A 72,089-nucleotide genomic window follows, 5' to 3' on the forward strand; every position below is an offset into this window, starting at 1 on the left:
TGAAACGGTTCAAAAATGTAGATGTAAAGCCTACAGCGTTTTATTTTATTTTATTGTTTGGTTTTTTTACATGACCTCAAAATTGGTCGGAACAGAAATTTCAAATACGTCACTGTTTTTTTTTTCATGTTAAGGTTAATTTCACAGCAGTGACCAAAAACTTTGCCATTAGAACTCAATAGTGATAAAGGAACTTGTGGTATGCGTCGATAGGATATATTTTCAAGTTAATTCAAAATTAAATAAGGCCAATTCTGACGTACTACCAACAATTCAATGTCAATGCAATTTCTTAAGATATAAGATCAATAATACATTTATGTCAAGCATTTTGCTAATTGCAAAGTTACTAAGATGAAGATTAAAATTAAGGATATCGAAACCAGACCTCCAGAGCATTCCTGAAACACCTTTACGAGGTTATTTGATATTTGTTTCTTCCATTCACAACATATTAACTCAAAATTTTCATGTTTGGCAGCGAGTATTGGATTATTGTTTTGATTTCCAAGTTTTGGGTTTTGTTTCCAAACCGCTGGTTGTTAAATTTATTCATATAAAACAATTTATAGTATTGTTTTTTTTTTTTGAAAACCGAATTTTCCACAGTAAAGTATCTCAAATTGCAAAATATTTACGGGAATTTTATATGTACCCGTATAGAATTTTTCAAGAAATGATTTCCAAGAAATATGCTGACTTTTTCAACAATATTAGCTGACTACTTGCGAAAATTTAAAAAACAAAAATTTTTTATTTGGTGATATTACAATTAAAATTGTTTTCACAACTCTTTTCTTCAAAAATATACATTTAGGTACACCAAGGTTTTTACAGGTGATATAAATATTTATAAATACAAGGACTCTGCACATATCACCGATCAATTGCCATTTACGATGGTCTAAAATTCTCGTAAACTGTATAATTCTTTTTCCAATAGAAATTTCTCTAGGTTAGCTTTAAATATATTTAAATTTAGAGCTTCCAACTTTATTGGTAGTTTATTCAAAAAGGGAGTAAGAAAAGATAATTTTATATCATTTTTATCACGCGTATTATAGTGGTGAATTATACCGACAACATTGGTGCCGTCGAGGCAAATTCTTTTTCTTTCCTTACCGAAATAAGACGACTGAATATGCAACCCATTAAAATATGATTTTATGTGTCGTCGCAATATCCAATTCCTGATGAAACTTTCACCAACCTCTTCTGTAGCGAAAACACGTACAAACAGAATGCATCAGATTAATAGACCATAGGAACATATGTTAATGCAAAGGGAGGGGATAAGCTTACATTAGCACAGAATCATGCACAATTTCCTTCACTGACCTAATTAAAAATATGTCGCTATATTTCGTTTCTCGATGTGAGAGAGTCATAAAATGCAAATTTGCAATGACAAGGATCATTAAACAGAGTGGACAACTTAAAGGTTATTTCCTTAAATTTAGATAAATTGCAATAATAGTTTTCGATAAATTTCGTATTTTAGTTTTTAAAACCTACAAATTTAAGAATAAAAGTAATGTTACGGCGGCGTTGCTCCAGGTAGATAGATTGTAGTAGGTATTAATTTTTAAAAAATATATGCTGTATACAATACATATTCAATTGTAAATTTTAGTCATGTTCCGAGTAATCAGACCAAATATGGTCCAGAGAAGTAATAAGAGGTTCTATAGTGTTTTCTAGCATGAAAAGTGATTTTCCGCATTGAGTTTTTCCGTAACAAAAATTCATTTCCCTCAAAGTTTTCTACAGTTTCTTTTACTCATGGGTTGAATCCTCTTTCATTTCAGAGTGTCTTATTCTTCTACGAGCGTATTATTATTGTCTTCTATCAATCTTTTGGTCTTGATTTATTATAGTTTTCATTCTTCCTGTACTTCTCGTTGGTGATCTAATCGGTTCGTGTTTATCCTCGTGCACAAGTCAGTATATTGTTGACTGTCCAAGTCCACTTATATTCGAACACATTTCAACTATTTTTTCAATTCTGAATGTAAAGTTTTGGTGGAGAAGAGCATTGAACACATTGGGAATGAATAAGTTCTCAGCTACAAATTCAGAAATACTAGCCATTGCTAAAAAAGAACTTTGCCAACAACTGACGGATAGTAACTATACTTCTAATTTTAAACACTAAGGCACAAGACCATTGGCAATCATCATAGGATCGGTACCAAAGAGTACATTATAATAACATTTATTGTAATTTGGATAAACGAGACGCAACGTTTTATTTTTGCAAAGATAAAGCTGAATGTGGCTGTAAAAGTGTAGGCGTCTTTCTTGGCATTAATCTAAGCTTTGAAGGTCACGTTGCTTTTTAATCCAAAATTCTTTCTATCAGCTCCGGATCCTCTACTCTCAAGATGCGTTACACATAGCGATTAAGTTAAAACTTACCGACTCTGTAATACTGCGTTTCATATTTTAATGTAGGTTACTGGCTGGCGTTACTTCTGAAAATAAATTCAGCGTTCAGGGTCTTCAGAATGCCTGTCGCAGATTCTCTTATGGTGTTCGCAAGTTTGGCCATATTTTTGCGAGCCTTGAGGAATCACTCTGGCTAACTCTAAATGATCACCCTGCAAAGGGCAACATATTTACTTGAGTGGTTTGGATATTCATTCAATTAGTACACGCCAAACAGTGGACCAGGATGACCCAAAAAGTTTGAAAAATTATTTAACAGCTGTTTTTTGTCGGAAATCATGTGATTCAACCAAAACTGATGAGAAAATATTAAATTTGTAAAATTAGTTAAGTAAAAAGTTTGTGTACCTTAATGTTTTATTGTGTTTATGAGGCATGTATTTAGAAAATAGAAGAATTTTAGATAAAAATTCATTCTGTGATAAATATTTACACCGAAATTTGAATAAGTAAAAAAATTTTGATGAATAAATAATGTAGAAAAATGTCGCCTTGTATTCTATATTCTGAGATAATGTAATGTCGTTTTTTTATGAACCGATTTGAAAAAAAAAGAGAAAATATTTAATTTAATAATAACAATATAACAAGTTTAATTTTAAATCAACGCTTAATCAGAGTCGTTATGTTGGTCTGATTTCCTTAGAATTTTAATATTTTCTTTGAAAGACTTTGATTTTGCATAAATATGCGATTTTTGGATCACACGAAAGTAACAAATTACGAAATACATCCAAATTTGATGCAAGCCTGCTGCATTTTCTGGCATTACGTTCCTGTATCTTCGGTACACTTTATTGCGGGCCTTTTGGGCCTCTTCGGAAAGTTGTTTTGATTGGCACTGGACTGGACTTCACGGTCACTTTTCTGGCATTTTGTGCTAAGGATATAGGAAAACAAATAATGGAGCAGTTTCTGTCAAATAGATTTTAAAATCATCATTTCTAACACTACGTCCACTAGCTAAAAGCTTTAAAATAACTCAAAATTAGTTTTTCATCTGATTTGGTAATTTCGGCCGAAACTGATTAATTTGGGCCTGAGCCTTGCCTTGTCTGATTAACAAACGACATCGAAATTCATTCTGAATTCCTGTTTTTTCTTCTTTAACAAGTAGCTTGTCCGTTCCACGTGTTTGTCATTTTCCCAATTGTAACCGATAACTATTTTTTAGAAAATATTCTAAGCGACTGATCCACGCATTTGGTTCATAATTGTATTTTCAAGTTTCGCCTAAATATATTTTTGTTGAAAATATCATTTTCATAAATTTTGGTAATATGGAGAAATCTGTAAATCAAAAACTCGACATGAAACTGAGAGGAAACGAATAACAAAAACCTATAAAACAGGGAGACCGAGATGGACAGAATTTTATTTTTTAGGAAGGTTTATGAGACAATGAGCATTCATATAAAAGGAACAGCGATATCGTTTTGCTCGATTTTTGAGATATCTCTAAGCAAAAGTAAAGAATTTACTTTAGGTAATGGAAGAAGAACACAAGTTCAATTAAATAACAGTCACGTGGAATCCAGAAAACAACATTAGCATGTCGTTAATGATATAAGTAGCCTGAACTTACCTCCATTAAGTTCATTAATTGAAAAAACGTATTTTACTTTTCGTGGTGACAAAACAGGAAGCAGAACTGGCACACTTTTTTAAATATTTCTGCAAGAAAGCGGAGGCGTAACAGGATTGCACATATTCGGACGCTGTTGACGATTAGTGTGGAGATGTTTACCCGCGATTTAATTATTTTTAGATAGTTCAAAACCTGCTTGTTTAATGCCATGCGCCATAAGGAACCCAAGCATAATTCAGACCCATTCAAACGTTGCTATAAGGTTTTCTAGTCATTGTAATATGTGTATATATAATCTGGGAGTGGTTGCTTGCTTTAAGGGGTTGCACAAGATGTTGGATGTCGCTCCGAACTTGTAATAGTCGTAATTTAACGAATAAAGACTATTTATTATTGTTATTGTTATTATAATTTCCATGTTAAATGTGGATCAAAATGAGAACCTAAGCATTTTATGGAGGTCGGATTGAGTAATTATGGTTTCTATAACTAAAGCCAGTTACAGCTGCACCAATCGTATATATCTCTTGGTCCAATATTTGAATAATTAAGAAAAAGAATATAAAGATTGCCGTAAACCTTAAAGGCTTGGTTTATTGCACCTGCAGCTTTTCGAAAGCTCCATGCGGTTGTGTATATTTCGTGGTGGGTGTTCATGAGAGCCTGTTTGGCAAATGGAGAGGAAACTATTCAATTAGAAGCGCAAATTATGTATCAACGCCCGACCGTCGAGCAACACGTGCTTGAAATTTATTGATGCGGCATTAATTTCGTGCGCAATAGCTGAAATATGTCTCTATTTTACTAACGTATACAAAATTGTTGCGGGTATGCAAAGTACCCCCCTACGAGTGAAGTAAATTATACGAACGCCATGCAAATAAACACACCTCGTATATTAGGAAACCAATAAAAAAAATGCTGCGTGCGGGCGTTCGACGTAATTTCAGACGTGCACTATTTAAGTCTTAAATAATATGGCATTAAGATAATGCGTAACAATTTGCGATATTAGTTGCTAATTTTGCCGGGAAATTGGGGGGGCATTAAGTGTTAAGTTTCAGCGGCGTGTTTCCATATGTAAATACGCTTTTCTAGCGTTCGTTTTTGCGGGAAATTATTTTTCGACGTATATGCAAATGCGTAATTGTTTCTGAGGCGATTTAAGATATAATTGTCGCGTTCAATATTTTCGCAACAGACGCCGCTGCGTGGATTACGATTAACCGTTGCCGGGTGCCATAATCCGCCATTAAAATTCACGTCGAAGTGTAGAAATGAGCGTCCGACATTCTTAAACGTACCGTTTTCTGATCTTTGGCCATCCAATTATCACTGCGAGGCATGTCGCTCGCGAAATCTTACGTGAAAGAATGCCCAGGCACCATTCTATATTAAAGCCGATAATTATTTATATAAATAGCTGTCGGATATAGCCGGAGCGATAATGTCATATTTTATTTATTTTGTTTATGGATTCCGGTACGTTTCAGTCCTTTTCACATTTCCAAAGTTCATCCAAAACACTTAAATAATTTTCATTTAATTCAAAAATTGTTTTGTTACACTTACTAGATTATTCTAAATCAACCTTTCTGGCTACTTCCAAAGGCCTCAATTCTACGCTACTGAGAAAATTGCATTGTTATTTTTTTTTGTTTGTTTTCAAATACTTTATATGTAACGATTTGTATTTTTGAAGAAGCCCTACCATTATTTTGAGAATAATAGCTAAGAAAGAGCATAATATTATAGAATATGTTATCGAAATGATTAAAAATATTTAAATAAAATGAGCTCTATTTGATGCGGACATGTTTTAAAAAATGTAATGTAGGGCCGATAAATCTGTAAAGTTGAGCACTATAGCTACCAGAGCCATTCAATGATCTTGCCTTAAAGCCACTGTCTAAAATACCATTATTTGTCCCATTGAACGATACAATACCCTAGCAAATATAGAGAAAAAATAAACCCAAAGTTGAACCAAATTTCTGAGATCAAAAATATACATTCTCAACCCAGTTTAAAATCACTTCATAATCTTTCTAAAATTGTGAGAGTTGGCAATTGTCATGTTCGTCACTGCAACTTAAAGGATCTATTGTGACTCTCCCCATAGTTATAGATTTATCGCTTTAATTAGACTCCATATATTCGAGCTCCTGAAGCTGAAGCTGGCAGTGGCCCGTCTAGAGATCTACCATTATTGTTGGCCATTCCTGTGTAGCATAGCAGGGCTTCTGTGACCTGTCTTTGTCCTGACATATCTCCACCATAAGGAATAGTCGGCAACGTTTTCTGAATTAACTTGAATTTCATATCGGTTGAATCAAAATGTTATTCACATAAGTTAAATTAATGAAACTGCACATCAAATTAATCTAGTCTTAGATAAAGATTGTGTCAGAATAATCCTTTGATACTCGGTCAGTAAACAGTAAACTTTAGTACATTATACATTAGTACAACGTATCTTTGGATAAGTTTATTTACCAAAGCCATAAAATCGGAATGGACCATATTATGCCGTTGACCTTGTGCTAAGGGTCGTCCCACATTACTTCTTCTTCTGGGCTTATAATTTAGTGCTATTGTACGTGGGAATACTAGTTCTTTAGATATACAGTTACTTTATTTTCTGATATCTGTGTTTCTGTGATCCAGCATTGCACATCTCTTGACTTCATTTACATTTTTTTTAATTAGCCATGTCTCTGACATACAGCATGGTTGGAACTGATATGGAACTGATAAGCACTGTTTTCTCAAAGTTCCTATGGTAACACCTATTTTATTTAAAGTTATTAATGTATGTTATATCGCACTCCAAATAGTTAGAGGTGTCAGCCTTTCACACTTGAACATTTCGATTTCATCTATTTATGAGAAATTGTCGACTCGACAAAAAAACAAAGGATTCGGTACCGATGGCTTCCCACCATATCTTATTAAGCATTGCAGCTTCATACTTTCTAGACTTTATATTATCGCTAACCAATCTTTAAAAACAGGAACTTTTCCAACTTACTCGAAATCAAGCTTCATTACCCCTATCCTAAAATCTGGCTATAACTCGCAAGTCAACAATTATAGGCCCATTAGTATCATGAGCTGTATTCCTAAAGTATTCGAAGGTTTATTCTGCGACTATTTATCTGCTGGCGTAAAAGTTTCATTTATCGACCAACAATTTGGATTTCTCCCCCATCGCTCCACTGAGTTAAACTTGCTTACATTTACGGATTTTCTGCTAGAATCATTGGAGGAGGGTTTCACGTTCATGCCATTTACGCAGACTTTTCAAAGGCATTTGATGGAGTACATCATCAAATCTTAATCAAAAAATTGTAAAATATTGGGATCCAGATAAAACTTTTGGATTGGTTAACATTGTACCTTACTGAAAGAGTGCAGATTGTGCCTGTCCAGAGCTTCAAATCCACCGAAATTAAAGTGCCTTCTGGTGTTCTGCAAGGATCACACCTGGAACCCCTATGTATATGTGAATATATTGGTATTGCCTCATGTTTTCATCATGCATTTTTCCTATTATTTGCTGAAGGCCTAAAATTCTATATGAAAGTTCAAAATGCTGATGGCTACATAAAACTCCCATCCGATTTATCGCTATGGTGCGATTTCAATGGAATTAAACTAAATATTAATAAATGCCAACTAATGAACTTCAACGGGAGCAGAACCCCATTATACTCATAACAAAAAAGAGTCACCGTTATTGCAGGTCTACATAATAAGGGATCTTGGAGTGTTACTTACACACACCATGTTTCATTTATTGTATCTAAATCACTTTAGATTTTCGGCTTTATTATGCGTTATACGGTGGACTTCCAGAGTATTCCGTCTCTCAGATTACTGTTCTGCCCCCTCGTGCATCTACAGCTGGGTTATTGTTCCTGTGTGTGGTCACCTTCGTATAACGTCCACATGAAGAGTGCAGCATAGGTTCCTGCGGTATATAGCATTTTAGGAGCACCTAATACTTGAGGACGTCGATTACTCAGAATTGGAAAACTCTCTCCAACTTACAACTCTTAAATTGTCATGAGCTGTTATGTAAGATTGGGTTTCACGTTCCTCTCTCCCCGCCAGACCAAAATAAACCACTCCTTTAAGGTATTGTACTAACTATGGGCAGAGTTCTTTTCGTACTAGATCAGACGCACTAGCAAATCACTTTTCGGGCAAACTTGACTGCTTCCAGAGTGAACAAATATCTTAGAAGGAACTAAAAGACTGTCAGTGATACAGTTCCGTTGCCTGACTTCTGAATAGTATTGTATGTGTTGATACCTCGCTACTGTCGACTCCTATATTAATATTAATATTTTGGAAAACCAATGTTTGTCATACTAGGGTTCGATCTTTATCTATCTATTTCATACTGTTTTGTTTTTGTTATATTTTATTTTATTTTGTTTTTCATACTGTTTTGTTTTTGTTATATTTTATTTTATTTTGTTTTTTACTACTTTGTTTATGTGAATCTTATTTTATATTGGGCGGTTGGCCCGTTGATAAATAAATAAATGATTAATTTGTATCTTGATCTTATTGTATCTCTACTCTTGAAGGCCATGCTTTTTGCTTTATTTTTGGAAAGTTCACATGGATATGGTGTCTAGGAGATGTCCAGCCGGGGTATAATTACAAGTTCCAGGAATTTCAACTTGTCTCAAAAACTCAGCTCGAATATTTGCAACACCAAATCATATCCACATACACACAAATCTATCAATACAAAATTCTGCTGTATACCTCAGTGAACAGCATCCTGCGACATGGTTGAGCGAAGCGGCAAGCCCCTGTTATCGATGCAGGTCGGGGATAATCTCACCCTGCCTCCCTCGCGGCCTCCCACATGCCCCGGCGTCGTCATGGAAACGCCCCGTGTATGCCACACACGCACACACATGTGCGGAGTTGGCGGGGGTGTGGAGCGGGAGGACGGGCGGCTAGTGGATATGTCGAACGCCATACATGTACATGTGTGTGTAGTCTATTGAGAGGATTGGGACGTGAGCGGAAGAGAGATAAATAGAGTTGTTGAGCATTGTACGTCTTTCGATGTGATGTTGTGGAGACGGATGCCGTGAACCGGCGGGGGTCGGGGGACATTTTCTGTATTGAAATCTAGGAAATATACCGTAAATTTAATACGGCATAACGACGTAACCAATTATGGGTTTTAACGCAAATAAACGAACGTTTCCCTTTATTTGAACAAATAAAACACTCGAAAAGTCGAGCGGCGGGGCAACGGAACACCCCTATATCGGTTTTACCTGTGCTGTGAATGCCCTTAATTGTGTCAACCCTTTGCATATGGAGCGTTCAATATAAACACACAACGTATCCGTTCCTTTAATTTGATGCTATATTTTTTATACTAACTGTTGGCGGATATCTAAATGTAAGTTGACCTCAAAAAAATTAAAATGTTTAAAATATATTAATTGATATTGTTGTTCACAAGTTTATCAGAAATACGCTCTAACCGTTTTAATTTAACGTTGTTGAAATTTATAGAAATACTGATGTGTAATATCCAAATACTACAAGTTTAAACAAAAAAGTCCTTGTTCACTATAAACTTTAACTTAAATTCTACCGGTTTAAAAACTGATATTCCCAAAATTTCGTGGTCATCGTCAATTTCCTCAGCTAACACTTCGAAAAAGGGCATTGTGAGCTTGAAACAGGCGTCGCACAGGTTCTGAACGCCCTAGACATCACAAGATCGTGATATCTTAGACTTCTTGTTCTCAGAATGCTGCAGCCAATTTTACGAGTTTTGCGGAGGAAACAATGGCTTCTATAGAGGAAGCTTTGGAGTAGCCATCAAGTTTATCTCATCTATTGAACTCGGGCACGGCCATTGCGACGATTTCGATGAATATTCCTTAATATAATAGATCGCCTTATTCTAATACGATCCCATAGAATAACGAGAGCATTATTGATCATTGTTTAAAGCCTAATAGGCACCAAGAACATCATATTGTATTATTTAATAAATAAATAATCTATATACTTTTTACAAAACTTCTGGATTCCTCCTGTGTCGGTTTCTGCTGAGTCGAACTTGCTGACGTTTCGCCAATCATCCTGTTGGCCTCTTCAGAGCTTGACTGAAACTGGCTCGCATTTTTTTGAGGGGGGCGGAACTAAATGAGGGACATAAACACCGTCTCGGATGACTGATTCCCATATTGGTGACAGGTAGAGACCTGAGTTAAGATTGTTAGATTGTTTATAGATTTCTATAGACTCTCGGATTTGTCGTATGTCCGCTTTCGTGATTGTGTTCGGCAACAGCTGATGAGTTTATTTGTCTTAGTCGTACGGCTCTTTCGTGTTCTTTGAGCTTAGTTGATATTTTTCGACCGGTCTTTGCCGCATTTGCATGGAATACTGTATATTTCTGGCATCTCAAATGGAATTTAGTCTTTGACTGACCGAAGATGTCGAGAAATTTTTGGACAAGTGGTAAATCTGGATTTGACGTTATACTTCTTTAGAACTTTTGATATGTGGTCAGTAATGTTTTGAATGTAAGGATGAGCCATAGTGGCAAATGAAGGATTGCTGTCGGTCTCATTGCTATTGGAAGGTTGTGGTGACGTGTATTTTTTGATGGAACGCTTAATATCTTTAATGTTGAAATTATTAAAGAGAAGAGCAAATGTAAGGTGTTTTAATTCTGGGTTTAGTGACTCGGGCTGAGATAGTTTTACAGCTCTGTAAACAAGAGAAATGATAACCGATAATTTTTGGACCGGATGGTGATATGACCATGCATTAAGATATCGGTCTGTGTGCGTAGGTGTTCTGTAAACACAATGACTCAATGTTAGGTCTGATTTTCTATCGATAAGAATATCTAAGAATGGAAGGTCAGTTTCCAACCCAATAGTAAAACGTATGTTAGGGTGTATAGAGTTTAAATGTCTACGAAAATCTACTAGCGTTTCTTGACCATGAGGCCAAACAACAAAAGTGTCATAGACGAGCGTTGCCATAATTTAGGTTTTAGATGAAAGGTGTCGAGAGTTTTCTTCTCAAAGGCTTCCATAAATATATTCGCAATGACTTGTGATAGTGGAGAACCCATAGCTGTTCCCGACGTTTGTTCCAATATGTTCCAGACAAGCATTTTTCAATTAAGGTGAGAAGGTTTGGTTCCAGATTCTCGGACTTTAATATATCTGAAATGATGTTGAGAGTTTCAGGAATAGGAAATTTGGTAAAGATGCTAATAATGCTACTGGATCGCAGTAATAGTAAAGTTTTAAAAAAAACGAACTGTTGGATTGATTTGGAGTCTCGCTGACATTGACCCCGTTTCTCTTAATACATGCGCGATCATCTACACCGAATGAAAGATCCTCTTCCGAGATATGAAAGCAATAAAAGGACTTATCCGTTACCAATCAGGTAAATTTACCTTTAAATATTTATAGGGAGAAAATAAAATTTCAAAGTTTATCTCAGCTAACCAATTTTACGAGGTGATAACTACTTATTAGATAACTTTGGGTAAAGAGTCGCCATGTGAAAAAACATGAAGCACTTGTAACCGACTTCCTTTATAGTTGCTTAATGCGTCCTAATTTTTATAACGACCCGAGTCTGGTCGTGTTTTTATTTTGACACCTGCACATGTTTTCGTATTCGTGAACGAAATTGCTTAATTAATGACTTGCCGGATGCATTCGTATATCGGAGAAAAATATTATACAGGGGTTTTTAAACGTATAAAATTTGTGAAATGGGGATAATTTTATTAACTTAATAACATTAAATAGTGGGCACAAACTATTATTATATAAACGATCAGCTATACCACTCTACAATTATAAACCATCATTAAGAATTCAAAGTGAAACGAATCAAAGATTTTCCACAGCAGCCACATCTTAACATTGAGTGTATGTGGTCGGTAAGATATATTTAAATCAATTGTTTATTCAATTGTTTAGGTAGATTCAAATACGAATTGCGGATAAACAACTATTAGAACTCTATTTGACATGAGAATAATATTTATTTATTATTACGATGACTTATGAATTATAGGCCTGAAAAACCATAATGTAGTTGTTGTCTATCGACTTGTCTTCGTCCGTTATCTGACTTTTAAGTATTCGTTTTTCAAATAATATTTTACAAGAAGCAAATTAATTTAATTATTTACAATATATCTCTAGAGATGGCCCACTTTTTTGGCCGAAACGCACGTAATATTTATTGAATAAAAAAGTTTTTTTAAAATACAGTTCTTCAGTCACTGGTTTATTGAACATTCTTTCCGCTGCGCTCCGCTCGTGCCAAATCAAACTCGTGACTAAAACGACGTTTATCAAACTTGTTCAATAACATACCATTAATGTCAAAACGTCGGATTAGATAAAAACATATAGGAAGTGATCCAACGAAGCAAATCGCCTTCAATACCGATAATAGATATGTAACAAGTTATAATTTATCGAAAGCTCTGCTAAACTGTGTGTATTACATGCAAGAAATCCACCTGAACTTGCGAATTCATTGGGTATAACCTTTTTTTAATAAATAGGATTAGATTCGGCTGACCGGTTAGGGGAAACAGCGCACTGCTCCTGAATTATATGCAATTTTGTAATATGCACTAGATTCTGGTAGGGTTTTTATTTGTATTAAAAATGATACAGCGGCCTACTAGATGGTCTATCTTTCAAAAACGGTTAACAATACACTTAACAAGTGAAAAACAAAATGCATTTTTTCACTTAAAAAAAAACAACAGTGTTTTACTAATTGTGTCGAATTATGTTGAACAAATTTTTAAAAATCGTCAAATATCTAATTTGGTAGAGGGGTGGCAAGGCTCATAAGTATTTTGGTTTCATCTTCTTTTAGCTTCTATTAAAGTTTATCAAATATAGGAACAATATGGTTTTGATAAAGATAATATATTTTCATAATAATCAGTACGTTTTTTCTTTCATTCAGTAATCACTGCTAACAATATCATTTATTTGCGATATTGGCATTTTTGGAACCATTTCGTTTTTTGAATCGTCTGTTTATTCATACACATTTTCCAAAATTTGTCTTGAATCTTGAGTGATTTCGACGCGATCTAATTGACAATTTATAGTAATACATTAACCGCGAGGTAACACAGCAACTGATTCTATCATGTCCCTTATCTATGAATAAATAATTGGTTATTAGGTTTATCCTGTAATAGGTATGAAGATCGTAATTACTTTTTCGTAGAATATCCATCAGAAGCCAAGACAAATATCTAAATCAATTCCATTATTCTTGGTAAATGTGAAGTAGTGGAATCACTGCATCTGCTCCCTCAGCGTTTCTGATAATGGCGTGGATCTCAGTCCTTGAAATTGTGTTTTCCACACCCGCAACTCCAACTGGTCCTGTTTTCCAGTTTCGCTATAATTCAAGACACTGTAGCACACTGTAGGACAGGCCTGTTTTTCTTTTAGAGCTTATTTCATAAATCCTCGACTTATTATACATTTATAAACATTTTTCACAATTTGTTTTGCATCTAATGGCCAGTGATTGCGACATACATAATGGAAAAATTAGTAATATACGAAGCTTTTTAAATTATAGATTGTTGGATTTACCTTGTAACAATTGCTACGAAGTACGTAATTATTTTTTGGGGGACGGTCCATCAAAACCCAAAACATTATACTTTGAGACACACCATACACCTTTATGATACTCGTTCAGATGAAGTAGTCAGAAACGGATGAAATTTGCAAAATAAATTGGAGTGAAAATACTGTTTTGTATAATGAGCTGTTACTACTGTCTGTTAAAAGATATATTTTCACAGAAGGAAGGAAATATTGATGAAAATGGAATTTCCAAATGCACGTTAAACGGATAACAAAATATAGGCGTAGTGTGTGTAACTTTCCGTCTAGAGCTGGCAGAGTTTAAAATATACAACCCTATCACATTCATATGTTGTAGTATGCATGTTTCGCACATGTATTTTTCTCGCCTCACTTAGGATATACGGGCGGGCATAAATCAACGGTATCAGTGTTCGGTTGCATATGTGTGCGAGTGTTTGTGAATATTCATCGGGAGAGATTGCCCTTTGTGAAAAATCGAGCGTGCCCGATCGGCGAAATGAAGATTTATCGCGTAGTTTTTTGAACGATTTAATGAGTCAGATCGCGAGGGCATAAATTTTCTTGGCCATTTGCGTTTTCGAATGCGATGGTTCCTGCCGCACATGCGCCAGAAAATTTTTCCAATAAATTGAATGCGCGTTTTTTTCAGAGACTAATCAAAAGGAATTTGAGTATTAAATTCTGTTTTCGAATCAGCCAGTTATTGTTTCATATTTATACCAAGTTGATATAGTGTCTTAAAATATATGTTAATGACACGCAAGCCGCACATTGGCATACTTACATTGTCAAAAGTTTTAAAATAATTTACCTTTTCTGAGATGCCTATAAGCATATCTTAAAATGGTCTTTTCCAAGTAAATGCTTTTTTTATCCGCTTTAGTTTTGGTTAGTTCTTCTTGGGTTTTGTATTTGTTGCGTATATCCTTAGGACAGATTGGGTTCTTTATATGTATGGTTTTGATTGTTTTATATTTGGTTTGGCATAACTGGTTTATGATTACAATTATTAACTTAGAGAACTTCGAAGTTTGTCTTTATTGACTAAATTAAACTTTTGAACGCAGCTTCTTTAAATTTGCACTTCTTTTAGCTTCTTTCGCCTCTAACCATTTCCGTTTCGCCCTTCTGTGTGTGTTTGATTTAGATTTAGATGACGTCTTGCCTCTTCAATATAAGACTAGCATTCACAAGGTACTTCAGGGTACTCTTTTTCGGATTCTATTTCCGGGTCGGACTTTAGTTCTACACTTGAAGTTAGGAAAAATGTTTTTCAATTCTACAATCAATTAGAATGGTAATAAAGATTCAAGGAAATTTTTCAAACAAACAACAAAACTTCTGGATTCTTCCTGCGTCAGTTTTTGCTGTTTGAAGTTTGAAGCCAAACGTTAGTAAGTTCGACTCAGCAAAAACCGACGCAGGAGGAATCCAGAAGTTTTGTAAAAAGTAAAGATTCAAGGATTCAAAATTAGTGATGATGAATACACGCGGTACAATGAATAATTTAATGGAAGATTTAAACAATCGTATCTAGGAGAACGTTGTTCCCTAAATTCGAGAATCGGCAGCCTGGAAAAAATCAATAATGAGTCCATTTGAAGGCTGGCAAAGGATTTTAAGAAATAATTTATCCAGAATTCTATAACGCAATTAGTTTTAATAACAGAAATGGTTATAAAGGTTTAAGACAAAATGATTTTCTTGTTTTTTGGGTGTTGGTTTTCGACCAAATGTGACTAATACCCTTAATTACGGAACTTACCGAAACAACTTTTAGAACACATCATTACCCAATTCGCAGCCTTCTTCGCCACGGAAACTTCCTAAAAGGTAACAGAAACTTTGTCACAGATCTTAAAAGACTCAAGAGCAGAAATCAACCAGCGAGAAAGCTACAGGACTCTTATTTTTCAAGTAGATCTATAATTTGTTTAATTGCGGCACCTCATTAACTATTTTATGTATTCTTCTATATTCGGCAAAGTGTATATTATTTGATGATTCTGTATCGATTGCCTATGCATTTCCCTTGTTATTTCACATTTCAAATTTTAATGTTACCCTCCAAAATACCTAAACATAACTTCCATTTAAAATTAACCCAGAAAATCGAAAAACATTAATTCACTTGCAGAATTAAATCTTTTATCTGACTATCCAATAATTGGATCTGATCTTGAATTTTCAAGATATGCAAGATATATCGATTTTGAAATCAATGTCCCATTCAGCGAAATTTTGAAAATCAGAGTTTAGAAGCTATTAAAAATAGGTTTTGGCAGAAGTGATGAAACATGCCGTGACAGCGTTTGACGAATCGAAAAAAGAGATAATATACAGGGTTGTGCATTTGCAATAAGGAAGATAATGACCACTTCCGCGATAACTACATACTCGAAAAATTGAAAAAAGTGTCATCACGAAAACATCTAACCAACGGCTACCGTGAATAATCCTTTAAAGTTATGATTGATAATAAGGACTTGGTAAACGTTTAAAGGCGATAATCCACAACTCCTAAAACTCAGAAGTTCGTTAGCACCCCCTTCCGTTTCCCCACCACTTCGACGGTTCTCCCGCGTTTCCTCCGTTCATTCATTCCCGACCCCCTCCGCCCCGCTGTTTTAAGAGATGAGTTTTCTCTCTCTCTGGTTTCGAAATTAAACTCGGAGTCGAGGGACGGAAGTGTAAACTAGACCATGACCTACTCCGTCGGCCGTCTGGAAGTTCACTCATTCTCAACTTTCAGCACATTACGATGTTATTACGAGGAGCGACGCAGAGGAGTTTAATGAACTTGGCGGCCGTGCGAAAGTTTAGAAAGTCACGTGGAAAGGGGGCGGGGGGATTGGTCGCGGGTTGAATTTTGATTTGTTTACAGGTTGAGTTAATTTTGCGAAGTTTTATTCTTAGTTCATCGGATTTTGAACGATTTCTTAATGGGTGTTTCGAGAAAGTTGCTTTCCCTGAATATCGCGTCATTGTTAATGACATTAATGTTATACTACAATTAGTTTTTGTTATAATTGATATTAATGTTTCTTTCTCTCATTAAATTTGTTATTGTTATTATTATTATATTATATAAGATGGGGTATATAATTGAGATATTTTATAAACACACATTTTTACATTTTGATATTTTATTTAAAATATCTGGCTTTTTTTCCTGATATTTCATCTAAATTTTAAATTTTTTTACTTGCCTCTATTTATTAATATGTCAAATGTCATCTACAAACAATAGCATTTTTCTGATAAGAATCAGTAATAGTATATCATGCATCAAGTGCGGTAAACGGCATTTGACTCACGAGTTTATTTGACACGAACGGAGCGCGTGCTTAACAAAGGAGTGAGATAAAGAGTTTTTCTACTCCCGTCTGTAAAATACGTAATTACCCACCGTTCTAGAGTGCGGGAAGCGTCACTTTACCATGTCAGTTTCGTTTCCCATGAATGCGAGCCACTTGGGACATTTCCGGGATTTTACCGCGCGGATTTGGGAGCAATCTTTTTTTTTTGGGAGATATTTCCCAGGTTTTGAATTTTGATGTTTGTCAATTCCGACAGTCATGTCGGAATTGACGGTCGTAGAAAAAGTGTAGTATGCAATATATTCGGTAAACTTTTTAAGTCACTCGTTTATTAAACACTCGCTCCGCTCGTGAGTTAAATGCCGTTTACCGCACTTATTAAAGAATTACAAACGGGAGTAGAAAAAAATATTTTTGTAATGGAAGTTGATGAAAATATTATATTACAGCTACGGTACCTCAGCGGCCTGTTCGCGGAACCCTGCTTATTTTATGAACTATTATAGAGGCAGAATAAAGTATTCGCTTAACAGTCACTAAGCTCTTAATGCACACAATCTTATTTAATTTAATTTCTTTCTAAATAATAACAAATATAAACAGAATCCATATTACTTGACAGACATATCGATTCTAAAATGACTTGGAACAAACACCTCACCATCTCTCACGAAAAATTATTATACCGTTCAGAATAATGGTTATATTAAGCTAAAGGAAGCATATTAACTGCAACACGAAACATACATTTAGATAATGCGTAAAGGTGTCCTAAACATAAACATGTAACAACAATATACATATAAGGCTCTATAATTTTTTTAGTAGACTCGAATTTTATCCGTTCAACCTATTAAAATAATATATAATAATAGTATGTATGTCAACTAAGCTTATATTTGTAACTACGACATGCGCACGCACCTTAACTATGGTAATTGTCTACATCAATTACCATAGATCTCAAATGAAATTGCGCAGCATCACGCATTGAAAAACAATCAAGCAAATATTTCAAATTAAGAATTATTTTACAAATCATCATAATTTTAATATGGAAGTCATTCCCGTGACACCGGTTGATACATACTATATGTTATAACTTCTTCACTTCCCCTAAACGTATTTCTTGCAGCAAATTTTATTGAAGTTTCTTTGAGAGATTAATCTACAATTTTGCTATTTATTATTAATTATTATTATTTCTTTATTTTAGATTGCAGAGTTCATGTATAAGAAGCATAAAAAAGCTCAACATTCAAAAACGCACAAAGAAAAAATATCAGTCACGCCTCAGACAAGAATTAGAACACACACCAACTGCCACAGACATTGAAACAGAATGGAACATACAACTATAACAAATATAGCAATTGAAGTAGGCAAAAAGAAAAAGTTTAGAAGGCGGAAAGGCTTGAGGTTCTGGATACCTGAACTAAAACAATTATTTGGCGAATTGACGTAAAGCAATCTCTGCATAAACATAAATAATGAGATTAAAAACGCCCGGCTTCACAATTTGACTAAATTCCTTGCTACTACTACTCCGACACAAAGATCAACACATGCATTTTTTCATCCTACCGAGAAAACAAACTCGCCATATGGATGATCCGAAAATAGAAGCAATAAAGCCAACCATATTTCCCATGCATATTAAATCCTTCACGCTTCATAATTTCGAATAATTATTTGCATAAATCTGTCAGTACAGTTTCGCATGCTCATCCCGGCAGCAAACCCTTTCCGAAAAAAAAGCGACCCTTTTTTGGGGCGCAACAAAAGATAGGCAAATCTTTTCGGCAAACCTGCAATTGTGCGGATGGTAATAACACGCATTTTCCTTATTCAACGGACCGTGGGTTATATCATATATTTCTTGTGTGTGCGTGTTCGTGTTGCGAGTGCGGAAGGGTTTAAGATATGTATGTGCGATATTTTTATAATATGAACGCCGACAAAAACCGTTACACCTTCGTGCCAGTCTGAATATTTTTTGGACGCAGCGGATATCGCAGCATTCATCACCATTGCCTCGTGTATATTTTGAAACTTCGTCAGAACCGTCAGAAAATTTTAGTTTTTTACGTATCACAGACACAGACGCCATCGTTGCTCGTGCTAGGCGTGCAAGGCAAATAAATATGTAGTGATGCTTTTAACACTTATGACAAGGAAATTTAAAAAAAAAATAAAAAAATAAATTAAATACTCAAATCGAATACCGCTAGCAATTTAACAGTGGTTCTAATTCCAGTGTCGCCATTAGGGCAAAGCTGCGTAAATATGTTGCGATAATATACCGCTAAAACATGAAATTATCTTTTGGGGTTTCGGAGAAGTATGCACGGAAGCTGAAGCTCGGATAACCGTGATACCTCTGCATTTTAGTTTTATATCATTTTATATGATGTTTAAAAGATATTATTATTTATAGGTTTTCTACCTATAATAATTATTCGGATTACTTTATTACCTAAAGAGAATTTTTTGCGTTTTTTAAATTTGTTCTCTATCCAATTTATTTGTGTTAGTTATGAGAACGTGTTGCATACTATACCTTTTCTACGACCGTCGCGAAAAAAACACAATTTAACAAATTAAAAATAATAACAGATTATCGAGTTACTCAGTTTAGTGCCATTCAACATATACGGATATTTTCGGAGATATTTCCCCCCCTTGAATTTTTACGCTTGTTCAGACGGACATGTCAGTAAATGTAAAACTAACTAAGAAAAAGTATAGTATGCAACACGTTCGGAAAACTTTTTAGTCTAATGCCGTTTACCGCACCTGCATAATATACTATCTCAGTTGCCATTAAACTTACTCGTTTATGGTTCCGATCGGTTCTGCTATTGTTGTCTCTGTTTAACTGTGTACGTTAGATAAAGAGAGAGGTATTTTTAAATAAACACAATTTTAAAACGTTATGTTGTTTGTTTAACTTTTACAATTGATCATTAAGTAGTTTATTTAAAGGAAAAGACTGTAATTGAAAGAAGAACCGTCCAAGCACAGAGCTTTTAAGAGGATTAAATTTTTAAGATTGTATAAGCAAAAAAAAGCAGGTCCTAACCTTCAAGTTCATGTGAACGGTATGTAAAATTTCTGTTGGAAACTTAAAATTGTAAATTTCACTTTACTTAGCAAGTAGTCCGCTAGATTTGAATTGTAGCTTACAGCCAGTAGTATTTAAATTGTCTGATATATTGCATAACATTTTTCTTTGTATTAGTTTTTCGGTACATTTTTGCAAAACGACACGAATACATTCACTGATATGACCGTCAGAATTGACAAAGGTCAAAATTTGACAGTGCGGTTGCTCCCAAACCCTTGGGGTAAAAACCCGGAAAAGTGTGCAATTAGGTATTTTAAAGATGGAGCAAAAAATAGTATATTATGCAACAAGTGCGGTAAACGATATTTAAGCGAGTGCTTAATAAACGACGCTTCCAGCATGCTAGTTCCGTGTGTAATTAGGTATTATACAGACGCGATTAGAAAAAAAATATTATTATATATGGAGTTGTTTGTTGCCAAATTTCTTAAAAAGTCTTTTTAATCTCTGAAAATATTCAAGATAACTATTGTATATATCCAATAAAAAAGTTCCAGAATGTTTCGCAGAATATGAAAATGTAATAATATACAGGGTGGTCGATTTAAAATACGAAAGTTGATACACGTTACGAGTATATCTGGCAACACCGTAACATGTCAGGTTTTTATCGTAAGTCATTCTCCATAAACGTCTAATAGGACACTCACAATAAATTAGCCCGTATAATTAACATCGTTACCGAATAGCACTAGTAATCTATATTGTTTTATATTCAGTTACGAACATGATCTAAAGTATGTTAAAGTCATCAAGATAGCACTAAAATTGCCGAAATGTCGACGGGATAAGAGATTGTTTTTTTTTTATATAAATATACCCCAAAAGAACGTATCAAATTCTTTGATATCGAAAGGGGAACTTAAATTTTTACTATAAAGAACTTTATACAAAATTTCTCCAAATTGTTCGACAAAAAATAAAATATTTTCTAGAAGCGATTTAAAAAACATCCGACCAAGGATGATGATGCTTTGCACGGCTGCCTGAAAATAGAACGTCGCCAAAGAAATGTCTAAGTTGCAGATAATTAAATATAGGCAACATCTTTGGTTTTCTACTCAAGTTTAGTACATTTTACAAGTTTCCCTATCTAAGGCGTAGTTTACTAATCTGAACCTCTTCAATAACCGCTGTATCGATGAAATAAGCTCGATTTCAGTACATTAAGCATAAAATAAGTATTTCAATGATATAACGTTACGAAAAGTTCGACTTTCATTGCAATATTGCAAAACGCTTTCGAAATGCAAAAATCTGTCATTATATTTAATGATCTGCATATCGTAAATTCGACAAATTATCGCGCCATCATTCTAAAACTCGGCATACGCCGTTCGAAAACGGATGCGGCCTGTCCCTTCGATACTCATTATTATGCACATGCACACGCGCTTGAGCTTATAACTGAAAATTAACAAAGGGTCGAAAAAGCGGGACGACGACGTATGCAGATGGGACCCAGAGAGTTTTTTTCTTAATTTCAAAAGGGGGTTAGGTTAATCAGTCCCCACTCCATATTTTAATGGGATTCAAGGCCACACCCCGAAAAACAGAAGGGTTGATGCTCGGGCTACGGATAATTTTAATTTTTTGTCGTCGGTGCGATGACGAAGGTGGATCGTTTGCGTTCTGGGAGAATGTTCAGCGTTGGTTAGTGAGTTTTACAGTGCTCGAAGGTTGACTTTCGAATTGGAGACTGCCTTAAGTTGTTACAGGTAAGGAGCGTAAAGAGAAATTGCTTAAATTTGGTGGCCTTTTGTTGACATCGTTATATGTAAATAGTCAATTGAAATTCTGATAAACAACTTAATAAGTTTCGTTCAATGAGTTATTGGAAAAATTTTTCCAAGTGAGCTATATTTACTGCAGATATTTTTTGACAACATTCTATTTGCTCTAGTCGGTTGAAATGTGGGAACGCCAGAAAATAATAATAATAATGAATGTTTTTTATTGTGTAATGTATTATCAACAAGAGTATATTGCAATAAATTTATCACGACAATTCCGGTGCAGTCTAGCTTAAAAGCTGAACCGAACATTGACATGTTTAATCAAGATATTTAACTTTAAACTTTACGCAATCGAGCAATTTATAACAATGAAAATTGAAGCTATTTAGCTATAAAAAAAAATCCTATAAAGACCATAAACAGTTTTACAATATGAAAATGTTATTGTGTGCTTAAAATTTTAACATTGATACTTAAACAGTGTTTGGGTCTTGAATTGTAACAACGCACTGCGTTACACGAGAAAGAACAACAAAACATGGCGGTCCGACGGTGTTGTAGGTTTAATGATACTTATTTAATTACTTTAATAATAGGTAGATGTAGATCTCTACTAGCATCCATTCTCAGCCAATTTATATTGCTATGAAGATGAGATATGATTTATTATTATAAGATTATTTCTATGTCTCTGCAATTTCCACGTATAACAAGACCGTATCTCATATGTGTCTCAAAATTACTGCGATAAAGCATTTTTTTAGTTTCCCATGAAATATACGTACCTAATACTCTAAGACTATATATATTACTTTATTTAACTTATCTACTACATTACACCCTAAAAGGTGCTATCCAAATACCCAAAAACATTGTCAATCGCTTAAAACAATATCACCGTTGTTTAAATTTAACTTCTGTAGTGACTCTACTTTCGGTCGATTTGTTCTAAACATTGTTACAACAGTCTTAGCGTTATTAATAACTAATTTATTTTTAGTAAACCAATTATTCGCTCTCATCATGAATCTCTCAGCTTCCTTTTTGAGGTTTAAGGTGTACTTATTTACAATTGGTATCATCGGCGCAGTTAGTGATTTTACAACTTTGATAAAAAATAAACAACTTGCGGCTTTCTTTCTGAAAGGTACCATTGCACCCACCTCAAAGCCAGTGCTCTTATTGCATACATTTGTAGTTGATTGAAATGCATACTAAGGAACAACGCTAATGGGATTTCACCACTTTCTAAAACATCAAGTATATGTTGTACGAAGCTAAGTACTGCTGTTTGAATTGCCTGCCATAAAGTTTAAAATTCGATGACACATCAGTTTTTCGAAAATTTTAGAGAATGATGGTAGCAGAACTTAAACCTCTTTTAAAGATTGGGAAAACCAGGGCATGTTTAAGTTGATCTGGAAATATTCCAAAACTTAGCGCACTGTTTATCATGAATACCAATGGAATCACTGGCAAAACAAACTGAGACTAGTAGAAATATCATCGTGTCCACGACTAAACTTTAATTTTTTAGCTATATCCCAAATTTCTTTTTCATCCCCTGGATGAAGAACTATTGCGGTTTGATTAAATTCAATGTTCGAACTAAAAGGTATATACGGATGTGTATTTTGTTGGCAATTATGGTGTTGGTGCTGTTGTTTTTGTGGTTAGATGGAAGAGCGCAATTTGCGAATGTCGCACCTCTCGCATTATAACTTATATTGTAATAGTTTGATTTATTATTGTTATTATATCTGGCCTATTAAAATTTATTATTATATTAAATGGTGCAAATTAGAAAATAAGGTCCAACGAAATATTTAATTGAATAAAAAGATGTTTATTTTATAAGTGTCATCTATATTTACAATCTACGTAAAAAATGTGCACGAAATTAATAACGTTTCGAGTTTCTATTCCGCCACGCTCGTTCGAGCGGCCTTTCGCGTCACACCAACGCACCAACAATGGAACGTTCGTTTCTTTCCTTCTCTGTCACGACGCGGCGCGGTCTATTACGGCGGGGCGACGGCCGGGGAGACCAGAAAATTGAACGGCATCAAATTGATTAGGTGAAACCAATTACTATTCTGTCAAAGTTGATGAAAAAGGTAATACATAAAAGGCTACGAATAATCTGAATAGGTGGCACGAAGATATATTAAGGACGTACGTTGCCATTATACCCACGTTACTAATCCGGAGGAATATTCATAAGGCATACGACTTTCTTGGAGTGACATGGGCGTCGTTCTACCGACATATTACGTCGGAAAGTTTCCATAAAGCCATTTTGCGCGGCGGCGAGGTTAACCGGCATTAATCTCAGCCAAGAACACGCTCGCGTTATCCGAGCTTTAAAATAGAACCTCCACGCTTGTCCACGGGGACGTTCTACAAGACCGAATTTTAATCATCTTCATTTAATGTCATTTCATGAACACTAAATCGAAAAAGAAATTGAAAAATACTTATCTTCACTAAAATTCGACTCCGTTGTATACCTATATCTGAAATTGTTAAGATCTTGGAAAAGTGACACCAAAATGATAAAAATTATTTCAACTAGGCACTGTCTTTTTTTATGTCAAGTCTAATTTGCGATTGCAGTGTAACACTGAAAATACGCGCAGCATTTGACCGTCTCGATGGATAATCGTCCTAGTTACTTTCGAAAAATTACTCACTAAACTCCAGCGTCGCCGTTGGTACAGAGGAATCAGCGTCGAAAAAAAACGTTTTTATTTTTGTCTGTCTGTTCCCTGTTCTACCGTCTCTGTTCCAGTATTTTTCGACGATAACTTCCGAACGGTTTGAGCTAGACGCTTCAAATTTTGCTCTTTTTTTACAGTCCATCATATGAATAAGATATTTGAAAATGGCAGCGATCAGACATTGGCCGCCATCTTTTTTTGGACATTGCTGTGAAACACGATAAGTGCTCGAAATTTAAAGAAATTTAGCTAAATTGGGGGGCTGAGGGGTCGAAAAATATTTTAAACAAATTGAAAACAGCGTATTCTAAGAAAAAGATCATTTCTCAAAACCGTTTATGGAACCGGAAAAGTTCTTGAACGAGAAGACCCATAAGATTTGACTTCATAAACTTTAATTCTACACGATTTTTCGAAAATGTACAGGGTGCGCCGCAAATGAAAAAAAAAATTGTTATTGACAATTGGCTATAAGTGAAAGTATTTTAGATATTAGTTTTTTTGTATTTAAGGTTTTCATCTATTGTACAGGGTGTTTGCGGTACTCCGTGCAATATTAAAAAACGTAATACGTGCCCTAAACTTAGTTAAAGCAACTTCAGACTTGGCAGAGAAGTATAAGTCTACACTTACATTTAAACTGATGATGCTGGGTGTCATCGAATATCACGAATTATTTTTTTTTAATTTTGAACTTTATTTTGGATTATTTTGGCTTAACTTTAACCCCATCGGCAAAATTCTTTCTCCAGGAGAGGCGGAAGATCTGGTGCTATAACTCCTATAACTAGCCAACCATTTTTTCGATTATATACAGAGTTTTTTAAATATAGACAAAAATCTAAGACCCTAAAAATTGTTCTTTTCCAGAGCAAACTATTTGCCGTAAATCAAAATTTGTAGAAAATATGGTTTTTGTCTATCACGTACGCTGCTGGAGATGTTTGAAAAAATCAGTTCAGTAGCGATGAGTCATTGACTATGCTGCATAGTTTATGAAAAAAAATATTTTCTCGAAAACCTCTTCGAAAAATTCATGAACGTGGGGAATCCAGGACCATAACCTGTAATTCGAACATTTTGTCAATTATATACAGGGTGTGTTGTTTTCAGGGCAAAAATGTTAAATATCCTAAAAATTTCCGTTGTGGGGTAAATTTCTAGTTGTCAATGAAAAAGGTCAAAAGGTGGGATAATTTGGAATAAACAGTACCGTAAACTGAGTCGAGAGTTACATTTTTTTTATTTACCGTTCTTGTCTATTATACAGGCCGCGCGAGATATTTGAATTAAAATATTATTGTAAATCGCTATAACTGGTAAAAATTTGTATATTTACCAAAGTTTGCCATAATTTTCAATTTCCTCGATAAATTGAAAGTCACTTTATACAGGGTGTCTGCTCAATCGAATTTTGGGAAAGTTCCATGTCCGCAGGAGCACGATAGAAAAACAATGCGTTCCGTTTTTGACAACAAACCGCTAAATGCCTTCTTTTTGAAATACAATGCTGCTTCGCGCTACGAACTTGCTCCGACCAGCGAAAGCATTCTTGTTGCCCTTACTCACTCCGTTTGAACTATCGCTTTTATTTTTTTGTTGCAACAAACATGAACCGAAGTCATTTGAACTTGGTTCTAATCATTCTCTTCCATTTCAGTTAGTGCCGACTGCTGCACTAATATCTTTTCAGAACACAATGCTAGTGCGTTCTCATTGACCTTTCACCAAATGCCCGTTGAGATTCTCACTGAAGTGGTTAAAATTGGTGCATAAGAGGAGAGTTGCTTAGGAGAGTTTGTACTGAGATTTTGACCATCCATGGTGTTGCAACAACATGGTATATTCCTCAGCGTCCTGCAATTATTAAAGTATAAATGCTTCATGAAATAGCATGGCTTGAATGAAGAGTATTCAACACTTTAATCTAATTCACACCAATATATTGCAAATGCATAGGAAATAAAGATTAGATTAGATTAAAATTTGAAACCTCGTCAAATTTCACGGAAAAACATCGGCAATGGTAATACTGCCAATACACAAAGACGCACTTGGATCTAACGGACCTTCTAAAACATGTCTAAATGAAAAGAAAACTAAATACAACTTTACAAGGGTTTATTTAATTCGTACAATTATTTTATTTCTGTCCGCAAAAGAAGGTTTCCACGTCAATGTGTGGTACCGACTCACGATATATTTATTTTACCGCGGGCCATTGTCGACGTAAAAATACATGGACCTAGTTAATCTAATAATAATTTAAGGAGCCAATTACATTACTGTTGGGTGATAAATGGTTTCCCATTGATGGAAAAATTGTAAGCTGCGGTTTTTGGATAATACGATTAATGGTTTATTTGTATACCAGCTACTTCAATTAATTTGAAATTGATACACGAACATCTATTGGAGACTTTTGGCGCGCCGGTACTTTTCTTACTCGGTTTTGCACCAAGACTTTTTATTTTATTTCGTTTTAAATAGAGGGAGCGCCTGCTTTAGTTTTCTAACATCAAGTTATAAAAATCATTTTTTTGTCGATTTTGGCGCTTATTAAAATGAGATAAAATTGGAAATTTGTTGAAATAATTGTTTTTTGTTTTCATTTACTCAATTTTGCGGAACATATTACAATCACCTTAAATTCTAAGAATTATTAAAAAGTATGAGCTATTTTCTAAGTGCTGAATAGTCAACATCAAACAAAAATAAATATGTATATAATACAATCATCAGAATGAAGAAACACAGGTGGGTGGGAAAGGTATCTCTTTTAGATATCGAGGCGGACTTTCAGGCACTAAATCCTTAACTGTTTAATACACCTAAACGTTTCTATAATGTTGTTGTCCAACTTGTATAGATTTTATTTTCTTGCACTATATTCTATAGGACCCCATAATATATTTTTTAATTAAATAAAAATTTTCTCTCAGTTCTCAGTGGTGGTGGTCCGAGCAATGTTCTGGAATTCTATTTCTCAACTTACTTCTAATTGAACAATACGTATTATCTAATTCAGTCGATAACATCACCAAAGTCTTTGTTACTGCGGATCACTGGATCGATACTTTAAAAATACTTAAAACAGATTTCAGTAGGACTTCGCTTCGGCCGCCACTTTGGGATAGAAGAGAATATGTTCCCTTGTAGTTGTAATCGCGGGTCTAACCTTGGTCCACGGCTTTGCAGAAATATTTACTTGCCTGATTTTACTGTTTTGGGCTAACAGTTTAAAAATTGTATCTTCTATTGGTTGTGTTGATGACACTTCATCTCCAACGAAAGCTCGATACATTTCAGAATTGGTTTCGCATCTGAGCCTTTGCCAAATTGTATTTTGCAAAACTAACCAGTGACAAGGTGTAGTTCAGTTGGAGATCGTATTGTTTTTTGTTTCTACTCTATAATAATGTTGTTTTCGAGTTATTGTTTATTAATTATATGTGAAATTGGTTTTGTAATGGATAGTACCTATTTGACAATAAATTATATTGAATTTAATAATATTATAATCCTATTTTTGCTTTATGATTGTAATAAAAACCGATAACATTAAAATAAAAAATAGATAACCAAATGTTTGTAAACATCAGTGGCAACCTTCCAGCAGTTAAAAAATAAAATTAATTTTCTTAACGGGTTAAGGGCAATTCTTAGTTAAACGCAAACTCGCACAGAATAACCGCAACGTACAAAGTATCTTTTCACTGCCGGGTCTGTCAATCATGTGGCCAGGGACGAATGAAGTGTTCATGCGTTCCTTCGCCTTAAGAAATGTTTCGCCTTACTGCCATGTGCCGATTCGAGTCCGAAAATTTGTTGGTATAATTTAGCCCAATTAGCCCGGAGGAACACTTGTATGCGCACCAATTTGCATTTTACTTACGACGGTCGGCAATGTTGCGAGATCGTGACCAAAATATTGAGCAATTTGTCCATCACAAGCTAAACTGTAAAAAAAGTTTTAAATATAACTATGGCAATTATTGAAATGATATTATATGAGAAAAATACCAAAAAAATATACAAAATTTAATTAAAACTGCTGGGGTTGCGTAAAAAGTAAAAAATATGTTTGGCCGCAAAATTACCTATAGAAAGGCTATCTGAATCATAGCACAAACTTTTTCAACTGAATAATTTTTTATATGCGTGGTGGACTTTTTTTATTTTTTAAACATTAAAAAATATATCGTATTTAATTCACAATATGAGTCAGAGGGTCTATAAACCAACTGTTTGTAAAAAAAAGAAGTATCAGCATCATATATAAATTTTGGGTTTACTTCATTTTTGCTTCAGTTTTGGAGAATCTGTACCACCTATATATGTACGTGTTTCTTCAGCATTTTGCGATTGACCCAATTTTTACTAACTCATCATCGGATAAAGCTCACTTTCAAAATTATCATACCCCAATTAAAAAAATATAAACCTTAAAAACTAATAATTATATTATCTCTAGATTTTTTTCATTTGACTTCGACACGCTATTGCTTTACTTCAGCAATATGCAAACTTGCAAAAAAAAATGAGTGCGTGTTTTACCACCCTGCTGAGAAATTATACAAAAAGAGAGAATAATAGGCCATTTGGACATCCGTTGCAAAAGCTTAAATTGCTAGGAAGATAATAAAATGAAACTGTGGGCCGACAATTAAATAATGCGGATCTATAATTATTTCGAGTTTCATCAACATCGTCCGTAAATAAATTATTAATCTTCAATTTTTTCGTTCTCGAGAAGAAACATAAGAATTTACATTAAATAAAATTAATTGTGGAACTGTCACTGTCTATCTGAGAGTAAACATTAAATGGGAGCAAAGATAAAAACGCATTAAAAAAAAACTGTCAGCGTAGACCCAAAACTAGCCTCTCTCCCATCCCCTGAAGCCGTTTTCATAAGAACATTTTATCTATTGTCACGCATTAACTTTATGTCGTTGTGTTTTGTCAAAAGTTTGACAATTGATTTCATCAATTTGTAGACAAATTCAACCGACGCTATTATCTTCAGGACATCCTCCAAGACGCTCATATTAAATCGCTTCAAATGTAAATCCTGAGGACACACGAATTAAATATAATTCTAGAGTTGTTAGAATTACCAAATGCGGTAATACTCGCAAATCGTCTAATTTATTAAAGGAAGTGCGGAACATGAAACTAGTGTTAATATAATAACATAATAAATGAGAAATGGAGCATTAATAACAAATTCCACTCCGTTCCATAGATGTCACAATTATCCGAAACGAAGTATTATTACCAAAACCTTTGAGGATCCGTCCCGAATGCTCTCTCCTTTAATACCTATCGAATCCGAATTTTATTGCCATCGATAACTTCCATAATTACGGGCAAAAGCCAACACGGTGAAGATTGAGACAGACTATACCAAATAATTGTTGATCTACATCTAGACGGAGAAACTGCCTAGTATCATCTGCTCAAGTTCGTATAATATACAACACCCTGAAAAATTTCCACAACAAAGGCTATTTGCTCTCTCACATTTTACATTTGAAGTACAAACATTTTAAAGTGCTATGGAGTGCGAGTCTGCATGCCAAAGCATTCTGGTTAACTCGTTCACCGAAAAAGAAACCCAAATTGGCGCACACGACCTGCTCTGGCATTAGCTTCATTGTAGATGGGAAATCGCAGCAAATGGAATAGTAATTGCCGTTAGAGCTTTATTAAGCTGGTTTCGCTGTCATCACGAATTACATGCAAAACCGACCGGTAATAGTTTGTGATGAAGCCCCAACCGCATGGGTCTATCCCTCCATACATTTTACACCGGTGGGGGGGATGTTTAATTGCAATATGAGTTAAACTTTGGACACATCGGTTCACCCTTAATGTCATTCTCCACCGTTGTAAGAGTAAACACTTACACTAAATAAAATTGGGAATTTTATTAAGTATTTCATCAATTACCTAGATTAAGAGGCATTTTTGGGATTTTGTGTATCAGATATAGGTTTTTTGTCAAAGAAACTTCCACACGCTACTGTAATACTTTTTACAAAACTTCTAGATTCCTCTTGCGTCAGTTTTTGCTGCGTCGAATTTGCTGACGTTTCGCCAATCATCCTGTTAGCTTCTTCAGAGCTTGACAGCAACTCGCTCGCATTTTACTCTGTACCTGCTTATATATTGTTTGTGGAGGGCGGAGCTAAATTAGAGGCAGAAAAATCATCTCGGATGAATGATTCTCATATTGGTGACAAATAAAGAGTCGGGTTAGGTTGCTTATAGATTTCTATAAATTCTCAGATGTTTCATTGGTAGAAGAATTGATTACATGCAACAGTTTTAGTTTTATCTAATAAAATTTCATGTCCGGTTTCGCGATTGTGTTCAGCAACTGCTGATGAGTTTATATGTCTGAGTCTTAAGGCTCTTCCATATTCTTTGAGTCTAGTTGAAATTTTTCTTCCGGTCTCGTGAATGTATTCTTTGCCGAATATGCATGGAATGCTGTAAACTCCTGGCGTCTCAAATGGAATTTTGTCTTTGACGGATCGAACATGTTGAGAGGTTTTTGGACAAGTGGTAAATCTGGTGGAAGGTAATGATGAAGTGTATTTTTTGATCGAACGCTTAATATGTTTAATGTGGAAAATATTAGGGAGAAGAGCAGAGGTAATGTGTTTTAATTCTGGGTTCAGTGACTCGGGCTGAGATAGTTTTACAGTTCTGTAAACCGATGAGTTTTGGATGGGATGGTGATGTGACCATGCATTAAGGTCTGTGTGCATAAGTTTTCTGTGATCCAATCTAGCTAGAGCCTTACGATATCAGCTGCTGCCGAACACAATCACGAAAAAGGGCATAAAATTTTATTCAATAACTAAAATTCTTGCATGTAATCAATTCTTCTACCAACGAAAAATCCGAGAGTCTATAGAAATCTATAAACAACTTAACAATCTTAATCGCAGCTCAGGTCTCTACCTGTCGCCAGTATGGGAATCAGTTATTCGAGACGGTGTTTATGCCCCTCATTTAGATCCACCTCCCTCAAACAATATATAAACAGAGTAAAATGCGAGCCAGTTTCAGTCAAGCTCTGAAGAAGCCAACAGGATGGTTGGTGAAACGTTCGACTCTGCAATAATTGCCGCAGGAGGAATGCCGAAGTTTTGTAAAAAGTATCAGATGTATATGGACTATATACATCATTTTTAACTTATGTATATTTTACGTTACGATTTATTACAAAAAATAGATCTACACATTGGTCACTTCTCACATACAAATTTTCCTTTGTACGACTAAGTGATGTAAGTGTCTGAGAACTTCTAAAAACTCATGCTAGAACAAAGAATATCAAAATCTGAAAGCATAGTTTTGCTTTACCAATATAATGCACATCAACCACCACCGCTGTAAAATTCAGTCTCGTTTATTGCTGTGGAGAATTTTTAACAAGTTGCTTTATTTAATGACCATCAAATATAGCAGCTTTTGAAAAGTGCCCAAAACAATTTATTTCATCAGTGTCAGCTTGATATGCAACATTGGAAGTAAGATTTTTTTCTCTCTATACCAAAGCTCACGTTTTGCAATCCTTATCCTTCCTTCATTTCTTAAAGGAAAATTTTTGTTAACCCAGTACTCAGTTTTGGTTAGTTTGTGTGACAAAGGCAGAAAAAGCAACGATATTTCGTATAGCCACTCTGGCGTCCAATAAGGAAATTGCCCAGTGATGTTCTTCGTACATATTTTTTTTTCAAAATAGCGATCGTTTCATGTTCCTCCATGGTAGAATAAACAACAGAAATTGAGCCATATTTGTTGTTGTTATGTAAAAGAATACATTTCAGACTACCTTTTGAACTGTCAATTTTCTCTAAGAGTCTTTTTATATTGTTAATTTTATAAGGTTAATTTACAAGTTCTAAAGACAGCAGATTCTGATCTCTTGTACGATAAAATGCGATATTAGTTCCTGGATGCAACTCCTTCAGCAGACTCCTTTGAGAGGTTTAGTAGGTGTTCTATAAGATGGTCAAGTTTTTTTTTAATTTTCCATCACAACAATATATTTAAAAAGTTTTTCTATAAATTTTATAAAACACATTAAAATATTTTTTAGAATAGCTGAGATATGGTAATTTGCGACCACATTCACCACCTTGTATATTGTATATGCTTCGTTTTTAGTTTTTATCGCTTTTCCGCCCAAATATGTAAACAAAAAATGAAATCCTGGAGCCGCGCCTTAAGAATCGAGAAAATCAAACCTGCTCAATAACCGCCCAACCGAGTCCCGTCTACTGGATAATTAATCATGGCGAATTGCCGCAAAATTATCGAAAATATCAAATAAACATGGGACGTAATTGCCCAGCCGTATACACCCGGCCAACGTACATTTGGCAACCGCGATGCCGGGCCGTTGCCGAAATTAATCGTCCGTAGACTGTTATTGCGAGCATGCAAATTGGGCCGAATGCCGCCTCAGGCCGCAATTTGGCCGGCGGCCGCCATTCCGCCGTTGACCGCACATATTCGACCCCCCCTTGAACGATAGGACCACGCTCACCGCCCCCAAGGGGGGTGGGAGGGTTGTGACGATGTTCGATACTTGGCGAGACGAGCGTCTGTTTGCTGGGCGTAGAACTTTCGGATTTATCGAGCTAGTATTTATTTTGTTGGAATAAAATATGTTAAAGTTGAAACTTCTATAAATGTTTCCCTGGACTGCTTCAAACGATTCCGACTTTATATCCACAAGGCCGTTTCAGCTTATAATCAAACAATCAAACAAGATTGCTTTCGAAAAATCGTCACTGGACGGGGCAAATTCGTAGCGCGAAGCGCGAAGCAGCTTTTTATTATAAAATGGACGAGCTTCGCGGTTTCGTGTGGTAAAGGGACGCATTGTTTTTCTATCGTGCTCCTGCGGACCACTATGGAACTTTAGGAAAATTGACGTAATGTAATTGTGCATGCACCCTGTATAAAATGTCCTTCACATCTCGTCGAACTTCAAAGTTACAGCAAACATCTGTAAATATTAAAATTTGCACAAATAATAGCGTTGTCGAATAATATTTTTTCAAATATCTCGCTCCCCGTATAATTGACGAAACCTGACGACACGCTTTACGATACTGTTCAAATAAAATTATCCCATCTTTAACGGTTTTTACCCACAAAAACGGAAATTTTTAGGATATTTTAGATTTTGTGCCCATAAATGACACACCCGGTATATGATACAATTATTGTTCGTTCGAGGTTATAGCCCTTAATTTTCCACGTTTCCTGGTTCAAGAATTTTTTGAAAATAGTACATGGTTTTCGAGAAAATAAGTTTTTTCTGAAACCATGCAGTGCGCCGTAATAATCAATGATTTCTTCAAATATCCCGAGCAGCGTATGTGATAAACGAAAACTGCAAATACAAAATTGTAGGTATTGATGCGACCTATGACACCGTTTGAACCAATTAACCATATTTTTTATCGAAATCGCAGAACGGCACCGAAACAATATGGCATTTTATCATTTCCCTCTTGAGCAGAGGAATTGCTTCATCTGTATAAACACTGCTCTCTCTTTTGATATTTTACACTTCGTAGATGTAACATCCAAGGTAAGTAAAACTGCTCACTCTCTAAATAGCTTGGTTTTTATAGTATAGCAGACAATGTTAATCAGGAGAATTACTTATAAAAATAAGCTTAGTTGACTTGTGAGTGTAACCCTGTTGACAAATTCTTATAGCCATTCTAAGCTTATGAGTTTCGTACCAATGAAAAATAGACTTATGTCCGGATACTCTGGCTGAAGGGCATTTCAAAAATTTAATATTTAAATGAGACAGTAGATTCTAGTCTAGAGTACCTTCAGACATGAAACATGATTTTAATGATGATGATTTTCTGCAGAACTTTATGGAAAATGTGGTGTAGTTTATTTTCATAACCATGAAAAATTGATTTATATCCAGAGATTCTCGGTGATTGGCATTTAAACGAAAATCAGACTGATTCTAGTCTAGAATGTCAAGATAATTGAATTATTGAACATAATATTTGGTTTTTACATTTCAAACATTTTCAATTTCAATTTCAAATGTATATTTTCGAATTACAATTTTATACAGTATCATAAAATGCAAAAATGTATCAGAAAATTTCGTATTGTTACCAGCAGATTTTAATATTTTAGCCTATATTTTTACCAATTTACTAAACATTTATTGAAATAATTACTTATACTACTACGGTTTTCAAATTTCGACTTGATAGAGCAAAATTTGGCATAAACATGCAATATTGTTCTTGCCAGTATTTGCCCATCTTTCAATGCATTTCCACATAGGAAGGTAAATATTATTCCAAGACTCTAATTTAAGATCACTTCTCGTGAAACCGACATGGAACATAAACAATTACCTAACTGGCTATTTAATTTAATTCAAATGTTAAAATGTAGACTACTTCTAGTTTCATCCTCATGAGAAAATAGATTTATTTCCAGGCAGCTTAATTTATATATTTTGAAATCAGACAGATTGTAATCTAGAATGTCAAGCCAATTCAAACTATTCAACATAATAGTTGCTGTACCTATATTTGCCCTATATTGCATTATATATATTGCAATATATCTATCTGTACCCATATTTAAGCCGAAGTAAACCTCAGCGGGTCTGTTTTACATTTATTACTTCATAAAAATAAACATTAAAAAATATATCTAATAAATAGTAGGTTTCGGAGCTAGAGATGTTATAAAAACATGCAGTTTGGGAAGACATTACAATTTTAAAATGGTGTCCAAAACTCGATTGCCTATTTGAGAAAGGAGGTCTGTTTTATTATTTCTTAGTGTGTAAAAATGACTGTCATGCAATCATGAATTTCTAAGAAACGGTAAGATTTTTTACTTTTTCCTTTTTTTACTCTCTCCAAAACTCGATGGCGTATTAAGAAATATCACTCTATGAAATTTTGCATGTTTGCATCAAAAGGAGGCTTCTAAAGATATTCGCACTGCTTGAGTGTTGGTAGATTTACTTACTAAAAAATCCTAACAATTTTGACATATTGCCAAGCACAACATTTGACATTTACTTCACATACGTTCAGTTTTCAAGCCATAAATTAAATTATAAAAAATGTAGATAATCGTAGCTTAAGTTAATAAAAGAAGCTATCGAGCCCACATTTTGGCAAGTTTTTTTAGTTTTAGTTTATAAGCGAAAATATTTTTTCATAGTTTTCTAAGGCAACCTAATTATTTTGACGGCATTACATTTTTCAGCCTATCTGGATTTAGAATATCTACTGCCAATGTATAAAAGAAAGACAAGCCCTATTTAAAGCACCGCATAGAAGTAATCATAATATTGTAGATGAGTATAGTCAATACCAAGCCAACTGGAACAGTATTACAACAGAAAACCGGGTTATAGGGGGCATAACTTTTCCTTTCAGAAACCTTTCAGCAGGTTAGATTCGATAATTCTCACATCTACGCAGACCTCCATTGTTCGTTTTAATAACCATTCCTTTAAGTCACCGCAATGATAATTTTGTAGACAGCTCAAGTGGTTGAAGATATCTATAGTAATCGATTAAGATAGATAGTTTTTGTGCACTATCTATTGTCGCATCGCAGAAATCCGGACTAGAGGCAGAAAAATTCTTCACACGTGAGAATCAGATCACTTTTATATGAAATATGTTAGGAATTTGACCGATCCCCAATGCAATATATTTTTCTTATTCAACTCATCGCATTCAATTAATTCAATAGAGCCACGCGCGTGTCTGTAATAAATTGCCAAGACAAATCTAAAAAATTGAGAGCCCGTTAAAAGGTCTACAATTCAATAATTATTAATCTACCTGAAAGCGATAGATATCTACGAAACAAATTTGAATTATAGCAAATTATTGTTAATGATGTAAGTTATACTTAGTATTTTTATATATATTAATCAATCAATTTAATATAGCAACCCAAACTGCAAAACGCAGAGAGAGAGAGAGAGAGAGAGAGAGAGAGATTCGAAAAAAAGTGTATTAAATGTAAAATTTCATTTTTTCGTTTATTATCTTTAGTGCGATCAACTGGCGAGGCAGCGAACCCCATTATTTTGTCCTATTCAAGGTTTAGTTGCGATAAAAAACCGCATGAGCGAGAAAGTAATTTCGATTTTCCAATTACGTTGCACAATACGAATAATAAGTTTATTATCTTACATTAATACCTAAACTTATAATTAGATTTAATATTAGGTTAGTAATTAAGTACATTATTTACGATTCAAACGTGGGAACATTCGCCACCCTAAGCTAACGAACTGGTCATTATGAAAGCCTTCACCGCCGCTGCCGCCTTTAAATTAAAACTAAAAACCTAACGTTTCTAAACAAATGAACAATTAAATAAATTAAATCGGAATTTATGTGTAAGGCGTTCGTAATATCAGCCGGACGCGAGTTGGTGTTTGACGTTATTTATTAAAAATTATTACTATTGAAACGTCCGCAATCTTTCAAGGATAACGCAAATCCTTTTTATTGAAAGGCTCCCGTTGGCTAAAAAATCGTCAACCGTGAGCATCACGCAATCTCTTTATTTTTCGGAAGATCTTATCTATCTTGTCGTGACACCGACTAATAAATAGTATTATACATTTTTTGCGGCTTCAATCATTGCTTAGGACTATTTATTTCATTCTTCAAGCCTCTTCTGAACAATATATATAATTTTGACATTATTCTTGAACTAGCAAATTTAAATTTGAAGTTTTCACTTCCAAGATCTCTAAATTACTTTATATGCAAATATAAATATTATTACAAATAATGTTTTGCAAAAGCCAAAGTGGGGGTAAAACTTTAACACCCCATTCAATTCTAATGATTGGTTAGAACCATTTACGTAATTTATCCTTGAAAAAAACCCGAATATCTCCTTGGTTCTTGAACTGATAACATTTTCCGAATTGTTAACTTCACCTAGGTCGAATTGTTTCTGTTTCATCGCCATAGAAGATTTAAATTTAAAATTGGCATTTTGAAAATCTCTAAATTAATTGTTATACAAATATAAATATTATTACAAGTAATATTTTTAAAAAACAAAATTGAGAATAAAACTTTAGCACATTTTTTTACAGCGAGCAAAAGTTGATATCAACCCTCTGTTTCCCAGAAGATATTTATTATTAAATTAAAAAAAAATCCTCGAATCACTTTCACATTTAGTAAAAATTAATGGGATTACTTAAATGGACGGGCAGGAATGTTTTTGTGTAGGTACAGGTATTTCCAGTTCCATTCCATTTCCAAGTTTAAGTTAAGTTCCACTAGTAGAAATACCTTGATAAACTGTTTATATCGATTTGTTACCTTTTTTACGAAACAAATTATTTTTTACCAACAAAACCAAATTAACAAAAAATCACTAAACCAAAAAATATTTTCAAAACCAAGCCAAAGTAACAAAAATCAATAAACCAATGAACCAAAAAAACATATTTTTTTTATTCAACAAAATATATACAATCTCAATCTAGGCTAGCGTAAACACAAATTAAATGGTGTTTTCTGGTTTAATAAATTAATGAAATTTTGGCTTAATGAATAAAAACTCAAAAGGAAAAGAACCCAAGAAAAGAAATGCAAAAAATATTTTCAAAACCAAGCCAAAGTAACAAAAATCAATAAACCAATGAACCAAAAAAACATATTTTTTTTATTCAACAAAATATATACAATCTCAATCTAGGCTAGCGTAAACACAAATTAAATGGTGTTTTCTGGTTTAATAAATTAATGAAATTTTGGCTTAATGAATAAAAACTCAAAAGGAAAAGAACCCAAGAAAAGAAATGCAAAACTTAATAAATAACGATAAAATAATAAGAACTAACAAGAGTTAAAACTTGTATTATGTCATCAAAATACAGTCTTTTAATTTTACTTTCTAACTAGTTAGTTGTCCTTATAGCGTGGATAATGTATTACTTTTCGAGTTTCTGAAATTTTGTACAAATTTTATCCATTGTTCATAGTTTTGGTGTTATGATCTATATAACGTATTTGTTAAAAATGTAAAAGTACGAGAGAAAGTGATTAAAATCAAAACAGACGTTATAACAAAATCAGACAAATTGGCAGCTTTAAATTATCTATTATTTAAAAAGTTCAGAGAAAACGCAAAGGAATAGCTGTTGGCGTCCTAATACAATTCGATTGGTAAGTAAAGTAAGTAAAGCATTATACACTTAAAATTCTGATGGGATTAGAATAAAATTTTGAACACCTTGTATAAGAAGAGAATTTTTTTTTCTATGAAACATGGTTTATTGTTATACTCACGTAATCAAAAAGCTTCTTAAACTATTGGAGAATTTAAATGGAGGTTCCATTTTAAACCTTAGTGGAATCCAAAAATACAATTGTAAATAAGTGGTTTTTATATAAAAAATTCAACTTTGATACTTCTCGCATAAACATAATAAGCACACAGCATAGTAGATATTTTTGAAGACCTTGTGCCCACTGATGACGAGCTGATTCAGATTTCATATTTGGTTTGAAAAGTATGATTATATATCTCATAACGTTGAGGTAGCAGCTAATAATTGGTTACATCGTCCTATCCTACAAAATACCAGAGAGAAAAAGAATAATTAAAAGCACTAAATAAGAAAAATATAACCGATTACAAACTCCCCTGAAAATTTGAAAGCTGACAACAACGCTAATAAATAAAGTGAGCTTTTAACTTTGGCGCCCAGTTTCAAAAATGTTTTAGATTCTTCCTTAATTGAAACTCTGACGTCATTTTCTTAATATTCAAGGATCCCAAGACAACCGGCGAATTTCGCCAGCCTTACCCGTAAACATAAAACTCGGCGCCTAATTGTGGTTGATAATGAATTCTGCCTTTTAATGCCTTCATTTACGTCGATTGGTATTTATGTTTTAGTAAATTAACGGCCCAACGCTTAATGCGAGCGTTTTGCGTAATTAATTAGGTATGCCTTTTAGTCGTGTGTAACGGTGGTTCGAATTAGGAGCGGTCGCACCTTTACTGTTTACAGATTTTACTGTTTATTCGTGTTTAATGTTTATCCCATTAAACGGCGATCCCTATGCAGGGTCATTCAAGCAAAAAAAGTTTTTAAAACTTTTCCAGGTTGTTCGTTGTTGGAATTGTTTTTGACCATTAACACTTCCAATATATCGGGTGTCGCCTAAAAAGCATCAAACCCTAACCCCTAACAGCATTAAATAGCAAGAAAATTTTGGGAATCAAGATAAAACTTATTATTATTCAATTCTTTACTTGTATTTTTTTTGGAAGTTTCAACCTTCAAAAATTCTCAATTCTAGAAAAATGCATTGGAATAAATGTGGGTAATAGATATTGACAATGTTTGTTGTTTTTTGGGTCACTCTGCATACTAATGAGCGTTGAAAAACATATTTTTTGGCGAAATAATAAGAATTTCTGGGATACGCATTATGTATAAACAAAGCTATTGACAACAAACTTAAAATAAACAAGTAATAATAAGTTTATTTAAATTATATAAATTAATTCTAATGACAGATCACTGTAATAAGAGACCTTAGACCTATAGTGCATATTACATAATCTGATTTTGTTTTATAAATACATAAAAATTGGTCGGGTTATAAATAAAGTAAGTATATATGATTATTTTTATGATAGCATTAGTATTACATGATTAAAATATATTTGTGAGTATTATTTATAAATAAAAAACAAAGGAGGGTTTACCTAACGGTTTAGTTGTCACAAAAATCTGGAAAAAATAAACAGTTTTATCTATTTCGTGAATTTAAAAAAAAAACATTGAGCTCATTATTTTTTTAAATAATACATACATTTTCTAACCAACAAATTTGTTAAAACGGTAAATAAGACTTAAACATTTAATATTACTAGCTATTTTTGTTCGCGCTTTTGCCGAAGTTTTTTAATATTTAAATCTAATTTTAATTTAATATTTAAAGAAACTATATTATTTAGAAATAAAAAATAAATATGCGTTTTTTTAGTTTTTTATTCTTTATTTCAAAATAAAAAAAAACACAACATTTTAATTAATACCAAATTATTATATCCAGTATCTCTAAAATGTTATGTACGATTACGGCTTCAATTCATTTATAATAACTCATTACAGTCGCTCGCAGCAGACTGAACAGAAACAAAATGGAACACACTCGTGGCGAACCTAATGCCCTTTTAATACTCAATGGCAGTTAAACTTTGCACCTCGATTGACCAAAATTGCCCCCCCAGAAAACTTCGCCCTAATGCTAATCGAACTTTAATAACAATAATTCCGTGGGGATATCACAAAACACGAATTCATTATGGCCATCAAGACATTCGGGCGGCCGCGAAGACCTTATTAAATGTGTTTTTGGAAAGGGATCGTTTTTGTTCCGATACAATGGAAATACCTAATAATACGCATAAAAGTTTTTTGTTGTAGTTGACGCACCTCGGCTAATATATCGTGGAGATTAATTTGCCGTAATGTTTTCAAGCCGCAGTGGCGGTGTATCATATATACAATACAATAAAAATATGAATGAGTAATAAGTTGTTTCTTTCTATACATTTTGCTTCTAAATTTCCAAACACGTTTACAAAAAAAACAGATAAAAAGTGGTTTAATTAGCTAATTAATAAATTGATTGGTTACGCGATAAACTCTTTCCTATTTTTGAAGGTTTACACTGACTAAAAAAGGACCAGCAATTGATGACGTAACTTTAGAACCTCCTGAAATTAATAACAATAATTTAGAATCACTTCTCTGAAAATCTCAGGTGGACCTTGTACACGAAAGACGAATTAATAAAATTATAAATTAATAAATTTTGTCGCATCAAGTAAAACAGTCAATCCCAATTTTTATTAAGTATGTTGAATAAAATACCTGAGGCAAGTGTATCGCTAAACAACATGTAACATTTTAAACCATTAAGCCCCAATCAGAACACTACTTTAAAATATTATTAATTTTAAATGGCAGAGCTTTTTTGCAAAAACGTTCGTTCTGGCTGATTTTTTGTGTGGTTCTCTATTAGTCATAAAAACTGTGAAACTAACAATTAAAAAGGCAACACTGTGAAATTTTTTTAATAGTCTAAACTGTTTTTTTAATTACTCTTGTTAGCCATATCAGGAGTGTATTCTGGCTGATACGCAATTTTTTATTAAATTGGAAAATTTTGTAACGAAAGACAAACATTTAATGATCATTAACGCTATATAGGGCGATTCATTAATACACAGCACTAAACTAGAGGCCCGTTGCTCAGCTTGATACAAAAAAAAAGTTTTTGTAAACACGCGTCCAAAAAACTATATTATTTTGATAATTAGTCCCCCACCATTTTCAAAAAAATTGACTGAAATTTATACATGAAAAACACATTATTTAGAATAATACAACGCTTAGGTCTAAATAAAAAGTGCTTCATTTAAACGGACGCCCTCAAAAAATGCTTGAAAATCACAATTACTTTTTTTTAAATCTCATGCTGGATTGTGGGGTAATAAGTTAGAGGGTAAAAAATCAAAGAAATTGAATCCAAAAATAATTAATATTTCAATAATATGCAGTTTATGCAGTTGTAAGTTTTTGTAAATCCTTTGAAATTTTATTAATACGTATCAACAAAAGTGATTTTTAATTGACGAGTAAAATGACTCACCCTAACATAAACTTTTCTTTTGTCTCAACGTAAGGCGTTCAGATGGATTTCTGGAAAAAATTACCGCTCTGTGTTTTTAATATCTAACTACTATACCAAATTTCAGCTAATAAAGTGTGAAATTGTGGGAGACAAACGAAAAAAAAAACAAAAATTAAATAAACCTTTAACACCCTGTGCCTGGAAAACAAAACGTTTTGGAACAAATGATTATATCAACTTTTTTTCTTATTTCAATCCGAGGAACATGCTCCTAAGTTACATTACGCCCCATTACATGACAACGTCTTAATTTTGACTTTTCTACCTTGAAAACTAAGAAAGAAAATGCATATTTGATCCCTTTAAGGCATAAACAGTATTATCACTAAGTTTATGTTATCTATAATTTTTCGACGAGTAAATTAATTAGCCCCAAGACACGTGCGCATAAGTGACGATAAATCTTACCTCTCTTGTTGCAGATCTGCTGCTGGACGCTTCAGCGGCGCAACAGAAGACGCGAACACGTGCCACAGTATCGCCGACAACTGGAGGGGGATGGCTTTGGGATATAGGGAAAAATACCGATACAATTCAAGAATTAAAAATTGGACGAAACCAAATATTCTAAATTTTAATAAAACTACGATTTCAAAGAAAATTCGACACCGAAACCTAACCTACATCAAAAAACAAGCGGGACTCGCGACTCGAGAGCACCCGAGCTTTACGGAAAGGGGGAAAGTCGGCGAATGCCTGCGAAAATTACCAAAACTCACCAAGAAAGTGTTTCGCAGCGACGCTGACGAAGACGAACGACGCCTAGCGTCGGTGAGACGAGGATAAACGAGGAAAACTCGGTAAGCTCGAAGAAAAGCTGAAGACGATCGCGAATCCGGCGCACCCCGTCGCCAAAAAGCGCAGGACCAAGATGGCGCCGTACGACGGCGCGGAGATTGCACGACGCCGCGGCGTTGCCAGTTTGCGCGTTATTCGTGTCGGATATATATTTGAGTTAATGGGTGCCGTCAATTTTTACTGACGTGCAGTTGAAGTTTATATGTAAATTTACTGAACAACACCACAAGTTAGCAAAACACTATAACGTATAAGTAGATATTAGTATATAGTAAATACCAAACCGATTGGAATGATGTCAACCGGTCCTACACAAAATTTTTTTTTTACTCCAGAATGGCACTAAATACCAGAACTGCTGGAGTAAGCCATTTAGAATAAGGCATAAAAAAATATTTTTATGCCATAAACATTTAAACGATGTCGTACACAAAACTTAAGACCAGAAACCTGTGAAAATATAAATTTTAAATACGAATAAATGATTAAAACGAACCTTTAATAGCATACATTACGTATGTTGTTAAGGATCGACATACAATAGAAGTAAAGCTATTTAGGTATATATCTAAACGAATAAAAGGGTTGCTTTCATTTAGACCGCGCTGCGTGAAGCAGATAGGTTTGGCAACGCCGTCGTTCTTCTCATTTCCCTCAAAGTTTTGGCAGCAATTAGGGCTCAGTAATTAAGAAGATCGTCTCGACACCGAGTCGACTGGTATTTCAATCTGGCCGATTCCCGCGCGAAAACGAGTTAAAAACGCATCGAAAAAAGTGTCGATCGTCATGTATTGTGAGGGGATGGTGGGGGTGGGTTTTCCGTTCCTCTCTGCCCACCGCCGGTATCGTTATATCATCGATTTTATTTTTAATACATGCCGTTCTAACAATGGCGCGCGGGGGAGAGGCGGACATGTTGTATGAGGGTGATGTGTGTAGGGGGTTCGGCATATCCGAGGGTTTCGTGGGGGGTCGGGCGGGGGTTCTCATGTGTGTTTTTGTATTTTTCGTTTATTGTGTGTCGTTGGTTGTTACCCGGATCCACTTTTTGAGGATAAACAGTAGAACGGAATTTGATAAGGGCGTGTTTATCGTATTCAATAAAAATTGAATTTATTTTTTGATATAAGTTACCTATCCAATAATAGTAAGTTAATAAAAGGAACAAAAATCGCAGATTTGGGTCACGCGTCCCTATAATTCTTTCTTTAAATAGCTCTCATAAAAATAAGTCGGAACATCTGTTAAATGCAGTACTCTTTGAAGCTTAGAAAAAGATGAACCAATTGTGTAAGGAACTGAGAGTAACATACAGAGTGTCCGTAAAAGTTGCCCCCAGTTCTTGACAGCCGAATATAACGATCGAACGCGACTTACCTCAATCGAGAATTTTATTATTATAGATGATAGTTGATTTTAGCAGTAGTTTCGGCGATATCAAGAATTAAATAATTTGAAGTGGGAATTTAATACTGATAAAAAGTATTAAAAGAAAAGTATTAGTATTACTAAAGCGATAATATCTACAGGGTGCGTACGACATTTGAGGACAAATTATTATTAAAATTTATTTATTTACATTTATTGCAGAAATGATTATAATTCCATGTACTTTTTACATAACGTTAATTGACTCTTACACCATCTAATTATTCAATAAAATTTCCATTAGCGGCAATAATGGACAAAATCCGAGATCGGAAACGACTGCATGGCGGAATCCAATGCTCTTTCTTCATGTTCATCATTATCGTCGTTACAACATCCTTCAGCGATGAAATAGTGTTATGGGGATGTTTATTGGTTTCAAGTGCGCCCCATACGTAATAATTAAGGGGATTAAAATCTGGGGAGCTAGGTGGCCATAAATTTGGGGTGATAAAAACTTTCGGCCATCCAATCTTGTGTCTGATTCCGAGTTTGTGTTGACATAAACTGCCCTCTGCGCATAATCTAGGCGGCAGTTTTCGACGGATTAGACGGACTGGACCCTTAGAGACATTAAGGTCCCTCGCAATGGCTCTTATGGATTCTGAAGAGATTTCGTGAGCAACATCTTGCACTTATTGGACAAATTGTACATTTCTAGTAGTCTCCGAACGTTCCTCGTCTCTTTTACGTTTTGCAATAGTTTCTACATCGCCAGTTGATGCTTTCAATTCACGACTAACCTAATGTGCAAATGATAAGGCGCAGTTGAGAAAATTGGAGATTTATATCATTAAATATCACTATCTTTAAATCATTAAATATTTACACTTTACAGGTACACAACTTGTTTATTTAAAACAGGTCTTACTTACTGGCCTAAAACTTAATGAAACAAAAGTACCCTATCCCAGGTGACTCCCATCAAATTTTATCAAGCCGAAATCACATCTACAAAAACAAATGTTTTTGCATCGTTTGTTGTTATATAGATGTGGTGCAACTGATCAAAATTATATGGGACATTATTTCGCAACCGTTATTAAAAAGGGGGCACTTTGCAAAATTCGGTCCCATTTTTTATACGGAATATTTTGAATAATCAAATTTTCATCGTCGAAAAAATTGTTTTGATCCGACATCCCATTCGTTTTCACACGTGTCTCATTTTGTGTATCATTCGTCAATTGGAACGATGGTTCCGCGCACATCGGGCAGCGAATGCAATTTTTTTAAAAGCTGTAATAGCCAAATTTTCATCACGTTATTATAAATTTTGACAACCGCCAAAAAATAAAAAAAAAACGGCTACAAATTGGAACAAAGTATTGCTGATTTTTTGAAAAATTATAAACTTTACTTAGTTAGAAATTATTTGAAGTTAAAACTCTAAAAACGCTAAAAAATTGCAAGAAATAGACGAAAACCAATTCGATAAATTCGAGTGATTTTCCCAAAAAATGTCTAGAGAATACTGAGCAGGAAACTTTTCCGCAGTTTGACAAATGACAAATAATGAAACGTTTTCGTTTAGTGCGTTCCGAATAAGTTGATAGGAGAAAATTTTTGCCACGGTTTTCCGCCACACTCTGTTTATTTTTCCGACGTTTACCAAAAATATAGTAGTCAGATCACATTCGAGCAAAACCAACTCGAAAATCCAAAAAATACACGCAAACGCTAACGAACCGACATGTAAAACATGTCTACTTGTCCGACATTTGATATTCTCCTGTCGTTTGTCTTTTGAAATACGGGAGACAAAAAAGAAAAAGGCAAATTGGTGAGAATTTTACCGTGCACGAATTGCGAAATACGTGTGTCGCTACGATTTGGTTTTGTCTGGAGTTTGGCATGGCGCTTCTATTTTCTTAAGCCGGCTACACACGATCCGGCAGGCCTGTCAGTTCGAACTGAACAGTCCGTCTGGAGATCGGTTGCCTGATGGACTGACCACCCTCCACACGTTCAGGCGCAAATGAAATATCAGTCTCAATCATCATCATGGCCTTTACTGACGACGACGCGTTAGCACTTCTCGGCTTAGTAGTTGCTTTGGGTAAAAAGAAATTAAAAAAAACGTACGGGATGGTGTAAATATTAGTTTTGAATTTTCTCCGTCCGCCTGAACAGTCTTAACTGACAGTTCGACCGGAACATTACATGTTCAGGCGGGCTGTTCAGTTCGAATTGACAGGAATGCCGGATCGTGTGCAGCAGCCTTTAGATCAACAGCAACTTAAATTTTTGTTAAGGACGCCATATTAGCTTTTTCTTGTTTTCCTGTATAACCTATTTCAAATTATGTAATAAAAGTGACCAACTAATTCCACAAACACGCGACTAAATTGTTTTAATTTGTCAACATCTGTAGTTGAAAATGGACTTTGCTAATGCAGAAAACGAAAATGCAATACAATCTTATTATAAAAACGATAAAAACTTTTTAAAGACAAATTTATCTAAACAATTCTCCATAAAAAGGACAATCTCATAGAACTTTGTTAAAATTATCGGACAGAAACTTCGCTGCACTTGGTTTATTTAGGAAACTTCTCCAAAATGACGTAGTGAAAATTGCTTTATGTTGTGTTTAATATTTCATATTTTTGGAAGGGTTCGTCTAACACAAAACGTCATAAACGAGAAAATTTAAAATTCTATATAGCTAGAAAATTAAAGTTGATTAAAGTTTAACTTTCAGTTTTTCCGAACACATTTGACTAGTTACTGTAGACGACAAAATGTCGTTAAAGGTATTGGTTAAACTTAAAATAATGATTATTGTTAACTGTCTCTTTCAAAAAAGGGGACATTTGCATTTTAGAAAGACAAACCATTAAATGGCTTAACTAAATGTATAATTAAAATATACTGGACAAAACAAACAAATTACATCACCTATCCTTAGGTTAGTGTAACGTAATTTGAAAAACCTACCTTAATTTATATTAAAAGTCTTTCTTTTCGTTAACTTAATTTTGTTATATTTTGTAAATAGAATTAAAGTAAATTTCTTTTTCCTGCATTGCATTGTTTTATTTACGTAAATAAAGGTCAATGCCCAATTTACAGATAGGTTTAGTAAAGTAATTTTTGGTTGCTACAGCGAGAACAATACACGTAGGCTAGTGCCCTGTATATGTCAACGCAAAGGTCAATCAACCGTGGTAGAGTAAGAATTCTATGAAATAACCGTAAATAGTTTTAAGGTAAATGAGACTGAAAAAATTTAGTGTTTAGGTAATATTCTTGAAATATGGAATTTTATTTTTGAAAAAATACAACATGAATTTTAGAAAAAAGTAAGAATATTTGAGCTGAAATAAAATCTGTACTTCCATCCTTCTTTTTCAAAATTTAACATAATATTATCGGCATTAATTTGACCCCTCAAATTTTCCTAAATTTTAACTCTTTGTGAACTTCAGGGTCATCCGAAGAACTGACTTATTTACCAGAAAAGGATTATTATTACAATAAATAATACATGTGAAATTAATTCAAGGCAATGTTGTGCAAAATAGTTAAAAGCGACAATTGCCATTCGATGCCAACGCCAGTGTATTCGAGAAATAAATCTTTCCAGAACTCTCAATAAAATGCGGTGTCTGCCATTTACCGATAAAATTATACAACTGAAAAAACTCTACAAAAACGCAAGTTTATGGGTCTTTATGTTCAAATATTTGACATCTCTGAAAGATTTTCCCAAAATTTTTAACTAAGCCTCGAGGACTTTAAGTCAACGGCATTTCGCGCAATAAAACTATCAACGCCAAATTACCGCAAAACTATCCAATATAATCGGAAAGCCAAAAACCATCAAATTTAAAATAAAATATAAAACAATGTCCCCTAATTGTTTGCAGAAATCGATGAGATTATTAAATTTAACATTAATCCAATTTGTTGTTTTTTTTATGATTGAGATTTGATAGAAGTTTATATTTAATTTCTTAATGGAAGAGAGCAACATAAATTTGCAATGAGAGGCAGGCAAAGGGTTATATATTGGTAAAGTACGGATAAATTGGCATGATAGTTTATTTCATTCCATTCTCTAGACTTTGGAGAAACAAGAACGAGCACATGCCTTTCTGAACAGACCCAAAAAGACATTAATTTTGTTTTCGTTCCCCTTCTATATGAAATAAAAACCGAACACAATACCAAGTCATTAAGAAAGCAGCCGTCCCATCCGTCTCTATATACCTGAAAAGAGAACACCGCCGCGCGGAAGTTGACCGGGAAACAGGACGTCTTTGAATAGGGGTGAATCTGTCCCGGGTGCGTTGGATTCAAGACAACCTTGCGTCATATGCAAAGCAGCAGGTATACGACGGAGAAGGGTTGAAAACTGGCCGGGTGGTGTGTTCTCATGTACAGCGGCGGCTCATCGACGGGATAGAGCATTGGTTCAATGTTACTCCATTCTAAGTTTCGTTTGTCTGTTAGAGTAACGTTTGGTTTAATTGCTGATCTATTTTTCTAACATTATTTTTAGCAACATCCAATATTATTTTTCTAAATAATGTTGGATATCACAGGTCTAGAGTATATCAAAGCAAAATAATTGAAGAAATTAAACCCACCTTACTCATTTGCTTCATATTAAAACCCACTTCACTTAGCCACCGTTTACTATTCTGTTATGGTCTGTTCATAGATATAAGAAAGTGACCAATTGCTTTTGAATTTGATTTTCCAAGGATGGTCATCATCATACAATGGAACAAGATTATTATATAAAATTTCGGAATTTAAATTCAGGTAAAATTGTGGTCCGTAATAGAAAATAATTTTATACCTATCTGTGTTTATTATTCTTTGGTTTGGTATACTACTTAGTTTAAGTTTATTAGTAAATCGTGTGCGAATTATGCAAAATATATGCGAGTCTAGTGTATCTCAGGAGATGCTACCGCCCAAATGTAGAAAACACTATTCTATTGAGACTAAGGAAGTTATAAACAATGTTTATTTGACTCTCATTGAACGTGGTGCCAGCAAGCAAGTATCTTTAGAAGAAACGGCCACATTGACGAAAATTCCAACATCAACTGTATGGAAAATTGTGAATAATCCCATTTCAGCGAGGAAAAAAAGAAGCGATGCAGATATTTTCTCGAGTGTAGATGAAAGTGATCAAGATATAATACGGCGTAAAATTTACCAGTTATACGAGTAACAAAGGTCAATTATTTACTTGGATGAAACCTGGTTCGACACTTATGATACCCCGGAAAAGGGTTGGGTTGACTCAACTGATAAGTGTTAAACAAACGCGCCATAAAAAAGAGGTAAAAGAATAACTATTTTGCATGCTGTCTCTAAAGATAGTTGGATTCCAAATGGACTTTCTCTGTCTGCGAAAAATATTAAAGATTGTCCTCTGGATTACCATGAACACACCACCGCTGATTTATTTGAAAGTTGGTTTAAAAACAAACTAGTTTCAAACATTCCTCCTAATAGCATCATTGTAATGGACAATGCAAGTTATCACAGTAGACAGTTGACTAAAACCCCTTCCTCATGTGACACAAAAGAAACAATCCAAAACTACAAGTATAATAACGACATATATTTTCAAGAAGATTAGACCAAAAAGTAATTAACTGAGGTCCTACAAAGCTTGAACCTGCAAAAGGAATATGTCTGTGATAATTATGCAAAAAATCAAGGGCGTACATCCATACCTTACCACGGTATATTTAATCCCATTGAACAGGTTTGGCACCAACTGAAATCTGCCATTTGTCGTAACAATGTTTTTCCTCGTGTTCACTCCAATGTCCTCAAACTTATAAAAAACGAAGTTTTTAACATCCCTCCACAAAGTTGGGCAAATTCTGTTCAACGTATAGAAAAAGCAGAACAATCGTATATTCATATTGCAAATAATATAGAACAAATAATAATTAGAACAGGCGATGATAGCGTTAGTGATACTGATACATTATCTGAATAATTTTAAGTAATTTAAGTAGGTAATAAAAATAATTTGTAATTTTATTTTAGATTGAAACATAAATACATAAATAAATATTGTTTAGTATCTATCCTAACAAAACCCCAAATAATTAAATTCTAAGCAAAGTACGGACCTGTTCGGCCATATTTCATTCATACAGCTTGCCCGCGTCTTTCCTTAATTCGTATCAGTAAGTCACCGTCTTTTATCTATGAACAGACTTTACCGTTTCGGCTGTAGTCCGTGAATTTGCTTTATTTTATTTCATTATTGAAAAGTTATATAATTTGTTTTATTATATGCGTCCTGCTTAAGTAACATTATTTGCAAGACGGCTGCCGCCTTCGCTTAAACAGTTGTTGTGGCATTAGTTGTTCTTAACCATGCTGTTCATACTGTTTCGAATAATACACAATATATGATGAACATTTTTGTTGGTATTTTGTAATGGAAGGTTTATACTTTTTCTATGAACATTAGTATTAGTCTACATTACTTCAAAACAGCACGAAAATATTCATCATCAAAACTGACAATCGTCAAAGGCTAAAATCCACCGAAAACATCAGACCACTTCTATAATCGTAGCTAGAGCTAAACTAAACTGATGTCTTAAAGTTACATTTAACCATTGCTCAACAAGCCGCTTTGGTGGACTGGAAAAAATTATGTAAGGATTCATACTGCTCAAAGTTTGTACCACCCACAATCCTTTTTATTATTCCATGTGATGATGAAGGACTAACTAAAGTTTTAATATTTATTATTTTTTGAGCTAAATATTATTATTAAAATTGTGAAGCAACTAATGAAAACAACAAAATCAGTCCTTAAAATTTATGCTAGTGACGATCGCTTTCAATGATTTAGTTTATGTTTGTTCGAGGTTTTCCATAAATCTGTCTCTTCTTCTCCAAATGACCCACATGATACCGCAAAAGTAAATACGCAATTATAAAATAAGTCAAAATTTTAATCAAAAATCCCTCTAGAGAAAATCTTGTCCTTCTGTCCACAGGCCTACAGTGAATGTGTCGAGAACTGTAAAAAATAACTCCTCTGGAGTATCAAGGGCGTAACCAACCTAAAAAGCTAAAAGCTAAACTTAATTAGACATAGATTTCGTGTATTTTTTATATTGTCTATATTTTCAACTCAAGGTTAACTAATATAAACAAAGTAAAAACGCATAAGGTGTTTACACCATCATCGTCAGCTAGAAACCAGGGAATGAAAGCAAATAGTTGGAGAATGGCACGCAAGCTCACCTGCATTAAAAGCCAAACATTTCTGGAAAATTGGAACTTATTTCTTTTTTTTTTGAGGCATTTCCACCCACCAAACCGAAACCACATTCCAATAATTTCTAGCTCAAGATGGTGAGCAGCTTTTATGCGTTTCTGATCAGGGTAGGATGCGAAACGTATTAGAATGGTGTGGAGGAAGACTATGTTGTTTAACGTCTCTAAATTTGGTGATTTCTTATTTATTTTTGTGGTGTGCCCTTTCCACGCATTCGATCTTCCCAAATCGGTTCATCAAGGGAAATAAATAAAATACGTAAAATGAATATACGAGAGAGTTGAGCAGTGCGCTGGGTGGTCCGCCGCTGGTTTGTCGCTTTGAAATGCAGGTAGGCAGTTTAACGAACGGATTGTGCCGGAAAAAATGATAAATCGCCGAGTTCATTTGAATATAATTCAGAGCAACGGCGGAGAGAGCAGCAGCAGCAGCAGCCGTATAGCAAAGGACCCTCCTCGCGCGCAGAGATCAGGATAAAAGAGAGCCATGTGTATGACTATTTCGCTCGTATTCAAATGAGGCTTATTGAAAAATTGCCGGAAGAGACAGCACGGGGTGCACCTCCGATTTGCATAATACGCTTGTATTGTGTCACGTATATGTGCGTGCGTGCATTTTTGTTGTTTCGCCAAGCTGAATCGCACGAACGAAAGGTTTGCAAGATTTTCGGTTAGGTTAAAATCAGTCGCCCAATATTTTAGCGCTCGCAAAAGTGAAAATAATCGGCGAAGCGTCTTATAAACGGACCCTCTGTTGATTTTCGCCGTTTATTGTAGTGCCGAAAAACACTTCGAAATTTTAATATATGTTCGTGGTATATTATGCAACAAGTGCGATAAACTTCATTTGACTCACGAGTTTATTCACTTTTTCTAGTTTTTGAGTCCATTTTCCCAAAAGAACACGAATACATTCACTGACATGACCGTCAGAATCGACAAACGTCAAAATTAAAGGCGTCCTCCTAAACCGGTGCGGTGAAATCCCGGAACTGTCCGAAGTGGTTCGGATCCGTAGGAAACGAAACTGACGTGGTAAAGTGACGCTTCCCGCACGCGAGATCAGTGTGTAATTGGGTATTTTACAGACGAGAGTAGAAAAAAATAATCACAGAATATCAGTGGTTATCCGCAACTGTAACACCGATTTATAAAAAGGGTGATAAGCTCCACGTTTTATATTAAGGCCGTATCAGCCTAGTGTGTATTATATGTAAAGTTCTTGAACGCCTTATAGTAAATCGGCTGTTATCGTTTTTGATCGACTGCCATATTACGCCTACATCGCAGCATGGCCTTGTTGCCGGCAGATCAGTCATATCAAATACATGGACATGCTTGAATCAGTGGACATTATCTCTTGACTCAGGTGACCCGGTGGATATTATTTACCTTGACTTCAGCAAATCGACGCTGGTTATTCAAACTTGTAAAGGTCAGAGTGGGGGGTAAACTGCTAGAGTGGATAGCGGCATTTTTAAGTCACCGGTCGTTCAGAGTTCGAATTGGTAATGCTTTTTCACTGCCACAAAACGTGCCTAGTGGTGTTCCCCAGGGATAGGTGCTGCAACCAGTGCAATTCTTAGTGTATACCGTGGATTTGCTCTCCAGCATTGATTCTCATGTGAGCGCGTATGCTGATGACACTAAATTATTTGAAAATCGTTCAACACATGCGGACGTATTGCAGAGAGACTTGAATACTATTTCCTAGTGGTGTTCTACTTGGCTATTGCGGCTGAATGCTCAAAAGTGCTCTGTGCTGCATGTTGGCAAGAACAATCCCGGTTTGAACTATTATATCAATGGAAACTTTGTGCCAAGTGTCGATTCTCAGTTGAACCTAGGTGTGACAGTAACTAATGATCTTGCGTGCTCTGTACATGTATCAAATATTGCAAAGAAAGCAAACTGCGCGTTACTTTTGTTAAAAAAGACTTTTAAAAATCCTAGTTCTCGCATCGCTTACAGACTTTTTACCACTTACATTCGCCCCATCCTGCAATTTGCTTCCCCAGTCTGGAACCCATGGCTATTGCGTGACTGTGATGTTTTGCAACCAGCCGCTACGCGCTGGTCACCACAACTTAAGCATACATCTTACGATGACCATCTCAAAATACTTAGTCTCCCAATATTAAGTCAGCGTCGGCTGCGAGGGGCTGCACACAGTTACCATCGTACGGGGTATCCCAGAAGTCTCTTACAGCGCCTATCTTCCTTATCATCGATTTACGACAAAATTTCATGTTAGGTACCTTCATGTTTCTTTATACCTGTTTTCAATGGTTCCTTCAATATCTTGATTACTTTCAAATATGTAACATTATTTTGAACACTGCGCTTTTTAAACGTTTTTAACTAGTGGAAATCGCCCATATAATGCAAGATTCATCCCTTAACAACAAATTACAGCATTTTCAAAGCTGCAGATCTTCGTTTTTTGATATACGATCCCTATATAATATTGTATGGTATGATGCATAATTTAGTTTAATCGATTGTTTGCCTTTGCCAAAACCTACTCTCAACAGTTCCCATTTCATGTTTTCTATCCAATCAATGAAACTAACCAAAATTCGAAGTAGTCGATTTTGACTAAGTTGACTAAGTTTGTCTGAGTTTTAATTTTCTTTACAAAAAAGTTAAAGGACTCTGGAACTGGCCAGATTTGTGGCCCTTGGATTTTCTACTCCGAGGCTGCATACAATAACCAGGTCTGTACAAACTAGGAGTTATCGAATTGTGTTGATGCAGGTCGAAGATCCGTTATGCTGATATGACTAGACACAGTTGATTTAAGGAACTTGGGAAGCTTTGTAAGCTTCGGGTATAAGGCGTAAGCCTCTAGATTGGATCAGGAGTTTTTTAGAAGATCGTTCTCAATTTGTATCCCTTAGAGAATAAAAAATGTAAATTCAGCTAGTCAATGTATAGAGATGGGTGTCCCTCAAGACTTCAGTTTTAGGCCTTGTACTCTTCATATTATATGTAAATTGTGTCTTGACAATTTTACCTGATATATTTTGGTGTTGTAGTATAGAAATGACGATGACCTCTCAGAGAAGTGCTGTGGGGTACTCGATAGATTGATGACATGTACGCAACGCAAGTAAAACCCAAACTATAAGGTTTCATAATTATTAGAAACAATGTGATAATTTTAACATCTGTTTAGGTAATGAACCTATCGTAAATAGAGATACTGTGAGGTTTCTAGGATTGAGTTTGGATGAATGTATAAATTGGAAGTCACATTCTGATACTCTTATTTCAACTATAAATAGTGTAAATGATCTTTTTATAAATCTTAGTGAGATTTTAAGTAGGCAACAGTTGCTTAATTTACACTAGGAGAAGGTGGAGTCCCGATTACGTTGTGGCCCAAAAACGTATATTAAAGAGTATTGCGCATATTCCCAAGTTTACATCTTGTAGCGATTTATTTGCCCAGTACAAAATTCTCACATTGGAGAGTCTATTGATTTTTGTTTTGTATTGTATATAACAATTTATCGAATTTTAAGTTAGTGGTATTCGTATTTTTAACAATCTGCTTTTGGAGCTAAAAAAACGATTAAAAATATTTTTATTATCCAAAAAATTTTATATAGTCAATTTTTTTGAGTAAATGTTTTTTGGTTGTCTATGTATATTGTACTTGTTATGTATTTTGACTATTCCTATACAATGTTGTAGTTATCTTCGGGAAAATAAATATTATTATTATTATTATTATTATTATTATTATTATTATTATTATTATTATCCTGGATCCTCACTGCGGGCAGTGAGGATCCAGCACTCTCTGATCATTCCGCTGTTTTTATGGAATTACACTTTGATGTTTCCTCTGTGCACGATGACCATATTCAATTCAGACCAATTACCCAGGCGGGTCTGAATAACCTCTGCACAAGTTTTGAGAGCACCGATTGGGAACCTTTTATTAATACTAACGCCGATCCGACCAACTCAACAAAAGAACTGCTTCATATCTTCACCGCCAATATCCAGAATCACTTTAAAGTCGTAAAGCGCAGTAATTCCTTCCGTTCCCCCGTGGTCTGGTTCAATCGTGACCTCAAACTTATGAGGGATCACGTGATGCTTTTAAAAGCCAAGTGTCGAATATTTTCCCCACGCGACAGTTGGGCTGAGTATAGACTGGCTAATGCTAACTACAAAAGAATGATCAAAGAAACAAAATCCAAGGCATATGCCAATTTTATAACTAGAGCCAGCAACATGAGCAAAAGTTGTTGGACCTTGATTAACCATGAAACTAACCGAGCCTCAAAGGCTATACCCAACTCAATCACACCCAACGAATTTAACTCTTACTTCTCCAAGGTAGTAAATGACCTAGTATCATCCATTGGGAAATCCAGTGACCCATATGTGTACCTTACGAAAACACCCTCTCCGTGTAAATCTTTCTTCTTAAGCCCGGTCTCTGAGAGTGAGATGTATGGCATTATTATGGGTCTAAACAACTCAAGTTCTACCGATTGCTTCGGCTTAAATTCAAAAATATTGAAACACACCATTGAGTACATCGTGGGTCCCCTGGCAGCCATAACGAACGCAGTGTTTTCGAGTGGCGTATTTCCTTCGGATCTAAAACTTTCAAAAATAATTCCCATTCACAAAATAGACGATCAACATACACCAAATAACTTTAGGCCCATTGCAATTACCCCTATATTCGGTAAAGTCATTGAGAAAGCCCTGAAGGCTCGCCTGTCACTGTTTTTTGAGGAAAATAAACTTCTGTGTGAATCGCACTTATGCACTTTGTGAACAGTGTGGTGCGGGGTTTCGATGCTGGCGACGTATCAAAGGCACTTCTGTACGACCTTACGAAAGCGTTTGACTGCGTCGATCACGATGTGCTCTTAAACAAATTAAAATTTTATGGCGTCAGAGGTATCCCTCTAAAGTTAATAAAATCGTATATTAGTAACAGGTTTCAGTATGTCGAGTTTGGTGGAGTGTCGAGTGATGATGCTCTTCCAGTGAGCTGCGGTGTCCCACAGGGCTCGGTTCTTGGGCCGTTGCTCTTCATCATTTATATAAATGATCTGCCATTGTCCGTGCCAGATGCGAATGTCACCTTGTTTGCTGACGACACTGCCATTCTGTTAACAGCTAAGCATCAATGAATGCTTAGTGAAGATGTCAGCGTAGCAACAAATGTTCTCCAGCAATGGTTTTCTGCAAATAACTTAGTCCTCAATAAACAAAAAACTCAAGAACTTACCTTCTCCTGCAGTAAAGTCGACTATCTGTATCAAAATAATATAACCCTCTTGGGATTCGTAATTGACAGGACTCTGTCATGGTCAGGCCAGATTCATGAGGTCTGTGCAACGTTGTCTCGGCGACTGTTCCTACTGAGACATCTCAGCCATTGTCTAACCCCGGCGGCCCTTAGGATAGCCTATTTTGGGCTTTTTCATAGTGTGCTGTCTTATGGCATTGTGCTTTGGGGTGGGGTTGGATATACGGAAAGAGCTTTTCGTTTGCAAAAGAAGGCTGTGCGGGTCCTCTGCGGTGCCAACCCGATTGCCCACTGCAAGCCCATTTTCTCTGACTTCCAGGTTATGACGCTGCCTTCTACTTATATATACCGATCCATCCTGTATATTCACGAAAACGCGGATGTCTATGGGACACTTGGCAATAGACATGAGTATAATACTAGGTATGTTGACATGATCACCCCACCTCACTCCAGACTGACGTCCTCACAAAACAATAAGATTAATGTTAAACTGTATAATGTTCTCCCAAATAATATAAAAAATCTACCAGACAATTTAAAAAGAGAATGAAAAGTTTTTTTACTGATAATCCTTTCTATGATATTAATGAATACTTGGAGTTGATCAAACATACTACACTTGAATAGACCACTGCGTTAGTGTGTTAGTTCTCAAAAATTGTACAACCTTTTATATTATATATATAAATTCTTTTGTATTGTTAACCTTTGACGTACCATTTGTTGTTTTTGTGACGTATCTGAATGGCCAATAAATTCTGTTCTATTCTATTCTATTCTATTATATTATTATTATTATTATTATTATTATTATTATTATTATTATTATTATTATTATTATTATTGTTATGTGAGCCAAAATGTCAAATAGTTGGAACTGCAATGGTTTCGTTTCATTTGTATTTCTTGTTTCTTGTGTTACAATTTTTTTTTCGATTACAATTAGTTTAAAAATTTAATATTTCTGTTTTATTTCATGTTCGAATCGAATTGAATCTTTGTTGTTCGGCCATATTAAGTTATTTAAAAAATTCTGCATTACTTTCTCATTTTCATTTTTAAGATCATTGTTTTTCTGATGCATCAACAATAACAATTCTGTCGTCAATGTTTAAACCTATCATTTTTTATGGTAAATGTTTCATTGATTGTTTTGCGGCGCGTAACAACTAGTGTTATTGTGTGCTAGAATTTATCAAGTAGACAAATTTTCTGCTAATATACTAACAAGTGACCTTTTTCGAAAGGATATTTTTACTATATGCAGCGTCATTATCTTATTGCCTAGTTAAGGGAAATTCCAGTTCCATTTTTTAACCAACAAAATAATCGGCGTCCGTATACAGAGCCTCTTAATAGAGGCGTGTCGGTAAGGAAAGATGTCAATGTATATCTTTTTGTTTTCTTTTTAATCAGTTATACGTTTTTTTTCAATAAATTTTCTGTCAAACCATTATATGGGTCGCTTCGCACTAAGTTTAAGCACCTATCAATGAGTCAATTTTGAATGAATAAAGACTGGCTTTTGAATGGTGAGATTCTCAAAACATCTTTTTGCTTCTATTGAAACACACGTTCATAGGAATTTTTATATAAAATGGTCCAGAAATGCGACTTGAAATTTACTACCATAAAAAATTTACTTTCCCGATTTGGTTAAACAGTTTTTAATTTTAAAATTTTAGTAATTATGCTACATTCAAATATAAATTCAATTTATTTAGTTTCCTAGAGAACAAACTAAAATAGAGGGACTGTTTTCAAAACTAAGTAAGATTTTGGAAAAGGATTTCGGGTTTTAAACCAGTGCCATTTTGCCAACATTTTTTGTATTAATTTCTAGTGAACATTATATAGTAATAAATAAATTAAAAGAGGTTTCGGAGAAAAGGGTTTTAAAAAAATCATAGCTCACAACGTCTAAGTATATCAAAAATCGCTTTTCTGATATAATGTAAGTCAAATACAAAAATTATTCATTAGTTTTGTAGAGTTGAGGAAATGTATTCTCGAAAAATGTAGTAGGTTAGAGAAGTAGAAATAAAGTTATCTTATATTGTTTAATTTGTGTGTTCTTATTAACTATCATTTACCTACTTAAAGTTATTTTGTTACATTATATATCCCTACCTAACAATGAATTTTATACGAAAGTTTAGGGCAGTTGATTATTTACCTATGTGCATTTCATTTATTTATTATTGATATCTGTACGCAGTCAGTATCAAGCAGCCTAAACCGCAAAAATGAATGTGTAACGTTTAAATTTAAATAATTATCCAGCCTAACTGTTCGCTTAAGTACACCCGAAAAACGGAACTAGCAAATTATACGAAATTTGACTGCCAATAGGATTTTTCTTTGTCGAAAATTACCCATGGTTATGGCCCTACACACACGATATTTTGGTTTGGCGCACGATATTATCGTGCGTGGTTAGGTATAAAAGCCCTATATTTAAAATTGGAAAATTATTGTAATTTTCAACCTGGTTCAGTTACGAGCGGTTTTTAAGAACAATTTTGTAAATTTGTTTGCATAAAAAGGCCGATGCTACGATCAAATGGGATAACTATTGTGCTCGAAATTTTTAAATGTGTAGACGCGACTTTTAAAATGAGGATTAAGGTACTGACCAGGTTTTCATTTATATTTTGACACACACCTACAGAGTTTACTAAACGGGATAGCATACTACACATACTACTTTTATTTATAGACGTTTTTTAAATAAAAGTAGTATTTTTTTCCTGAAGGTAGCAATAAAAGCAATTGTTTTGCAAAATTATGAACAATTCTCAATCTGAACACTCACCTTATTCACAGCTGTAAATTTGTATACGAAGGTTTATTTTATTTTTGTTAAATTTTTGCTAGATATCTCAGTCTGATGAATAAAAAATAACATTCTCGGATTTTTTGAACTTGCAGTAATTTGAAATCTTACTAAAAACCAAACTTTATTTTAAAGACGATAGAACAGCACCAAAATTAGCTGACATTTGTTAAAAAGAGGTTTCAATCTGGTTCTACCATTTAATTAAAAACGAACTATTCGAAACGTGGATATTTTAATACGTAAACTTTAATAAATAAGAGATAGCAAATCTTTATACTAATTGAAGTCAGAACCCAAAAAATTGACCCTAATAAATATTTATTTATTTTTTTTTATTTCCTTTGAGCAAACATGTGTTTCCAATTTTTGTTGTGTATTTATTTAAGGCAAATAATTATTTATTTAACCAAAAATATATATAGATATTAAAAACAATTAAAAGTTTAAAATGAATGTCACAAGCATCCTAGTGAAGATCACATATTTGATTATTTAGAAAAATTTCGTTAAAGCTTATCATTAAAGAGTTATTTTTAGTATGTTTAAACTGTTTCAAACTATTCCCTAAAATTAAATTTAAAAAGTTTAAATTTGAATACGAAATGAACACATTACTTATTTGTTTAATAAGTATTATGTATTTTGCGTGCGTTTTTGCAAATATACATCGTGTTAGTAATTTCACATAATAGTGAAATCACTTATTTTAAAGTACATTATAAAATACACTTAAATAATTTGAAGTATAAAAACTCACATATAATTTCCTATTTCTGGATTTTTCAATATTATTAATATGGTATTATAAATGGTATTCAAATTAAAATATAGGACCAACCAACCAAATATTTTAAAAAATGCCTTCCCTTCAAATAACACCAATTATTTAATGTGATTCATTACATTACAAACAATTCTTCAAAATCAATAAACTGGTATTTCACGTCATTTTCATGGAAATTCATTCAAAAATGAGTAAGTATTTATTTCAACAAATATTTAATTGTTACAATTTCGTTATACATAGTTCAAATACATTTTTGTAAACTTACAAATAAATATTTTTTTTTAAATAACTCCACATTTTTAAGATTAATTAATAATTAATTCTTTATTGAAAAAAATAAATATTTTTATAATAATATATAATTGGTAGATATCAACAATAGAGAACCTTTTGTTATTTTTAATGCATAGACTTTGGCAAAATAGAATCGAAAAAGGAAGCGACGGCGGATAAAGTGGGCGTTCATATATCGAAATATTAACTTCAGTTTTGAAGTCCGCAATTTTTTTTTCGTTTCGAGTGTAGTTATCCTGTAATCTCGACGTTTAAATTGGTCCCTCGCAAGTGTAATCGTTACCGCGCAACCCTCTCACATTATAAGCCTTCGACGTTACTCAAACCCACTTGGTTGCTAAATAAACCAACAAATGCCATTTTCCGGCAACGAGGCCTAATCAATCGATCATCGGATACGGAATCGAACGCAGGTAGATAAATTGAAGTTCCAATTGGTTCTGTCACTGCAATTTGATCGACGGATAATAAGTAATGGGACGCGCCAACACATTTTATTTAATGTGGAAATGAAAGGCGAATATTTTTTTTACCGCAATTTCGATTTTACCTGCCACCATGGAATAGGCAACAAGGCTGGGTTTAAAGAAAATCAGTTACTTTAATGAATCAATAAACCCAGCTATTATTTTGCTTAATTTATAACGAGTCGTCATGGACACGTACATATATTATACAGGGTGTCCGGACAAATCGTTCGAATAATTTAAGGCATGATTATACACTAAATAACAAGAACCTTGTCAAACTTTTAAAAAAATCTAAACCAATTTATTCCACGTCTCTAGTTGGAATGAAACTCTAATCGTTTTTTTTTTTTAAATATCTTCAATAACAAAGTGGTTTTGCATTAAATAACAAAAACCTTGTCAAACTTTTAAAAAAATCTAAACCAATTTATTCCACGTCCCTAGTTGGAATGAAACTCTAATCGTTTTTTTTTTTAATATCTTCAATAACAAAGTGGTTTTGCATTAAATAACAAAAACCTTGTCAAACTTTAAAAAAAATCTAAACCAATTTATTCCACGTCCCTAGTTGGAATGAAACTCTAATCGTTTTTTTTTTAAATATCTTCAATAACAAAGTGGTTTTGCATTAAATAACAAAAACCTTGTCAAACTTTTAAAAAAATCTAAACCAATTTATTCCACGTCCCTAGTTGGAATGAAACTCTAATCGTTTTTTTTTAAATATCTTCAATAACAAAGTGGTTTTGCATTAAATAACAAAAACCTTGTCAAACTTTTAAAAAAATCTAAACCAATTTATTCCACGTCCCTAGTTGGAATGAAACTCTAATCGTTTTTTTTTTTAAATATCTTCAATAACAAAGTGGTTTTGCATTAAATAACAAAAACCTTGTCAAACTTTTAAAAAAATCTAAACCAATTTATTCCACGTCCCTAGTTGGAATAAAACTCTAATCGTTTTTTTTTTAAATATATTCAATAACAAAGTGGTTTTGCATCAAATAACAAAAACCTTGTCAAACTTTTAAAAAAATCTAAACCAATTTATTCCACGTCCCTAGTTGGAATGAAACTCTAATCGTTTTTTTTTTAAATATCTTCAATAACAAAGTGGTTTTGCATTAAATAACAAAAACCTTGTCAAACTTTTAAAAAAATCTAAACCAATTTATTCCACGTCCCTAGTTGGAATGAAACTCTAATCGTTTTTTTTTTTTAAATATTTTCAATAACAAAGTGGTTTTGCATTAAATAACAAAAACCTTGTCAAACTTTTAAAAAAATCTAAACCAATTTATTCCACGTCCCTAGTTGGAATGAAACTCTAATCGTTTTTTTTTTAAATATCTTCAATAACAAAGTGGTTTTGCATTAAATAACAAAAACCTTGTCAAACTTTTAAAAAAATCTAAACCAATTTATTCCACGTCCCTAGTTGGAATGAAACTCTAATCGTTTTTTTTTTTAAATATCTTCAATAACAAAGTGGTTTTGCATTAAATAACAAAAACCTTGTCAAACTTTTAAAAAAATCTAAACCAATTTATTCCACGTCCCTAGTTGGAATGAAACTCTAATCGTTTTTTTTTTAAATATCTTCAATAACAAAGTGGTTTTGCATCAAATAACAAAAACCTTGTCAAACTTTTAAAAAAATCTAAACCAATTTATTCCACGTCCCTAGTTGGAATGAAACTCTAATCGTTTTTTTTTTTAAATATCTTCAATAACAAAGTGGTTTTGCATTAAATAACAAAAACCTTGTCAAACTTTTAAAAAAATCTAAACCAATTTATTCCACGTCCCTAGTTGGAATGAAACTCTAATCGTTTTTTTTTTAATATCTTCAATAACAAAGTGGTTTTGCATCAAATAACAAAAACCTTGTCAAACTTTTAAAAAAATCTAAACCAATTTATTCCACGTCCCTAGTTGGAATGAAACTCTAATCGTTTTTTTTTAAATATCTTCAATAACAAAGTGGTTTTGCATTAAATAACAAAAACCTTGTCAAACTTTTAAAAAAATCTAAACCAATTTATTCCACGTCCCTAGTTGGAATGAAACTCTAATCGTTTTTTTTTTAAATATTTTCAATAACAAAGTGGTTTTGCATTAAATAACAAAAACCTTGTCAAACTTTTAAAAAAATCTAAACCAATTTATTCCACGTCCCTAGTTGGAATGAAACTCTAATCGTTTTTTTTTAAATATCTTCAATAACAAAGTGGTTTTGCATTAAATAACCAAAACCTTGTCAAACTTTTAAAAAAATCTAAACCAATTTATTCCACGTCCCTAGTTGGAATGAAACTCTAATCGTTTTTTTTTAAATATCTTCAATAACAAAGTGGTTTTGCATTAAATAACAAAAACCTTGTCAAACTTTTAAAAAAATCTAAACCAATTTATTCCACGTCCCTAGTTGGAATGAAACTCTAATCGTTTTTTTTTTAAATATCTTCAATAACAAAGTGGTTTTGCATTAAATAACAAAAACCTTGTCAAACTTTTAAAAAAATCTAAACCAATTTATTCCACGTCCCTAGTTGGAATGAAACTCTAATCGTTTTTTTTTTAAATATCTTCAATAACAAAGTGATTTTGCATCAAATAACAAAAACCTTGTCAAACTTTAAAAAAAATCTAAACCAATTTATTCCACGTCCCTAGTTGGAATGAAACTCTAATCGTTTTTTTTTTTTAAATATCTTCAATAACAAAGTGGTTTTGCATTAAATAACAAAAACCTTGTCAAACTTTTAAAAAAATCTAAACCAATTTATTCCACGTCCCTAGTTGGAAAGAAACTCTAATCGTTTTTTTTTTAATATCTTCAATAACAAAGTGGTTTTGCATTAAATAACAAAAACCTTGTCAAACTTTTAAAAAAATCTAAACCAATTTATTCCACGTCCCTAGTTGGAATGAAACTCTAATCGTTTCTTTTTAATTATCTTCAATAACAAAGTGGTTTTGCATTAAATAACAAAATCTAGTCAAACTTTTAAAAAAATCTAAACCAATTTATTCCACGTCCCTAGTTGGAAAGAAACTCTAATCGTTTTTTTTTTAATATCTTCAATAACAAAGTGGTTTTGCATTAAATAACAAAAACCTTGTCAAACTTTTAAAAAAATCTAAACTAATTTATTCCACGTCAATAGTTGGAATGAAACTCTAATCGTTTCTTATTAATTATCTTCAATAACAAAGTGGTTTTGCATTAAATAACAAAAACCTTGTCAAACTTTTAAAAAAATCTAAACCAATTTATTCCACGTCCCTAGTTGGAATGAAACTCTAATCGTTTCTTTTTAAATATCTTCAATAACAAAGTGGTTTTGCATTAAATAACAAAAACCTTGTCAAACTTTTAAAAAAATCTAAACCAATTTATTCCACGTCCCTAGTTGGAATGAAACTCTAATCGTTTCTTTTTAAATATCTTCAATAACAAAGTGGTTTTGCATTAAATAACAAAAACCTTGTCAAACTTTTAAAAAAATCTAAACCAATTTATTCCACGTCCCTAGTTGGAAAGAAACTCTAATCGTTTTTTTTTTTTAATATCTTCAATAACAAAGTGGTTTTGCATTAAATAACAAAAACCTTGTCAAACTTTTAAAAAAATCTAAACCAATTTATTCCACGTCCCTAGTTGGAATGAAACTCTAATCGTTTCTTTTTAAATATCTTCAATAACAAAGTGGTTTTGCATTAAATAACAAAAACCTTGTCAAACTTTAAAAAAAATCTAAACCAATTTATTCCACGTCCCTAGTTGGAATGAAACTCTAATCGTTTTTTTTAATATCTTCAATAACAAAGTGGTTTTGCATTAAATAACAAAAACCTTGTTAAACTTTTAAAAAAATCTAAACCAATTTATTCCACGTCCCTAGTTGGAAAGAAACTCTAATCGTTTTTTTTTTAATATCTTCAATAACAAAGTGGTTTTGCATTAAATAACAAAAACCTTGTCAAACTTTTAAAAAAATCTAAACCAATTTATTCCACGTCCCTAGTTGGAATGAAACTCTAATCGTTTCTGTTTAAATATCTTCAATAACAAAGTGGTTTTGCATTAAATAACAAAAACCTTGTCAAACTTTTAAAAAAATCTAAACCAATTTATTCCACGTCCCTAGTTGGAAAGAAACTCTAATCGTTTTTTTTTTTAATATCTTCAATAACAAAGTGGTTTTGCATTAAATAACAAAAACCTTGTCAAACTTTTAAAAAAATCTAAACCAATTTATTCCACGTCCCTAGTTGGAATGAAACTCTAATCGTTTCTTTTTAAATATCTTCAATAACAAAGTGGTTTTGCATTAAATAACAAAAACCTTGTCAAACTTTTAAAAAAATCTAAACCAATTTATTCCACATCCCTAGTTGGAATGAAACTCTAATCGTTTCTTTTTAAATATCTTCAATAACAAAGTGGTTTTGCATTAAATAACAAAAACCTTGTCAAACTTTTAAAAAAATCTAAACCAATTTATTCCACGTCCCTAGTTGGAATGAAACTCTAATCGTTTCTTTTTAAATATCTTCAATAACAAAGTGGTTTTGCATTAAATAACAAAAACCTTGTCAAACTTTTAAAAAAATCTAAACCAATTTATTCCACGTCCCTAGTTGGAAAGAAACTCTAATCGTTTTTTTTTTAATATCTTCAATAACAAAGTGGTTTTGCATTAAATAACAAAAACCTTGTCAAACTTTTAAAAAAATCTAAACCAATTTATTTCACGTCCCTAGTTGGAATGAAACTCTAATCGTTTCTTTTTAAATATCTTCAATAACAAAGTGGTTTTGCATTAAATAACAAAAACCTTGTCAAACTTTTAAAAAAATCTAAACCAATTTATTCCACGTCCCTAGTTGGAATGAAACTCTAATCGTTTTTTTTTAATATCTTCAATAACAAAGTGGTTTTGCATTAAATAACAAAAACCTTGTCAAACTTTTAAAAAAATCTAAACCAATTTATTCCACGTCCCTAGTTGGAAAGAAACTCTAATCGTTTTTTTTTTAATATCTTCAATAACAAAGTGGTTTTGCATTAAATAACAAAAACCTTGTCAAACTTTTAAAAAAATCTAAACCAATTTATTCCACGTCCCTAGTTGGAATGAAACTCTAATCGTTTCTTTTTAAATATCTTCAATAACAAAGTGGTTTTGCATTAAATAACAAAAACCTTGTCAAACTTTTAAAAAAATCTAAACCAATTTATTCCACGTCCCTAGTTGGAAAGAAACTCTAATCGTTTTTTTTTAATATCTTCAATAACAAAGTGGTTTTGCATTAAATAACAAAAACCTTGTCAAACTTTTAAAAAAATCTAAACCAATTTATTCTTGTCCCTAGTTGGAATGAAACTCTAATCGTTTCTTTTTAAATATCTTCAATAACAAAGTGGTTTTGCATTAAATAACAAAAACCTTGTCAAACTTTTAAAAAAATCTAAACCAATTTATTCCACGTCCCTAGTTGGAAAGAAACTCTAATCGTTTTTTTTTTAATATCTTCAATAACAAAGTGGTTTTGCATTAAATAACAAAAACCTTGTCAAACTTTTAAAAAAATCTAAACCAATTTATTCCACGTCCCTAGTTGGAATGAAACTCTAATCGTTTCTTTTTAAATATCTTCAATAACAAAGTGGTTTTGCATTAAATAACAAAAACCTTGTCAAACTTTTAAAAAAATCTAAACCAATTTATTCCACGTCCCTAGTTGGAAAGAAACTCTAATCGTTTTTTTTTTAATATCTTCAATAACAAAGTGGTTTTGCATTAAATAACAAAAACCTTGTCAAACTTTTAAAAAAATCTAAACCAATTTATTCCACGTCCCTAGTTGGAATGAAACTCTAATCGTTTCTTTTTAAATATCTTCAATAACAAAGTGGTTTTGCATTAAATAACAAAAACCTTGTCAAACTTTTAAAAAAATCTAAACCAATTTATTCCACGTCCCTAGTTGGAATGAAACTCTAATCGTTTTTTTTTTTTAAATCTTCAATAACAAAGTGGTTTTGTGTATAGCCATTTAGAGACAGGTAACAAATTGTTTTTATTTTTCTCGTTTTCGTGCGGATGTTCGTATGAATAAATTTTCTTATTTTTCTATGTAAGTTCGCAAATTTACAGTGGATTGTTATATTGGGTGCTACTGTTTCTGTGAAAAAGTATGTATCACAGAAGAATTTATTTTAGGATTTTCATTTTAGCATTAGACTTTTTTACATGACCAAATCCCAAACACACGAAAGCGCGTTAAATCTCGTTCAAAAATTTGGATTCGGAACAAGATGCTTCCTTTAGTACTAATTAATTATATGTTATGCAGCAAATTTGATCAGCGCCATTTTGGTCTCGAGCAAGTGCTTAATTAACCATTAATTTTTGGTTACATTTTCACAAAACAGCACGAATACATTATATACGGAAAAGTGTACAACTTTGAGGTCATAAAGTCACACTTGCGCACTCTTAGTTCGGTATTTTAGAGCAGCGATTATCCACTAACGTATAATAGGCTTTTAGGACTCTTTTGTCGCTTTCCGTTAAAATAGTTACATAAACAAATATAATTTATAATTTATTTGGAGTATCTGGAACTATAAGTACTTTGCTATCACTCAAAAATCTAGTATATGCTTTGAAATGGTAATCAAATTTCACTAAGAAGAAATAGTGGTAGAAAAAGTATAGTATCTACAGTTAATCGCTGTGCCGTGTCAAATCAAACTAGTGACTATTAAAATACTTATATTAAAAATAAATAAACATATTTATATCAACCTTTTAATCTCATCGACGAAACATGTCAATTTTTAGTGACTTTCATTCCGCCAAGGTTAGACACAGACTAACAAAGCGATTAAATAAATGGTCACGTAATTTTCTCAAAATAAAAAAAATCTTCAAAAAATCTAAATAACATTCAAAAAGAGAATCGGAGATAAAACGGGTTTATTCAATGCAACTTGAACGAAAGACGACACGAGTAAGAAGGAGTGTCAATCAAAGATGCAACTGTAATTTTACTAGCAGCGGCCATATTTAGCAACTTTTAGCAACTTTTAATTGGGTAAATTTAACACTAAAAATATTAATGCACTTAGTTGGTTCAAATTATATATTATATTTCGGTATATCTTTTTGGGGATAACTACAACAATATTGAAAATTTGAATGATCCAAAACATAAACAGGTCGTTTCAGTAACGGTGCATTTTTTAGAATATTACCGTGATTCTTAACTAACTAGATTACAACTCCCCCTATTTTTATTATATATATTTTATATTATAAATAAGTACGCCAATTATCCTCAGGTAAGAGTTTTGCGGAGTTTCAGTCCTGCTAATGGTGGTATTAAAGTAGTAGATAAGTTTGAACATGTTTAGCAAAATTTTGAATGTAAATGATTCATCCTATAAATACGCAATTTCCAGAATTTTTTCATGACCATTTTAGTGATTATTTTTCCTGAGTACCTGCGTCCAGTAGTGTTCCATAAAATAAAACAGTCTGTAGATATATTAATTTATTGTATTTTGACAATTTTGGAGGTGGTTGGAAAGGAATATGAGAAGAATCTTCACGACATTTCACAATCGCAAGATACATTCGTATTTCTCTTGGTTAATTTCAACTGTAATCCAACAATTGATAATTTTAGTTTGGGATCATATTTTTCAAATAAAACGTTTATTAAAAGCCCAACAAAGTAAACCCGACAGCAAATATTCCCGAGGAAATGCAATTGATGGAATGTGATCGAACATTACCCATTAATTTGAAAATCTTTATCACTTATTACATCGCTGCTGGCGAGCACTTTATTTAATTGATGTTTACAAACACTTTATGTGTCGTCCGTTAACTGTGTTTGACGATTCCGATGCAGTTTGCCATTGTCGCGCTGTAAATAAGTAATAACGCTGAAATGTTGAGTAAGTATGCTTTGTTGGAAGAAGCTTTTATGTACGTGTCACTTCCATGGGCATATGGTGCATTAATGTAACTAAACGGTTTTAGAATGGTGTACAACATGTTTATAATTCAGACAAAAAAACTGAGGTAGTCAAAGTCTACAGGGGCCGCATAAAGCAGTTAAATATGAGATAAGCAACTTCTTTCAAGAAAGAAGTATTCCGGGACATTTTGCGCCATAACAGAGAGAAAATTCTGAAATCAGTTAACTCATTTTTAAAACTTGAAATAAATGAACCATTTAAAAGCATCATAAGCATTTTTTTTTTCATTTTTCATGAGTACTATTAGTAAGAAATATACGAAACGAACCTTCGCAAATCAGTACGGTTCTTATCTATGTACTTGTGGATATTTTTAATCATGGCCGATTTCTTTTCTATTTGTTTTTCAAGGACTCAGACAACATGCAAATTTTCCAATTCTACAATATTTTTGGAATGTCACAAAATCTCAAAAAAAACTAAAAGACGGCGATTGACTGGAACCACAAGAATCTGAGGTTATATGGAAATCATTTATGGACTGTTAAAAGAAAGTTTAGTCACCCAGAGATATAATTTCGCTAGTAGTAGTGACTAGTGTTTTTATTTAATAACTTCTAGTTTGCCTACTGACTGCAAAATTTAACACAAGAAACGCCAAAATACTCAAAGTTTAGTTGGTCAAAATAATATTAATAGAAAATGGGCTTCATAAACTTCATAATCCGTTATGATATCATCAGACAACCAGGGAGTCGATTCTTGAACATGGGGAACTGTTTTTCTCTGGTTGTACCATTCTTCTAACTTTAATGAGAAATTAAATCAAAATGAAAAAGGCAATATGCCCGTTCCTGGAAGAATGTCGTTCTCCAGCTTCAAAAAGTCCCTTCCTTTATTTTATCGCGAGGTTTCAAGAGGTACTTATTTGTTTCAATTTGTAGAACACAATTAAGATTAACATGTTTACCAACACCAGAGAATATATAATGTAACGAACCAGAGCTTTCTACTAATAAATCAATGTTTTTAATTTTCCTGCATTTATAGAATTTCGAATAGCATATTAAAAAGAGTGTGCTCTTCTGCTCGAAAATCTAACCAAAATTAATCAAACTCAACAAGTCTAAATACGCTTCTAATTAAAATGTTTCAAAAATATTTTTTCCAGGGTAATTGATTTAGGGATGAACATCCAAATTTTGGTCTTCCCATTTTGAGTACATTGAAAAATATGAAAATATATTAACTAAAAGCACACAATTTGTTTTTTATTTTCGCGATTAAGTTGCGAATATTAACAAGTAGCTAGCTTCGCTGGCTTCGTTTTAAGTTGATGTTGCTGTTTATTTGTTTTTCCGAAATAATTTCTCATCGCGTTATAGAATTTATACAATTCGTGAAGTGGAAAGAATTTGTCTACAAAGTTGTATTTTCCCCAGGACCAAGTCTTCTTGAAAATATCGCTTTTGAATGACAAATTTGATAAGGAAGTTTACAGTAGGCATAAGAAATAAATTAAATTATTTATGACGATTGTCGTTTCCATCTTGAAGGACACGATAACATAAAGAATGCGAATACGTTCAAATCAATTTGAAATTTTAATTTAAATACTCACGGGCTTGCCGCCATCATTCGTCCATCATCAATATGAAAGGAAAGCTCCTGAAACAAACAGAAAGCTATTAACATCCAAGCGCCACAAATCTTCATTAATGAACTTGTTCACGAGCCCTTGTATACCTCGAATCTAGCAGCACAGATATTCGAGCGCCCTCTGTTATTAAGTAGCGTAACGACGGAGCGATGGGACGGTTAGTCCTTGCATTTAACCCCATAAGGATGTTCAGGGCGGACGGTAGTTTTGATTGGCTTTCGAATATTTTAGGGGAAAAAAAAAGGGGGTTGTTTTTCAGCTCGTCGCAGAGATGGCAGAAACAGCCTATTCCCAATGACTGAAGCCCAATACACAGAAGTTGAACGGTGAACATCGACCCCAAAAAAATTACACATTGATAAAAATTCACAAATTGTGTTTTAAAAAGAAAAAATGAAACTGCAAAAAAGAACTTCATTATCCAGTATGGTTTCCTGAAGAACCATTAAATCCAAGTCCAAATCCAATATATGTCGATTAGCGAATTGAAGAGTTTTTATTTATATTTCGCTACAAATGTTTATCGAAAAACTGAATTGATCTGAGCAACATTTGCGTGCGTGCAAGCTGCAATAACGAGGCGCTTAATTTCAAGTCATAATATGCAAACGTGAAGTTGTTATTAAACATATGATCGTAAATATTGTTTTATGGCCTAAACTGCTGGCGTTCTAAAATATAATTCGTTATTAAAATATTGCGTTTTACTTAGTCTTGTTTCCTTTCTTATATTTTCCTTTTATATACTTAATATACTTATTTTCCATCCCTATACTTGAATATTTAATATACTACATTTTCATTCTCCGAAAGCATTGCC

The 72,089-nt window shown here is 33.5% G+C and overlaps 1 protein-coding gene and 1 long non-coding RNA gene across 2 annotated transcripts; one reads left to right on the forward strand and one right to left on the reverse strand.

Moving 5' to 3' along the window:
- Positions 1 to 8,841: 8,841 nt before the first annotated feature.
- LOC132698670 (uncharacterized) lies at positions 8,842 to 43,278 on the forward strand. Its single transcript, XM_060664863.1, has 3 exons — positions 8,842 to 9,050; positions 21,786 to 21,887; positions 42,849 to 43,278. Exons 1-3 carry the CDS (start codon positions 8,842 to 8,844, stop codon positions 43,210 to 43,212), a joined length of 675 nt encoding a protein of 224 aa, XP_060520846.1. The 3' UTR covers positions 43,213 to 43,278.
- A 12,442-nt stretch (positions 43,279 to 55,720) lies between these two features.
- LOC132698321 (uncharacterized) lies at positions 55,721 to 57,727 on the reverse strand. Its single transcript, XR_009618357.1, has 3 exons — positions 57,194 to 57,727; positions 56,601 to 57,147; positions 55,721 to 56,550 (listed from the first exon to the last, which is right to left on the reverse strand). It is a non-coding gene; the product is annotated as an uncharacterized LOC132698321 (long non-coding RNA).
- Between the last annotated feature and the right edge of the window lie 14,362 nt (positions 57,728 to 72,089).

Source organism: Cylas formicarius, unplaced genomic scaffold (assembly GCF_029955315.1).
Source record: "Cylas formicarius isolate icCylForm1 unplaced genomic scaffold, icCylForm1.1 PGA_scaffold_2__14_contigs__length_35257938, whole genome shotgun sequence".
In the NCBI taxonomy this organism is placed as follows: domain Eukaryota; kingdom Metazoa; phylum Arthropoda; class Insecta; order Coleoptera; family Brentidae; genus Cylas; species Cylas formicarius.

What these genes read in the sequence shown, in the direction of transcription:
- LOC132698670 (XM_060664863.1), top strand. Translation starts at nt 8,842, where the DNA reads ATGGTTGAGCGAAGCGGCAAGCCCCTGTTATCGATGCAGGTCGGGGAT. An exon ending in AACGCCATACATGTACATGT is followed by an intron (nt 9,051 to 21,785) that starts GTGTGTAGTCTA and finishes GCGATGACGAAG; the next exon opens with GTGGATCGTTTGCGTTCTGG. An exon ending in ACTGCCTTAAGTTGTTACAG is followed by an intron (nt 21,888 to 42,848) that starts GTAAGGAGCGTA and finishes CTCTTGTTGCAG; the next exon opens with ATCTGCTGCTGGACGCTTCA.